Source organism: Lissotriton helveticus, chromosome 7, assembly GCF_964261635.1.
Source record: "Lissotriton helveticus chromosome 7, aLisHel1.1, whole genome shotgun sequence".
NCBI lineage: Eukaryota > Metazoa > Chordata > Amphibia > Caudata > Salamandridae > Lissotriton > Lissotriton helveticus.
In genome coordinates, this window is record NC_136068.1 from 1,490,320,615 (window position 1) to 1,490,392,703 (window position 72,089).

At 45.3% G+C, this 72,089-nt stretch overlaps 1 protein-coding gene across 1 annotated transcript; it reads left to right on the forward strand.

Annotated features, from left to right (window-relative positions):
- Nucleotides 1-4,243: 4,243 nt before the first annotated feature.
- Nucleotides 4,244-45,384, forward strand: TMEM238 (transmembrane protein 238). Its single transcript, XM_078654926.1, has 2 exons — nucleotides 4,244-4,847; nucleotides 43,951-45,384. Exon 1 carries the CDS (start codon nucleotides 4,383-4,385, stop codon nucleotides 4,836-4,838), a length of 456 nt encoding a protein of 151 aa, XP_078511052.1. The 5' UTR covers nucleotides 4,244-4,382; the 3' UTR covers nucleotides 4,839-4,847; nucleotides 43,951-45,384.
- The last annotated feature ends 26,705 nt before the right edge of the window (nucleotides 45,385-72,089 follow it).

The window sequence follows — 72,089 nt, forward strand, 5'->3', positions numbered from 1 at the left end:
GCGTCCCCTCTGGCGCCCAGGGAGACGTCCTCCACACAGTGCGTCACCCCCCAGAGCCTGTCCACCAGGAAAAAGCCCACTACAAAGAACGTACCTCTCACCCGCGCACGACCCCCCAAACGCCCTTGAAATGCCTGCGGCCTAACCAAACCGCTTACCCTGTTCCCACCTATACGCCAGCACCGTCCGCTCGAGCCTCCCAAAACCTGCACCTAGGCCGACACCCCAAAATGTGTCAGCACCTAAACCCGCCCCACGTGCACCCTGACGGCAAGACAAGGATCCCGTACGCTCCGGCAAACCCCCCCGACCCTGCGGGACGGGTAGACTCCACCCCTTTCAGAAAGCCCCAGGTTACCAACCACGGTGCACCGGAGCCCGAAAGAGGCCCGAACGACCCCCCATCAATGCCCCCGTGTCCCTGCCTACAACTCCAGCCCCCCCCCCAGACCTTCACCCAGGCCGCCCCAAGCCCTGTGTAGTCCTCCAAAACGCCATAGCCCTCCCAGACGCTCTGTACAATCTACCCCTGCCCTTATTCCCCCACGTAAATCCCCATATGTGCTAAGCTTAACTGGTCTTTCGCCGCTTCTGTCATTGCCTCCGCTCATATCATACAAGTAACCTTACCTACAACCAGCCACGACTATTGGCTTTGTCAAAAGTTTTTGGTTGGATAAGATAAATATACTACATGCATCCATAACACCATGTCCTTGTGGTATGTACTAAGGAAAATGTCGTGGCACCTGTGCGAGTGGTTGTGGCGCAATGGCTAGAGAGCTACTAACTTCGGAGCTCAGGAAGCAGGGTCGAGTCTCAGCATCAGCCCACGGCCCAGTGCCTCTGAGCAAATCAATCAATCGCCTTACCCACACTCCACCCTGCCCAGGGATTACCCGGGACCAACCATAGGGGTGCCCCCAAAGTGTATGAAAGAAGGAGGGGCAGGCCTGACAAGTGGTTGCACTTGTCCGGAACACACGCCGAGTTAGCAAACTTTGCGCAGCTCCTACACTGCAGCCTTGAGTTCCCTTCCCTACGCACCCTCGACTTACTAGCCCTGGCACCCACCGTGCACCTCACAAGGGACTTTACTATTAAGGCAAACATGGCCCTCCAATTACCATTACGAATCCTGAATCACCTCAAAGTTATTTCTGTCTAAAGTTGCCTACGCATGATCATTTCCCAGGTTTTTTCCCCCAAAAGGACTAGCTACCCATGAACTCACAGAAATCTTCCCCATAGATTTGATGATTCCTTGGAGAAAACTACCAATTCTTGTGTGGCATCCCCCCAGATTGTCGCCGTCCTTTTCTGAACCTGTTTTGTTTGCCCGTGGCAAAATGCCTGTGCTTTCCATTGAAACAATGTAAACTTGTTATTCACTTAATTGGCACCTTTCATTCCCGTTGAAGGTCCCTAGTACATAGACCCACCTGAAACTAGGGCCTGCCAAGTAATGCTGCTAGTGAGCTGCAGCCCTCATTGTGCCCCCCACAAAATAGTATGTCTAAAACATGTCTCCAAGGTTACACTGCAGCCTGAGTGAGCCGGTATAATGGTTTTCAGACCCGGCAAAAAAAAACCTTGTACCAATCATTAACCTTCCTGTAAAAGACTGTCAAGTCACCCTATAGGTAATCTTTAAAAGCCGTAAAAGACCATAGCGCAAAGTGCATGGTATGTACAAGCAAGTATATTTAATAGCTCCAGGGTCTGGCAACGGAGACCAGCCAAATTCATTTTTTTACTGTACCCTGACTGGCTCTCCCCTAGATGAACCCTAGTGTACACTACTGCCTTAACTAAGTGCCAAATGCCATCTGTGTACAGCCATAAAATATTCAAAGGGCACATTTACTAACAATTAAAATTCAGTAACATCTCCACCATTTAAAATGTGCCGACACTGGGCGAGAAGGTGCATTCCTGTACCCGCATCTTACCATTGAAGTTCTTCCAGTACAGAGCTGATTTATCAGGCCAACTACAGTGTAATATGGCTTGCACTAGCAAATGAGGAAGACTAAACGCATACCCCATGAAGTTGCCTTATACCCGCTGAAGCCCAGGGCCGTGCATTGTGCTTGACAACCAATTTCATATTGGAACGCTGGTAGGGGTGTTAATTGAATTTTTTTTTTTTTTTGTATTGTGAACAGGGAAGGGCCTGTGACGTCACTGGCCCTGCGTAGTAGTGAGGAAAGCACAAAAAGTGAGGAATGAAATACCCGAATTCACCTCAGCCCCTGTCGATGACGCATGACACCCACGCATCGCAACTGCAAAACTCACAGGTACAGTAACGCCCATTCCGTCACGCACCCTTTCACTCGGGCCCTGGCAGTGAAAGAAACAGGCTAGCTAGGAAGGACTCACACAGCGTAGATTTGAAAGAGAAGAGATACTGCCCTGAACGTGACCAGAACGACACAAGCTGCGAAATAGCAGCCGTCTTGTAAAGACGAAACCCACCTCCTTGCGCTTGATGTATCAGTGTCCGCTAGCCACCTCCTTGCGCTTGATGTATCAGTGTCCGCTAGCAAGCGCTGTTTACCAAATGAATACTGGACGACTATACTTCTGTACATTACATGTGAACAGTGACAGCAATTAACGGAAGCAAGCAAGTTACACAACCCATATTGCCAATATCCTCCATTTCATGTGGGGCCCATTGCCAATGAGTCCAGCAGTCTTTTTCACCCCCCGCCCCGAAACAACACACCCCGGCGGCCGTAGGGACCCTTCGGGTAGGAGCAGCGGAGACTCACCAAGTCCCACGTGGGAACCCGACCGCCCACACCAAGCAGAGCCGGCCCATCATGTGAAACAGTTATAGCAATTAACGGAAGCAAGCAAGTTACGCCACCACATATTGACAATGTCCTCTAATTAATGTGGGGCCCAGCGGCCAGGAGTCCAGCAGTCTTTGTCTCCCCTGCCCCGAAACAACACACCCCGGCGGCCGTAGGACCCTTCGGGTAGGAGCAGCGGAGACTCACCAAGTCCCACGTGGGAGCCGACCGCCCGCACCAAGCAGAGCCGGCCCATCCGCTCGGCTGCGTGGAGCCGCATGCTGCTCACCCAAGCTCCACCAACCTCCAGCGACGTGCCAGCGAAATGTCCATCCTCTCATTTTTGGTATCGATCAGCCCATTCCTCCGAAAAAATTGTCCCTCCGCCATCCCCCGCCCGCCGGCCGAGACACCACACTCAAAATGGTGTCTCTGCCGCGTGGCCAGCGGATACAAACCCCCAGCCCAAAAGGAGCCCAACCAAGACCCGCCCCCAGCCCAAAAACTACCGGAAAAACGCCCAACCCGTCCCCGGGCGGCGCCAGCTCCACCCCCCCCCCTCTCCCCGGCCCCCAAATTACCCCGGGCGGGGCAGGCCTCCCTTTGGTCGGCCGCCCCCCCCCCAGGGCCCCCATTCTCTCTCCCTTGCCTGTTTCTCCATTCGCCTCTCCGCGCCTTGCTCCCAGCCTGGCTCTCCACCTGTTGGCTTCCAAGGCAAGGGCGTGGCCCGGGGGGGGGGGGGAGGGGGGGGGGGGAGGAGGGGGCCTCTGTCTGACACAGGTGGCCCTAGGTAGGCACACAACGCCCATTGGGATGAAAGGCCTTTGGCACCCGCGCCTAACGCCACCAACCCCTCCTCCCTGGAGTGCCTCAGCCCCAGCAGTTGTAGCTTCCAGGACACACACTTTCTTAGCTGGAGTGAAAAAGCGCTTCGTCGCCTTGGTTCCTCGCTTGCCAGCATTAAGTTGGCGAGCAAGGACAATTTTACTCCAGACCACCTCCCTCTGTGTAGCGCGGAGGAGTTTTTGGGTCACGCGGGACTCCGCGGCTTGCAGTGGGAACTCTACGGGAATGTGCAGTAAGACTGTGAGCATTGAGGGGTCTGAAATAGGAAGTGTCAGGTCTGCATAGAGTCTGGGAATACACACTGAAAGGAGTTTTTGTAAGGGCGACTGGGAAGAGAGAATGAGAGAATGAGAGAATGAGAGAATGAGAGAATGAGAGAGAGAGAGAGAGTTCGAGAGTTCTAATGTTTCAAGACGTCTGCAGGTAAGCTGTCAGCGAACCATGACAGTCACAAAAGAACCTCCGGCTTCCGTCCATAATTGATGCTGTTCCCGGACGCTGGTTGAGGCGGGGTGGGGCCCACGGCTCTCGCTACTTCCTTCTTTTTTCTGTCATTGCAGCTTGTGTGGGGTGAGATGAGGCGAAACGGTTAAGCCTGCTGGCCCCCTCCGGCAGTGTGTAACGTGATCCCTGCCTCCCACAACAGGTTGGTTCGGTTTCCCGAGTCTGCTGTGCACACAGCACACCTTCGCAGCGCCTCGCCCTCGCTCGCACACCTGGGGATGCGCAGACATGGCTCCGGCCGCCCTCGGACGCTGCCGCATGGCTCTCCTGTTCGCGGTGGTGATGGACCTGGTGGGGGTGGCCTCCCTCCTGGTGGGCATCTTCGCCCAGCTGCAGATCAACGGGAGGGACTTTGGCGACTTGCTGATCTACACCGGCGCCATCCTGGTGTTCCTGAGCCTCATCGGCTGGATCTTCTGGTACACGGGCAATATCGAGATTTCCCTGGAGGAGCTGGAGCGAGACTATGTCGTGAAAGGGGGCACGCTCGCCCACCTGGCCCGCAAAATCTCCCGCCGCCTCTCTCGCCGCAGTGGCAAGCCAGGGGGCGCTGGGAGGAAGAAGGGAGGGCCTCACAGGGGCATCGGAGGCGCGGCAGCGGCGGGGGAGGACAGCCTGCAGCTGCCCCGCATCAAGGAGCCGCCCTCAGAAGAAGAGGCGTCCCCGAGGGGGTTCCCGGCCTGACCTGTTGGGGTAAGTCGAAGGTTTCGCCCCGGCGTTCATGGCTTCGGTCTACAGATGGCGACAACAGAGTTAATGTTGATGTGTGGAAGTCAGTCCGATCGATAGCCATAAGCCATGGTAGGCGGCTTAAGGACAGACTATTACCCCCCTGCAATAACTCCGACCCGGTAGGGAGATAATGTTAAAACGAAGTGAGTTTGTACGATTTGGGCCCACACTTTCCCATCTTATTAATGCACACAAGGCCTGTGTGGCGTCAGACTTTATTTACCCTTCCACACCCAATTATGTAGTCCGACTGTTTCAAGTCAAATTAATCAAGACTAGAACTCCCAGAATGCATTGGTTGTAAATAAATACATGAATGGGTGGGAAAGATGGGAGGTGCTTCCTCTGACCTGGAGTCCTGGCTACCCACTCACGAGACTAGGGTGCGCCCCATCGCCTGTGGAGTTAGAATCAAAAGTCACGGGTGTTTACTCATTCGGCTCCTGCATGCGTGCAATTGGGGGGCGGGGGGGGATTGCAACAGGCAAGGAGCACAAGCGGGAGATCACACCTCGGCTCAACTGCCCATGCCTGGGTGATCCTAGGAGCGTCAGATGCTTGTATGCCCGATACGCATCTGACCCGATAAGCATCTTCAATAGGAAGAAATGGGAGCAACATGGAATCCACACACTGACAGAGTTGCTCAAAAATATCCTTTAACTGCTGGCATACCCGACGCTGTGAACCCATTTATCTAGTGGGCTTTATTGTTGGTATTTTTATTTTGCTCTGTTAGGATTTTTTGTTTAATTTTCAGTAGAACGTCTAATTTTACATTTGAATAGACTTAAAAATAATTAAATTTCTAACTCGCGGACATTTTCAACTAAAACTTAACAGGCAAACGAGCGCCGTCTGCGCCCTTTCAAGGAGTACTAGAAATAAAACAACGTTGTATTTTCCCAAAAAATAACACGAATAACGGTTATTCTGAAACTATGCTACAATTCTCTGTGAAGCAACACCAGGAGTATCTCTGGTTCGCGTGCGCCCTGGGGCGTGGAGGGGGTGCTGTGGCGAGTAGGCCGTAGTACTCGGTGCTCAGCTCTGGAAGATTCATCTTCCGTGAAGTTTGGTTTCTTGGAGTCTCAGTCTTCACTCCCCATATTTAGTGTATTGAGCAGTTCTGGGGGCCTCAGATTCAGCACCGAGCTCGTTTCTGAATATACATTTAAAACAGCAGTGGTTAATATTGTCCCTCGCAGTGTCAGGGCCTGCACACTCGCAATCGAGGCCTATGTGCTTAATGGGTCAATGTGAATACTAGCCTGGTCTTGTCGTTAAATGTAGCGGCGAGATGAGATTCAGTGCCCAGTGGACGCTTCATCTTCTGGCGTTTGATCAGCCACAGGGAGACCTCACAGCCCTCAAAAGCTTTCAAATAAATGAATTGAATATCCTACCTATAGCGTTCAAATCCTGCTTTTCTTCAAAGAAACTGTCGCAATTGCTGTACCTTCTCGTGTTCCCCTGCGAGTGACGTGGCCATTCACCTTCCCAAAGTCTGGATGTTTGGTTTTGATGACTCCCTCTGGCAACACCTGAAACTGTCTGCAGCCAGACCTGAAATGAAGTAGTCATAAAAAGTAAAGACATATGAGATTATGTGCCAAAAATTCGTAGAAAAAGCAATCTAATTCTCCATTAAAATATAACTAGGAAACGGGGATGAGTACAAGGTCTGCCCTAGCAGCTCTGTAGTCTGATATACACTCTAGTCAACCCATGCCAGGCATGATAATCTTATTTCGTCTTTTTTTCTCTGCACTCTGCTACTTATTCTATCATAAATGAATGCAGAACAACAAGTACCAGAATGCAACGTAAGGACTACGTGAGCTGCTCCCACCTGGCAGGGACAGGCTCTGAAGCCCTTCCAGTCCCCATTCATAGTTAAAAGAGCTGAAATCCGACTCCCCTGCCACACCAGTATCCGGCCCCCACATTTAGAGAGGGCTCGGTTTACCTGCTGTGGGAAAGCCTGCAGGTTCCCGTCACACCTGGCAGCACATACCGGCTTTGTGCAGAGCTCCCAGTCTCCATAGCCACTGACCCATGTCAATGACACAAGAAATGGGCCATGTAAAAGCAGAGGCCTCCTGGTAGCCATTCACTTTACAAATGTCCTTTTCATTTCATCAGAACAGCCACATGGAAGATCAGAGTGCCCCGTGAGTCCCCTTTTATCTAGTAAAAAGCGAGAAATCTTTATTTAAACCTATCACATTTCTTTTCCTTAAAAAGCTGCACCTGCGTACAGATAAATAACGTTTCCCAGCAGTGAAGTGGCCTTCAGAGGCCTGTAAATCTAGTAATACATGTATATACCTAAGATAACTGACTCCGTCCCATTCCTAACAGCCTGAGTAGGTACCAGTCCTTTGAGTAAATGTCACCAAACCTTTATAGACGTGTTTCTGACTGCTCCGGTGCTACAATACTTTTGGAAATTGCAAAAAACACAGTTGATGGACAGAATGTAGAGCAATGTCATACATTCACCCCAGTACAAGGATCTGGGCCTAAATCCATCGTTTTTTTGCACTCCACACCACCCTGGGTTAGACACTGGCTATATGCAAATCAGCTCTGACCCTGTGCCTCATGGGAACAGTCCAGTCCGAACTACCAAGCCATGTCTTTCCCAGACCGGAATCAAGCATCCAAGGACCGGTTTCTGGCTATCAGCCTTCATCAGCCTGGATAGCTTGACTCCAGTGGTGTGGAGAGCCTGGGACTCACGTCTGAGCATACCCAGCCCACTCGGGGTGAAAATTGCAAAAAACACAGTTGATGGACAGAATGTAGAGCAATGTCATACATTCACCCCAGTACAAGGATCTGGGCCTAAATCCATCGTTTTTTTGCACTCCACACCACCCTGGGTTAGACACTGGCTATATGCAAATCAGCTCTGACCCTGTGCCTCATGGGAACAGTCCAGTCCGAACTACCAAGCCATGTCTTTCCCAGACCGGAATCAAGCATCCAAGGACCGGTTTCTGGCTATCAGCCTTCATCAGCCTGGATAGCTTGACTCCAGTGGTGTGGAGAGCCTGGGACTCACGTCTGAGCATACCCAGCCCACTCGGGGTGAAAATTGCAAAAAACACAGTTGATGGACAGAATGTAGAGCAATGTCATACATTCACCCCAGTACAAGGATCTGGGCCTATATCCATCGTTTTTTTGCACTCCACACCACCCTGGGTTAGACACTGGCTATATGCAAATCAGCTCTGACCCTGTGCCTCATGGGAACAGTCCAGTCCGAACTACCAAGCCATGTCTTTCCCAGACCGGAATCAAGCATCCAAGGACCGGTTTCTGGCTATCAGCCTTCATCAGCCTGGATAGCTTGACTCCAGTGGTGTGGAGAGCCTGGGACTCACGTCTGAGCATACCCAGCCCACTCGGGGTGAAAATTGCAAAAAACACAGTTGATGGACAGAATGTAGAGCAATGTCATACATTCACCCCAGTACAAGGATCTGGGCCTAAATCCATCGTTTTTTTGCACTCCACACCACCCTGGGTTAGACACTGGCTATATGCAAATCAGCTCTGACCCTGTGCCTCATGGGAACAGTCCAGTCCGAACTACCAAGCCATGTCTTTCCCAGACCGGAATCAAGCATCCAAGGACCGGTTTCTGGCTATCAGCCTTCATCAGCCTGGATAGCTTGACTCCAGTGGTGTGGAGAGCCTGGGACTCACGTCTGAGCATCCCCAGCCCACTCGTGGTGAAAATTGCAAAAATAGCCAGAAACCGGTCCTTGGATGCTTGATTCCGGTCTGGGAAAGACATGGCTTGGTAGTTCGGACTGGACTGTTCCCATGAGGCACAGGGTCAGAGCTGATTTGCATATAGCCAGTGTCTAACCCAGGGTGGTGTGGAGTGCAAAAAAACTATGGATTTAGGCCCAGATCCTTGTACTGGGGTGAATGTATGACATTGTTCTACATTCTGTCCATCAACTGTGTATTTTGCAATTTTCACCCCGAGTGGGCTGGGGATGCTCAGACGTGAGTCCCAGGCTCTCCACACCACTGGAGTCAAGCTATCCAGGCTGATGAAGGCTGATAGCCAGAAACCGGTCCTTGGATGCTTGATTCCGGTCTGGGAAAGACATGGCTTGGTAGTTCGGACTGGACTGTTCCCATGAGGCACAGGGTCAGAGCTGATTTGCATATAGCCAGTGTCTAACCCAGGGTGGTGTGGAGTGCAAAAAAACAATGGATTTAGGCCCAGATCCTTGTACTGGGATGAATGTATGACATTGTTCTACATTCTGTCCATCAACTGTGTTTTTTACAATACTTTTGAAGGCACCTGTTATACCCCAGCCCTGCCAGCCTTACAGCGGGTTGGGGCTGACTTCTATTTGGCATTGCTCCGGGCCTACCAGGCTTCCAGAGGAGCAGAGCTTGACAGGCGACCTGCTCGGAATTATCTAATCTTTCGGTCAAGACTCCAGCCCGCCCTATGCCTGACAGAGCGCATCCCTCCATGTCTGACGGAGGTTCCACTTGCCACTTCATAGATTTACGAACCTGACTTTTGATTGCCCGCCATTCAGACTCCAGCTTGACGCCTGGCAGATTCTGCTCCATTTCTGGCAGCCTTTCACATGTTCTGACTTCAGAGGCAGTAACTTTTCCCCCAGAGACTGTGCTGACAAAACAACTGCTTGTCTCCAGTCTTACAAGTGCCTGGCATCTGACCGATTCTGACCCAGCCCGTATCCGCCTTAGAGAGGTCCTCCTGCCTGTTTGAAGGCCTTTGCTTTTAAACTGACATTTGTGCAGGGCTTCCTCCCAGCCCCCAAGTGTTGGCAGGTAGGATTTTACTCTCCTACAAGCATTCACAACTCATACTAGCTCCTGTTTCCTGTCATTAAATTTGCAAGATCTATTTGTTCTGGTTCAAGCTTGTTTGGTTAGTTTCACCTCCACCCCGAACCTCCCCGGGCAGAGAGCTGCAGGCGATCGACTCTCACTATGGAGAGGAAAGGATCACAGCCCAAGAGTCCCTTCACGTGGAGATACCGAAAATATGCTGTCCCCTTCACCCTCTTTGAGTTTCTCAGGTGTTCACGTCTATTCTGCTTCATAGGAACTCGAAATACTTGCTGGGCAAAATAAACCCCCCAGAAAACTCTCTCTCTCCCTAGTCTCTTGCTCATTGTATAGCTACTTTTATTGCACACAATGAATAATACATAAACACCTCCTTTCGAAGTACTTCTTTAAATCCCTTAAGTCATTAATGATTTGGCCAGTGCAGGTGGGTTAGCAACCCAGACTCAAATCGGATGTTTGGATGCCACCTTAAAAACAAGGTGGTTTTGCAACCCTCGACCACCTGCTTTATTATTCCTGCACCCAGGCCGAGTTTGCGTAATACTGACCCCTCCCTACCTTAAATGGCCCAGGGGACACCATCCCCCAGGGCTGGCTCACTTGCTGTGTCCCGTGAAGCCCACCCCTCAGGAGACAGTAGTTTCCCTGCCTCCATTACCACGGGCAAGAAAACATATGCTTCCTCCCCTCTGGCAGGAACATTTTTAAATGTCCCCCTAAATGGGAGCAAACACTAAGTTTGTTCCCAGCCGGCAGGAGATTTAAACTTGCCCCAGCCGGCTGGGAGCAGACTTGTGTTCTGTTTTCCTGTTCACATAAACAGAACACATATTGCTCCCACCCAGGGGAAGCATGCAGAAAGCAGCTGCTCCCTCCAGGCTCCCTGGCCAATTAAGGCTTGGGGAGGGGAGCTGCACGCCCCGCCCCTTAATATATATGTTTGGCCTTAGGGTGTGAGGTCCCAGGGGCCCGAAGACACACCCTACGCCACGCACGCCAAAGGCTGTGCGCAGTGGTGCTGGTGACGTTTGAAGGTGGTGAGGCACAACTGCTGCCCCTTATTTCACCAAGTGAGCATGCAAAGTGAGCAACCTTGAGTTCCCACTCAGGGGTTTTAGGACTCTCTCCCAAGAAGATACAGAACCATCTAGTACATTTTCAGGTACACGTTTCAAAGTTTTAGAGGTGCTCCAGGCCATTTGGAAAAGAAACAAATCAAATCTACCAACACTTCTTCAAGTTGTGCTAAACAATAATGACCCCCCCCTCATCCATTCGGATTCATTGCCCTACAGCAGCGCTAATGGCTGACCTAATATAGTACTGACTCCCTTACAGTCCTACTTGCCCTCCTCTACATTGGAAGGCTGCACACCAGGAGGATGGACCTCCAGAGGTATGAGGTAGTGGTCCACATGTGTTAAAGTCTTGCCTCAGTCTGTCAGTCCTTCAGAGGAGCTGCTGGGATATGGGCAGGCATGGGAACGGTTCAACTGACTATTCAGAGACATTGGACATTCAGTTAACCTCTGAACATAATCTCTTTTGCATTAGCTATGCTGGAATCATTTCCAACCTCTCAACATATGAAATGCTTCCCACTGACTTTATTGGGGTCACAGGTTCAAATTCCAGCCATACCAATCAAGGTTGATAAAATAAGTACTATTGACTTGGGTAACAACAAACATATGTGCTCTCTGAGCTAGCTATTGCAGTCTTTTCAGAGCTGAAACTGATGCAGCTCATCATGCACCCAACCCTACTGGCCCTTTATATGTAGCTTGTACATGAGACTCCAAGGCCTCACATAAGTGCTCTAAACATATGAGACCACCCAGCCCTACTAACCTTTAAGGGAGGTCACTAGCCAGTCAGACACTTGTTAGAAAGTGGATGGTGAATGCTATGCACCTTGTACACTAGAGAGGTATCTGCCAAGCCAAATCAAACAAAGATCAGGATGCAGTAAGGTAACACTAAATATGGAAAGGATTAACAAACTCCCGCATAACCTCAAATATAATTTAGAAACTTTGACAATGTGTTTTTTCAAATATATTGTTCTTTTGCCAAAAATGTAGCACCTATGGTAACATCAGTCACCAAACTAGATTGCTTGGATTTTTGAATCCGTTTAAAGTCATACACCAGCTAATGTTTGTTGCATCTTCAGTAATCAGACACTTCCTGTAGTCCAACTAGTGCCCCATAACATACACACTCACATACCAGTCCATAAACATTTATTGGCCTCAATACTATCTTTACACCACATGGCTGCTATAGGCTTGATTCTCGTGATCGATCAAGACAAATCAATTGCAACATTTTAAAGCATTAAAACATACAAACACAAGCACTCACTCTTAAAAGTGCGCGCATTGACAGTGTACAGATAATGCATCAAGGCCCTGTCCCCTACAGTGGTCCTCCGACTCACTTGCATGTTCGTTGTTACATATGGGTCCCTCACAGGGCTTCCACTGATAACAGTTGCGAGCAGATGAAACCCACTGTGATCCTGGGCTGCAGGTATCATCATGCAAAGAGGCAGCAGTAAGGCCTAGACCTCACCTAAGCTGGGCCGTGTGAAGTCTGTACCATGTGTGACAACCGGTAACAAACACATTTGAGCCATGATTCTTGTAGCACAAACCTTGCGTCCATGTCAGTTTTATGAAGCGACAGAGGAAAATGACCACACAGGCTAAAAGCAAAGCTGAACAAGCGACTGAATGGAAGAATGCGAACATTTCAGCAATGATAATGCCTGAACTCTAGAATGGCAAAACACAGCAGCAGTTCAAGAACAAAAGGGAATATATACAATTTGAGTAGCAGATGCATGCAAGCAAATCTCTGCATTTATAAAGAATGTGAACCAGTCGCGGCCGGCATGACTGGCGGGTGGGGGGGTGGAAATGGGGTAGTCGCGGGGGAGAGGTGGGAGGGGTTTAACTAAAAATATATATAAAATAAAACTTGCCGTGCAACACCTCCGCTTCCTGCCGTCCTGTGTTTTCCAATTCCTGCAGCGTGATGATCATCATCAGGAAAGGCAGCCTCCCTCCCTACCCTCCGCCAATCACAACGCTGCAATGGCAGCGTTGTGATTGGTGAGGCGCAGCTCAGAGCGCCCCAGCCGGGCCATTTTCTCTATGTAGGCTGCATGCAGCAGATCTGTGACTGGGGGTGAATGTTTTGCCAATGTGCAACATTCCGTCCATCACCTTGTGTGTTTGGCTGCATGCAGCAGCCTACATAGAGAACAAGGGAGAGTGAGCAGCCCTGCTTGAGGGCAGGGGGGAGTGGTTTGCCTTAGGGCCGACCAAACAGTCAGTACCCACAACAGTGGGCAAGCCACTCTCCTCCCTCCCGCCCCCCTCCCCACCCTCGAGCAGCACCACCCACCCCCAAGCAGACAATTCTGCTTTCTCGCAGTCCGGGAAGCAGAAACATAAAATGGTAGTTATTACCATTTATGTTTCTGCCTTCTCGCCCCTGTGAGTCCCCCTGTCATTACCTTGGCTTACTTGTGAGGCTGCGTGCCGCGCCCCATTAAATCTCAGGTACATAGTGCATGACCGGGTCCCCTGGACCCCGGCCGTGAACTAAGTTCGTTCCACATGCTTTTTGGGGGCCTTTATTCCTTTGAAGTGAATCTGTAATTATGTGCATTGTGGCTCCTTGAGCGCTTTTAAGCCTCGTGTTCAGTCTATATAAGGATAACTATTTTTCTACAACTACTGGTGGTGTCTGTTTGTATCGTTCTTCCTGCGTTGTGTATGGTCATAAATGCTTCACACACTGCCTCTGAGATAGGCCTGTCTGCTCGTGCTTCGTTACCACAGGGTTGAGCAGGGGTTATCAGGTGTAGCCCCTTTACTCTGACTTAGGAAGAAGATTCCCTATTTGGACCTCGGCACCAGCCGCGGCCAACTAGAGATCCCCATTACTAACAGTGTATATATATATATATATATATATATATATATATTTGTGTGTGTGTGTATATGTGTGTATGTATGTGCCTATCTATATATCTATATCATATCTATATATCTATATCATATATATATATATATCTATGGAAGAAAGAGTTGCCCCTGGGTGGGGTGCACTGACAGGTAGGAATTAATGCCAACGCAAGGGCGCGAGCCGCGAACAAAGTCCTTTTCCTGCCAGACGCGTTTTGGGCCAACGTCCTCTTCAGTGGCAGACCATGTGACATGACGGCAAGCTGAAAGCACCGGTAAATACCCACAGTAATTATACGCAGGTGTGACACCTGAAGCATTGCTTTCTGAGACTGGTGGTTTAGTAAAACCCAAGTGGGTCGCCGCCCCCATTCACATGCAAAAAAGTATGAAAAGGATTGCCAATCTCCCCGCAAGCACCCCACAAGTGAAAGGCACCTCCCGTACCACAGTAAGCTGCCCAAATAAGGTAGCTGTGGACACGCAGTTTTTCCGCGGTAGTGCAAACCCGCGACCGGGCTGGCCGCTAACAAATGGAAGAAAGAGTTGCCCCTGGGTGGGATGCACTTGCAGGTAGGAATTAATGCCAACGCAAGGGTGCGAGCCGCGAACAAAGTCCTTTTCCTGCCAGATGCGTTTCGGGCCAACGCCCTCTTCAGTGGCAGACCATGTGACATGACGGCAAGGTGCAAGCACCAGTAAATACCCACAGTAATTATACACAGGTGTAACACCTGAAGCAATGCTTTCTGGGACTGGTGGTTTAGTAGAACCCAAGTGGGTCGCCGCCGCCATTCACATGCAAAAAAGTATTAATAGGATTGCCAATGTCCCCGCAAGTAAGACACCTCCCGTACCACAGTAAGCTGCCCAAATAAGGTAGCTGTGGACCCGCAGTTTTTCCGCGGTAGTGCAAACCCGCGACCGGGCTGGCCGCTAACAAATGGAAGAAAGAGTTGCCCCTGGGTGGGATGCACTTACAGGTAGGAATTAATGCCAACGCAAGGGCGTGAGCCGCGAACAAAGTCCTTTTCGTGCCAGATGCGTTACGGGCCAACGCCCTCTTCAGTGGCAGACCATGTGACATGACGGCAAGCTGCAAGCACCAGTAAATACCCACAGTAATTATACACAGGTGTAACACCTGAAGCAATGCTTTCTGGGACTGGTGGTTTAGTAGAACCCAAGTGGGTCGCCGCCGCCGCCATTCACATGCAAAAAAGTAGATTGCCAATGTCCCCGCAAGCACCCCGCAATAAAAGGCACCTCCCGTACCACAGTAAGCTGCCCAAATAAGGTAGCTGTGGACCCGCAGTTTTTACGCGGTAGTGCAAACCCGCGACCCGGCTGGCCGCTAACAAATGGAAGAAAGAGTTGCCCCTGGGTGGGATGCACTTACAGGTAGGAATTAATGCCAACGCAAGGGCGTGAGCCGCGAACAAAGTCCTTTTCCTGCCAGATGCGTTACGGGCCAACGCCCTCTTCAGTGGCAGACCATGTGACATGACGGCAAGCTGCAAGCACCAGTAAATACCCACAGTAATTATACACAGGTGTGACACCTGAAGCAATGCTTTCTGGGACTGGTGGTTTAGTAGAACCCAAGTGGGTTGCCGCCTCCATTCACATGCAAAAAAGTATTAAAAGGATTGCTAATGTCCCCGCAAGCACCCCGCAAGTAAAAGGCACCACCCATACCACAGTAAGCTTCCCAAATAAGGTAGCTGTGGACCCGCAGTTTTTCCGCGGTAGTGCAAACCCGCGACCGGGCTGGCCGCTAACAAATGGAAGAAAGAGTTGCCCCTGGGTGGGATGCACTTACAGGTAGGAATTAATGCCAATGCAAGGACGCGAGCCGTGAACAAAGTCCTTTTCCTGACAGACGCGTTTCGGGCCAACGCCCTCTTCAGTGGCAGACCATGTGACATGACGGCAAGCTGCAAGCACCAGTAAATACCCACAGTAATTATACACAGGTGTAACACCTGAAGCAATGCTTTCTGGGACTAGCCCACCAGGAGCCTCCAGTATGGGCCAGGGGGCTCCCTTGCAGAGACGTGTAGAGGCCACGTCCCTTTTTACACCTCTCTGCCATGCAGCCCCCTGGCGCACACTGGAGGTTCCTGGTGGGCTAGATGGCCCCCAGGCACCCCCAGTATGCAAGGGGAATTAGTTCCCCCTCTGCAAACGCGCCAGGGGGCTGCGTTGCAGAGAGGTGTAAAAAGGGGCATGGCCTCATTACACTTCTCTGCAACGCAGCCCCCTGGCGCATACTGGATGTTCCTGGTGTGCTAGGTGGCCCCCAGGGACCCCCCGTATGCAAGGGGACTTAATCCCCCAACTTAGAACGCGTTACGGGGCATGTTTGCACAGTGGTGAAGGTAGGGGCGGGGCTTGAGGTGACGTGTGCAAACACGCCCTGTGGCGCGTTTTAGGTTGGGGAAAATATCCCTCTTCAATCCAGAGGTCCCCTAGGGGCCAACTAGTCCAACAGGTACCTCTAGTAATTGCCATGAAGCTGCTTTGCAAAGTGTTGTAAAAAGGGGGCGTACCCTCTGAACACCTCTCTACAACGCAGCTCCCTGGCGCAAACTGGAGGTACCTGATGGGCTAGTTGGCTCACAGGTGACCTCAGGATTGAAGAGGAATATATTCCCCAACCTAAAACGCGCCACAGGGTGTGTTTGCACACTTGTGTGCTCAGGCCCCGCCCCCTTCCTTCACTATTGAGCAGAATAATCCTCTAAAATTAGCCGAAGTACGAATTCCGATTTACTCACCTGTCATCAAGAGAGACCTCAGTGCTGCATCTTTCAGCCCACTACTGATCCTGAAAAAAGATTCTAATCGTAGTTACAGTAACTTGAATTTCCTTCCATAGGCTAACATTGACATGTTTTACTTGGAAATTCTTCTAAGTGTGGAGTTTTGGAACTTTAAAAAATTCCTCAAAAATCAGCCAAACTACGAATTCCGATTTACTCACCTGTTTTCAGGAGAGACCTCAGTGCTGCATCTTTCAGCTCACTACTGTTCCTGAAAAGTAAATTTAACTGTACTTACCAGTAACTTGAATTAGCATTTAAAAAAACCTTAGAAATTCACTGAAAAACCATAGGTTTTACTCATGATATAGTTAGCTGGACATTTCCCTCATACAAAACCATTGAAATTCCCCCGTTATAGTTACTATAACTCGCGCGCCCGCAATGCACTGCTGATGACGTCACATATTACTTCACTCATGACATGGTCAGTGACACCACTCATGACATCACTGATGACATCTCAAATGACATCACTGATGACATCATCCTTGTGAAAGAGTGACCGACCTCCTCTCAGCGTAATAGCGTAATCTAACCCTTGATACACACAATAATACATAGAAACTAAAATCTTAAAAAAAAAATGGAAAAAACAATTCCAGTTAGAACAACCTATTCAGTAATTCTAAAATATACATACACATCCAGTCATTCGCTAACCGTTCTATATGGGCACTCATACATGTACTCACTCATCATGTGTACTCCTACACCTATGCATCTTATTGCACACCGACACTCATCTATAGAGTTACTCACACACATACTCACACATTGAAACACATCCAGTCATTCACTAACCGTTCTATATGGGCACTCATACATGTACTCACTCATCATGTGTACTCCTACACCTATGCATCTTATTGCACACCGACACTCCTCTATAGAGTTACTCACACACATACTCACACATTGAAATAAACTATCAAACATCCATTTACTTGCATAAACAGCTATACACCCACCACTACACTTACTTCTACAGAATCGTACACTCTTACTCTCTTAAACAATCACTTATAGAAACACATACTTATTTATACAGGTACTCTTACAATCTCTCGCTATCACGTATACTCACTTATATACATCAATACTCACATATACTAGTTTAAAACATATGTAGTTACTCATAAAGATACTATTGAGACAGTGATTCACTCACTAACACCCATAGACACACTCATCCACCCATACAGTCCTGCACACATGTTGTCTTCAAAACACATACAAACAGTGAGTCGCACATTCATGCATCTATGCGGTAAGTAATACCTCCCACCAAACATACAGACACTCATACTGATAATCTAAAAACCACCTAATAACCCATATCGACACTCATGTAGCTAGTCACCAACCCATGCAGCCACTTATACACAAAGTGAGACACTGATACAGATATTAACATAATTAAACATTACTCGCTAACCCATGTATTCACTAAGATACACCTAATAAGTCAGTTATACAATCATTTTTACAAAAAAAGTCCATTTAGACACTTATTTACACATTTATTCTTCCATCGACCTTTAGATATACATATATAAAACATATTTATTTTTCAGAAAGACACGCATTCAATGGATGATGTTGCTACAGCGCGGCTCCAGAAATCATTTCTAATCAACACTCACCATTACCCTGAAACCTTAAAAACACACAAATCATTCATCAGTGGGGCCCATAACACTGCTCATTTACCCTGTTCACTTACACTTGGCTTCAAGGCTCTGGTGAATCGTAAAGGAGAAACGCTGTAACATTTTGGTGGAGCGTCTAAACCTATTTAACTATTTGTTATTTACACCTGCAGATTTAAACATTTTTCCATGGTTTTATTCAGACTTAAATTATTCAGACACACCACCATAGTGGCAATGGATCTTCTAGAATGAAAATTAGGCGTAGGAAGAATTCAAAGACCAGCTCTTACTACTTCATTTATCTAATTTTTATTCAAAGCAAAACTTTATCATGTCTGACATTTAGGCATTAGAAAATCTCTATTCAGTAAAATCTTAAACTTTATTTCAAAATGATCATTTTATTTAGAGCTCAAGGAAATCGCTTTATTTTAGAAGTCAGTTAAAGATTAGCAAAGAGCAGATAGTTCCAAATTCATTCTCTCCTAACATCCCTAACTAGCACCCTCATCTTATCCTTCAATCCTGTAAAGCAAACAAGTAAAAAGTCATTATATTCTTACATCCAGGAATCGGGCAGCATCTCCGATAGAAATTGAAAAGGCGACCCCTTCTAGCTAAAACCAGGGTTTTTTATACCCTATTTCCCTAACTTAATCTATCTAAATTGTAACTACTATCACTTATTTGGTCTCCTATTGGACAAAATCGGGGTGGGTGAACATCTCTTCACCATTACAGCATCATTTTCACAACGTGTCATCGAAAAAAGAAAGGGTCTTTGTTTAAATCAGTCCGTGGCCTAGGCTCTTCCTTGCATTTGAAACATGCATAAACTCTCCCAGGCTCTAAGCATTACATCGTCCACGCTCGGCACCCATCCTAGGTTCCGGGTTATGATAGCCTTGAACCTCCTCGAGCACAGGCAGTTCACTCTGACTTGCAGGTTTGTGGCGCGCCTGCGCAGTTCAGCTCTTGCTCACAGTTTACCGAAGCAGCCATCTTTTGCATTGGCCTCAGAGGCCACTTTTGGAACTATCGTAAAAACAAACACATGTTAATTATTGAATTTAAACCCATTCTGTTTACCTCCCACCTAACTAATGTTTCCCAGTTAGTTGTTACCTAGCAAATAAGCCAAATAAATGCATTTTATACTTACATTTTCGACCTCTCCACCACACAGAAACATGTAGAATAAGCATATTAAATTGCTTTTGTTTACAATTAAGCTGCACATTAGTTCACAACACAATAACAATACATATTAGCTGGGTTTATTGCAACATGCAAGCAAAGTTAGTTTTTCCCCGTGTGTAATAATAAAAATGTGTGCATTTTACTCTATGGTTGGTTAATTTCTCAAAACATGCAATTAGTAAATATTAACGTTATGGGACATTACCTTTACGAGGGGTACACAAAATTTTGCGTTTGCCACCTCGCTCCATCAATTCCCTCATCCTGGTGATTTTATCACCAAATAACCCTCAAAATTTTGGAAAATTTAGCAGAACATGTGTAAATTTCCTTTTGTTAATGTCATCTATACTTTGTCTCCTTTGAATATTTGAAAACCTTTTCTTTTACTTCCACCATTTCTATCTCATTCTTTTCTCTCATTCTTGCTAATCGTTCTTCATTCCTTTTTCTTTATCAAGTTTCTGAAATCTCTTCTACCTTTTATATATACAGCATAACCTTATCATAAGGATTATTACCACTAAGACTGTTATCGGTATTAGTATTTTACCTATAATTTAACTACCTATTTCTTGAAACCAGTGCTTAATTGCTGAGAAACTTTTACCCGGTCTTTCAAGGACACCTTCAACCTCCAGTGGTTCAATTTCTTTATGCAAATCTGTAATATTTATAATATACTTTTCAATGTTTTGACTTTTATCTGGAATATAAGTACAACAATGTTGAACTTTCAATATTCCACAGACTCCTCCCTCGTTTGCTAAAATTACATCAAGGGCAAGTCGGTTTTGCATAACCATAGCTCTCATAGCAACCATTTCAGTATCTACCATTAGGAATACCCCTGCTGTATCTGTTGATAATTTATCAACTATTGTGGACAATTTTCTGATTCTATTTGCATTAAACGAAATTCCCACTGCTGGTATCCGTGCTCCAAATACATCACCTATTATTTCTAACACAGTTTCTCTTCTTTTTCTACTTAAAACTTTACCTAACTCATGCTTTCCATTAGTACCTCTATCTACATGGAAAATTTTAGGAAAGACCAAACCCACATAACATGTCCAATACCAGTGGTCTGGCAGTCTATAATAAGCTCTATTCCCGCATATAAATTAAATTCCAGGAAAAACCGGATCATTTCCTCCTTTAAATCCCCAACCCTCTAAAATTCTCTAGGTATCTTCACATTGACTTGCACCCACAAAATAATTGTCATACCTCGAATTGTCTCTCCTAATACAACATTTTCCCAACATTGGTGCATCTATATTGATTGCTACATTCACATTCTTGTCCTCGATGTTCTCATCATCAAATGTGTAATATTTAGACTTTGCATGCTTCATTTTCTCCTTCCGTTTGTAAGCAATTCTTCTTTCCTCAGCCATATTTAAGAATGCCTTTTCTTCAACTCTCATTTTACATGTCAAATTATTATTAAATTCATACTTGTGCATTAGATCATCTACTTCTAGGAAATAATCTCCCATTACCTCCGCATGTTTTCTCTTATTTAAGGTATTGTCAATCTTTAATTTTGCAAATATCTCATCCACATTAGAGTAATGATACTCCAGTTTCCCAGTCTTGTAAAACAAACTTGGAATTACACTACAAGTTACTCCATATGTAAGAGGAAGGTGGTGATAGGTCACCCCTTCTGACACTGATGCTGGCAATTTTACACAAACATAACAGTCATCAACATTCATAGTTTTAATATACTCAAGCAATAATTTTGAAAAAGTATTTTTGGTGTAATCACTGATGGATCTATCTTGATGCAATTCTGGTTTATACACATGAGTCTCGGGCACCTTTTCTTTCTCACTTTGTTTACTTGAACTCACATTTGGCTTTAGTTTTATCAAATTACCTTGGAAAGGTATCACAATAGCTAAAATTACCCACAATACCATCAACAATCCCAGACAAATTGTAAAACATCTACACCATTTTCTAAAAATAGAACATTTCGTTCTGTGATTATTCATTGTCATTTTCCCTAACACCGTTTCTTCGACCTTGTCACCTATACATTTCACACCACTTAGCACTCTAACAAGTTTTCTTTGACCTTCTGTCAGTTTCTATTCTAAATTATACTATAATTAGATTTTCTAACAAATTTTTCTTTGACCTTTTGTCAACTCCGACGTCTTCTATATTTACAAATCTGTCTAACAGGACTTCCGACTTTTTATTTGAATTTCATATACTTTTAGCATCTAACTTTTCCATTTCTTTAATTGACTTCTTTAATCACTTTTCCCAATTGGCTTTGGGTCATACACATTTTCTTGACTACTATTAACTTCAACAATGGGCGGCAGGACGATATATGTCCACTCAGGTGATTTGTACCTCTGATTTGGACTTCTTACTCTTTTAGGGCTTTGAATAGTCTCTATTTTCTTTCCCAATGTTTCTTTCTGGCTAGAAATCTCATTCACTTGGTCTTCTTGCTCTTTTGTTTTGTTCACTATTTTGAATCGTAATCCTCCAGTTCCTTTAGGCCAATTATCTCCTTTGCAGACTTTCTTAGTCTTCGGCTCTATTGTATTATGCTCTACTCTCCAAGCTCTTTTTCTTGTGCTTTTTTTCATGGAGTTTCATCTGCACTGTCATCAGTTTCACTTTAAGTGTCTTCCACTGTATCATTGATTATGATCTTCACAATGTCTTTGTCTTCATCAGTTTCAGTTCTCTTTACTGAACACCTTCATAACTGGTACTTGGAATCTCATCCTTATCGTGAGTTACTTCCTTTTCTCCAGTTTCAGGATTTCCATTCCTGCTTTCAGAGTCTTCAGTTTGCTTTACAGTTTTCTATTTTCCAATAACTTTTTCTTCACTTTCTATTGCGTCTTTACTGGTGCTTGTTTGTACCGATTCTCGACCTTCAAGTTGATCTTCTGAATCTGGTATTTCAACAATCTCCCTTTCACCTTCACCTTCAGACGCAGAACTGGCTTCTGATGCTTCCAGATGTCGACGTTCCTGTCGATATTCAATATCTGGATCCTTCTCTGGTTCACCTTCAGAATCAGTCAGTTGTACTTTTACCGTCGTATGGGTATTCAGGTTCAGGCACACGGATGGTGTGACTAGCATGAACCCACCTTTTCAGTCCAGCACACTTCACTGCAGTAGTACTGACCAAGATCACTTGACGTGGTCTTTGCCACCTGGGTACCAAACAATTCCTTCTGCGATGAACTTTCACTCGTACCCAGTCCCCAGGGACTAGATCATGAGCTGGAATTTTCTCTTTGGTATTTGATTCAGTTCCCACCTGGTGGAGCACAGAAGTTACTACATCAGATAGATTCTTGCAGTAATCCAGAATGATGTCATTATTTATGGTTAGCAATTTGTTAACTGGTACATAAGCCTGCCTCATCGCCCTTCCCATCAAGATCTCATGAGGACTTAATCCAGTTTTTCTGTCAGGTATGCTTCTTAATGTCATTAACACAAGTGGTAAAGCATCTGGCCACTTCATTCCTGTTGCCAAACACATCTTTGCAATTCTATTTTTAATCGTTCCATTCACCTGTTCAACTACTCCTGAAGCCTCAGGTCTATATGCACAATGTAGCTTCTGGCGAATGTCCAGAGCTTCACAAATCATCTGCATTAACTCATTTTGAAAATGCGGGCCTCTGTCCGACTCAATCATGACCGGGAACCCGAAACGTGGTATTATCTCACGCAAGAACAGTTTAGCAACAGTTATTCCATCATTCTTTCTCGTGCGGAAAGCTTCTACCCATCGAGAGAACAAACAGATTATCACAAGAACATATCTGAGTCTCTTGCATGGAGGTAATTCAACAAAATCCATCTGAACACTTGTAAATGGGCCACCCTCCCGTCCTATGGTTCCCAAACTTACAACAGTTTTTCTGTTTGGATTAAATTGCTGGCAGACTAAGCATCTCTGACACAAACTTTCAGCAATCATTCTGAATTTAGGATTATACCAAGTCTGCCTAAAGAGACGAATCATATCGTCTCTGCCAATATGTGCTTGACCATGGTACATTCGGGTCATATCTGAAATCGTGCTATCAGGCATTACTGGTCTTTCATCTTTGTAAACCCAAATTTCATCTTCCTCCCTTTGTCTACAATCTGATTTTAACCAAATATCTTTTTCCTCTGTTCCTGCCTCTTCCTGCATCTGCTTCACTTCCTGCCAAGTTTCCACTACAGTGGTTATCATTAAAGGACTTGGAACATGTTCTTCAGTTTTCTGTCGATTGATTGAAATTTGATTTTTGGAGCAATGCTTTGCAATTGCATCAGCATAACTGTTTCCTGTGGTGATATAATCCTCACCTTTCTTGTGGGCAGAACATTTTACCACAGCCAATTTTTCAGGCAGCTGTATCACATCAATCAATGTCTTTACAAACTCTGCATTCCGAATGGGTGTTCCTGCAGAGGTCAGATAACCTCTTTGGGACCAAAGCTGTCCACAATCATGAACAACTCCATAACCATATTGACTATCAGTCACTATGGTTACTTTCACCTCTTTTCCCAATTCACATGCTCGTATCAAAGCATTTAACTCTGCTATTTGAGCAGAATGAATTCCTTTCAGACAAGATGCTTCCAGCACTTCTGCCACTGTACAAACAGCATATGCAGCACTTAGAACACCACTCTCTGTTCTCAAGCATGATCCATCCACAAACATGACAAAGGTTCATCTTTAATGTCTGGACGTGGCTTTGTGCAATATTCCAGAACATCCAAACACTCGTGATCAAGCTCACCTTTCACTTCTGCCTCTACTGCATCAGGTAACAGTGTCGATGGGTTGACATTCACACATCTTGCAATTGTCACATTCTCAGCTCCCAAAATTATTTTCTCGTAACGTGTCATTCTGCTGTTAGTCATGTACTGAGTTTTTGCTCTTGTGAGGAGAATCTCCACTGAATGAGGTACATAGACTCTCACAGGAAATCCCATCACAATTCCTTCACTTTGTTCCAGACTTACACTGGTTGCTGCTACTGCTTTCAGACAACCTGGCAAAGCCTTTGCAACAGGGTCCAAAACAGCTGAGGAATACGCAATCGGTTTACTCATTCTTCCATGCCTCTGAATGAATACTAACGGAGCACATCCTTCTCGCTCACTGCAGTACAGTTCAAATTCTTTTTCATAATCAGGCATTCCCAAAGCTGGTGCTTTACACAATTTAGTTTTTAGCTGTTCAAATGCCTCCATCTCTGTTTTGGTCAAAACAATAGGGTCTCTGATATCTGCCTTTGTCAGTCTCTGTAATGGTTTTGCAATCAATGAGAATCCACTTATCCACTGTCTGCAATAACCCACCATTCCTAGGAACATTCTTACCTGTCTTTGAGTCTTGGGGGGCTGCATTCCTTGTATCATTTTAATCCTTTCAATTGTGATCTGTCTGATTCCCTTTGCAATCTTGTGGCCTAAATACTGTACTTCTTTCCGGCAAAACTGCAATTTTGATGGAGACACTTTATGTCCCTCCTCCGCCAAATGATTCAATAATGCCACTGTATCAGTTACACAGGCATCCTTTGTTTTTGATGCAACCAAAAGATCATCAATATGCTGTACTAACACAGATTCTCCAGGCATGCTCACATTTTCCAAAGATTTCTTTAGTAGCTGATTAAAAATCGATGGACTCTCAGTGTACCCTTGTGGAATTCTACACCATGCTAGGATACGATTTTTGGAACCGAAACGCAAAAAATGGTTGGCTTTCTGGATGCAATGGAACAGTAAAGAACGCATTGCACAAATCAGTCACTGTGTACCATTCTGCATCATGAGGTATTTGGTACAAAATCACTGCTGGATTCGGGACAATTGGACAACATGGGACAACAATTTTATTGACTTTTCTCAGGTCCTGTACAATTCTAAATGTTCCGTTTGGCTTCTTCAATCCCATAATTGGCGAATTACAAGGACTACTCTCAATTCCTCTTGGAATTCCATGCTCAATCATTTTGTCAATCACTGGAGTAATTCCTTCAATTACTTCGGCAGTCATTTTATACTGCGGTATATTCGGATAACTTGCACCTTCTTTTATGGAAACTTTCACAGGATCAGCTCCTTTCATCAAACCTATATCCTTTCCAGTGAAATCCCACACACTTTCTTTCACTGCCTCTTTCAGTTCAACAGAAATTTTCGCTGTATCAAAAACAGGAAACAGTTTGTCTTGTTCTGCCTCAATCATGAGCATTGTCAGTTTATACAAACTATCTTCGTCTGGAGTCTGTAATTCTATGCCATCTGGTGAACAGTATATGGCACAGTTCATTTTACACAATATATCCCTGCCTAACAAATTAACCGGACTGCTATCGCACACCACAAACCGATGCATATCTTTATACGTCCCAATTTCTATTTCAACTGGTTTTGTCAAAGGAGTATTTATTTGTCTGTTAGCTACACCTACAACCTGGATTGTCTCACCAGAGAGAGGAAGATTTTGAATTTCCACTGATCTAACAGTAGAACGGGTAGCACCAGTGTCCACTAGAAAAGTTATTTCCACATCATTCACCTTTCCGCTCACAAATGGACCTGACTGATCTACCTCAAGAGTGGCTCCAAGCACACACACTTCTTCCTCCCTCAGGCACCGTCAGAAACTTTCATCCGGCTCACTGCCATTCTCTTCTTGCAACCAATATTGAGGACACGCATTTACTCTTTGCGGTCTTTTTACCTGCTCACCACCGCTGAATCCTGTCTCTGCACTGTATCTCTGCTGATTCCCACTGTATGGCAGTGGCGGTTGTGGCACCTGACTTTGCTGATTTGCTATCTGCTGTTGCTGCGGTTGCTGCTGATTTACCTCAAACTGCACCTGCGGATTCAATGATGTATGTTCCCCATTAACTCTAGGCGGACATTTGCACTCTTGTTTCCAATGCCCTATCTGGCTGCAGTTGAAACGTGGCATTTTCTTTTTCAATTCATCAATATTCCCCACTAATTTACGTTTACATTTAATCCCACCTTGATTCCCTGCATTCTTATTCTCCATCTGTGCTACTTGTTGTTTGGCTACTTATACTTGTGCCCACACGGCTTTCTCTTTCAGCTTCTTTTGTTTTGCATCAATCTCCTCAATATTTTGCTTGTCTCAGAACCTTATCTACTGAACTCGACTGCCAATCCATCATGCTATGTCTAATCATGTCTGAAATTTCTGGTCTTAATCCATATACAAATCTATAAACAAAGTGACTCATGTCTTTCTCATTTAATTCCTCATAACCACTGTACTGTTTAAAGACTAATAACAACCTTTCGTAAAATGAATGCACAGTTTCTTTCGGCTCCTGCGTTGTTCTGTCTATCTTTGCCCAATCAGTTTCTTTTGGAGGTATTTTGTTCTTCAACCATACTATCACTTGCTCATATTTCCTCATCACGTCTGGTGAGGGAGCTCCAGTTTTCTCATCTCTGGGATATTCCTCCCTTGGCCAATCCACAGATATTTTACATTCTGTCCATAAATCTGTTGGTACCACTATGTCAAATAATCCATCTAAATCAATCCATAGTACCTTTGACACCTTTACAAATCTATCAACTTGTCGATACCATTCTACTGGTTTCTCTCTCAATCTGGGGAAATCATTCGTAAATGACAATATATCTTGTCTGCTCCAGGGCACATGTACATATCTTCCTCCAGGAATTTCTGTCATAGGGAATGTAGTTGCCACTTTTTCCTTCTCTCTAATGGGAAAAGCTAAAGTAGACTTATCACTATTTTCTTCCTTCTTCTTTGCACACTTGACTTTCCATTTGCCTACATCACCCCATTTGCGCAATAACACAATCAAATCTTTTATCTGCGCTTGTCTTCCTGCAGTGTTCATATTTTCAATGTCTCTTTCTGCAAAATCTACTCTAAGATTTCTGCAATTACTTTATTTTGGAAAAGTCTATTCCACATTCACTTGCCACTTCTTCCAATTGATTGTACATTGTCTTTGCTCTCCATGTTATACTTTTACATAAAAACATGAGCTCATCATCCTGATAAGTTTTCAATCTGTCTGTCCCAATTGTTCCAATTATTAATTCTTCCATTTCTACTTTTAATTTAGATTCATCCAACACTTTTAATTCCTGCTCTTTTAATTTTAATGATTTTATCCATTCACTCAATTCTTTTTCTGATGGTCCCATGGGTGTCTGCGTTAAATCTCTTTTATCTGCACTTTTCTCTGGAGTAGCAGAGTCAGATTCTGCTCCTGTTGGGTATCCACATAACAAATTTTGATTAAAAGTTAACTCTGGTGGATTTATGCTTATATTCTGCCTTATTTCTGATAAATCAGGACAAGTACTCTCTTTTGCTCTCTGTAAACTTTGTTGTAATGGAATGGTTAGTCTCGGCTCTTTTAATTTCTGATCTTCAAATACTGGTATTACCGGTCCTATGGTTACTGGCACAGTTACAGCTTCCATATTCTTAGTAAGGTTTTGAATCAATTCATGTGCAGGACGCTCATAATCAGACCTATTTGGCTGTTCATTACTTCGTCTTTCCGCGCTTAACACAATTCTGTGTGAATCATTACTTTGTACAGGAGTTCCTGTAATTCTAGCTTCTCCTATCGGCGTACTCGGGACATATCTTGTTTCTACTCTTTCAGGAAAATCTCTAAAATTTGTCTTGGCGATTTCATTAACTCTTTCTTCTGCCATTGGGGCATTTGGGGGTAGTCCATAAAGAACTTGGTTGATATGGGGGTGGTCTCCTATTTAATATTTCTTCTAAAACAGCATCCTCTGATTCGCTTTCACCATAGCTTTGATTTCCCAATTCTGTATTTTTTTTTCTTTTTTTCTTTTCTGTACTTTTTCGTCCCTCATATTCTTCAACCAATCTGATGGGATGCATGCCATCGCACATACTTCCATCCCTCCATCTTCGTATTCTAGTCTCATGTGTTTCTCCCCACAAATCTCTGCCTCTACCTCTCGGTCTAAGATGCCTACTCAACCTTTCACTTTCCATTTAATGCATCTCATCTTCCCACTCAACTAACGCCTCAAATTGAGTTGGTCTGGGTCTCGGTTCAAGTTTCATCATTTTGTCTCTCAAATTTCTCAGAATAGCCAAATCAAATGATCCTCCTTCCGGAAAAGCTAACACACCATCATCCTTGGTATAATGTACCCAATTTTCCAACCACACACAGGAAGCAGGCGTTTTCGGTGAAGGAAGTATTTTTCCCTCTCTCGTAACTACCTCTTTGTCTTTTACGAACATGTTTTTCAGCTTTTTAAACCATGAAGATTTCTTCGGTCATCATCATAATAGTAGTATGACATTTTCGGTAAAGTTTCCTGCTTTCAAAAGATCGCGAGCTATTTCTGTTGTTGATTCCGTAACACCAACCTATCACAGCGCGGTTCGCACTAATGCACCAGTTAGAACACGATACGTCACTATAGTGCTTAACCAATAGCCTTTGCTGCTTTCTGTGATGAACCAATCAACTCCTACTCTGTCTTGGTCACACGGACCAATCCCAGCGCGACACTTTTGACGTCATCAGCGCTCCGGCTTCTGCAGCGCCGACTGACCCCTCCCTTACAGGGTTTTTTCAAGAAGCCTTATTTACAAGATATTTTACAAAATCAGTTAGTAACTTACACAAAACAAATCCACTAATCTGTTTCGCTAATAAAGTGATAGAATTTTCAATCGCTCAAGTATTCTGTAACCGGAGTAGACAACGCTTATTTCCTCAGAATTTTTAGACTCGCCGATAAAGCAACACTACTGGCTTTACCCTTCTATCAGGCAATAACGATCTCGCTTCTCCAGGAAAGCACATATAGAGATCTTTTTCACCTCCTTAGAGACAGTCCCAGAGTTACAATTGAACGCATATTGCAATATCATTTACACACATTCATACGGAAAACCCTATTCATATGTACATGAACTCTGTGTTACCAGTAGGCAGCGCGTCCACTAACCCACCACAGAGTTCCTCTTTTGTTAGCAAAAGGGAGACGTCACTCCCTTTACCCTTCAATCAAGCTCGGGTTAGGACCTATTACTCTCCCAGCAGTAAGTTTTAGTCGGGAAGCACGGAATGATCCCTATACTTGAAGGCTGAAATTTCATAGACTGTCCTCACTATACATTTATCCTTTCACACCTAAGGTCCCTAAACAGTGATATGTGACGATACCACCGCAGTATTCGGCAATGCTCCTTTTTTGAAACTGACTAATTCACTGTGCGACTTTACCTAGCAACACTTCCTCTGCCTGCAGACAGAGGCACTGGCTTCACCCTACTCTATGAAGCCTTTCCAGAACTACATGTAACATAATACAAACTCAACAGATGTTAGTCATAATTCTGTACATCAAACTCTATATAGTACTTTACCATAACCCTAGCTAATTTCCTTAGTAACCACTACTCTGCTACCAAGTTAATACTGCTACAGCGCGGCTCCAGAAATCATTTCTAATCAACACTCACCATTACCCTGAAACCTTAAAAACACACAAATCATGGATCAGTGGGGCCCATAACACTGCGCATTTACCCTGTCACCAACCCATGCAGCCACTTATACACAAAGTGAGACACTGATACAGATATTTACATAATTAGACATTACTCGCTAACCCATGTATTCACTAAGATACACTTAATAAGTCAGTTATACAATCATTTTTACAAAAAAAGTCCATTTAGACACTTATTTACACATTTATTCTTCCATCGACCTTTAGATATAAATATATAAAACATATTTATTTTTCAGAAAGACACACATTCAATGGATGATGTTGCTACAGCGCGGCTCCAGAAATCATTTCTAATCAACACTCACCATTACCCTGAAACCTTAAAAACACACACATCATGCATCAGTGGGGCCCATAATACTGCTCATTTACCCTGTTCACTTACACTTGGCTTCAAGGCTCAGGTGAATCGTAAAGGAGAAACGCGGTAACATTTTGGTGGAGCGTCTAAACCTATTTAACTATTTGTTATTTACACCTGCAGATTTAAACATTTTCCATGGTTTTATTCAGACTTAAATTATTCAGACACACCACCATAGTGGCAATGGATCTACTAGAATGAAAATTAGGCGTAGGAAGAATCCAAAGACCAGCTCTTACTTCTTCATTTATCTAATTTTTATTCAAAGCAAATCTTTATCATGTCTGACATTTAGGCAGTAGTAAATCTTTATTCAGTAAAATCTTAAACTTTATTTCAAAATGATCATTTTATTTAGAGCTCAAGGAAATCGCTTTATTTTAGAAGTCAGTTAAAGATTAGCAAAGAGCAGATAGTTCCAAATTCATTCTCTCCTAACATCCCTAACTAGCACCCTCATCCTATCCTTCAATCCTGTAAAGCAAACAAGTAAAAAGTCATTAGATTCTTACACCCAGGAATCTGTCAGCAATCGGGCAGCATCTCCGATAGAAATTGAAAAGGGGACCCCTTCTAGCTAAAACCAGGGGTTTTTATACCCTATTTCCCTAACTTAATCTATCTAAATTGTAACTACTATCACTTATTTGGTCTCCTATTGGACAAAATCGGGTGGGTGAACATCTCTTCACTATTACAGCATCATTTTCACAACGTGTCAGCGAAAAGAGAAAGGGTCTTTGTTTAAATCAGTCCGTGGCCTAGGCGCTTCCTTGCATTTGAAACATGCATAAACTCTCCCAGGCTCTAAGCATTACATCGTCCACGCTTGGCACCCATCCTAGGTTCCGAGCCATGATAGCCTTGAACCTCCTCGAGCACAGTCAGTTCACTCTGACTTGCAGATTTTGGCGCGCCTGCGCAGTTCAGCTCTTGCTCGCAGTTTACCCAAGCAGCCATCTTTTGCATAGGCCTCAGAGGCCACTTTTGGAACTATCGTAAAAACAAACACAGATTTATGTTAATTATTGAATTTAAACCCATTCTGTTTATCTCCCACCTAACTAATGTTTCCCAGTTAGTTGTTACCTAGCAAATAAGCCACATAAATTTATTTTATACTTACATTTTTGACCTCTCCACCATACAGAAACGTGTAGAATAAGCACATTAAATTGCTTTTGTTTACAATTAAGCTGCACATTAGTACAAGACAATAACAATACATATTAGCTGGGTTTATTGCAACATGCAAGCAAAGTTAACTTTTCCCCATGTGCAATAGTAAAAATAATGTGTGCATTTTACTCGATGGTTGGTTAATTTCGCAAAACATGCAATTAGTAAATATTAACGTTATGGGACATTAACTTTACGAGGGGTACACAACATTTTTCATTTGCCACCACCTCGCTCCATCAATGTCATCAGTGATGTTATCAGTGATGTCACTGACCATATCATGAGTGATGTAATATGTGACGTCGTCAGCAGTGCATTGCGGGCGCTCGAGTTATAGTCAACTATAACGGGGGTATTTCATTGGTTTTGTATGAGTGAAATGTCCAGCTAACTATAACATGTGTGAAACCTATGGTTTTTCAGTGAAAAAAAAAAAAAAATATATATATATATATCATGTTTGAAGACACCACGGGTCCGCAACAGCAGTGGGGCTTCTTCCGCGGCTGGGTCAGCCGCTATTAATCCACAAAACACAAGTCACCCCCATAGAAGAGCCACCAGGTACAGGTTAGTTGCACTCTTTTTAATGAAATGCTGCAGCGACATTCAGTCAGGAAAACAGGCTTTAAGAGTGCTGCTAATTATATCCTCGACCCTCCTCCAGTGGGCGTTGCCGCTTCCACAGGCTTCTGGTTCTTGTAGTAGCACGTAGTGTTGCTTAAGTAAGCTTTGCCAAGAGGCCGTTTATTCAAAAATAATGTACAACCCCAGTGGGTAAAAGCAACAGTCCTGTGAACATGCACTGCCTTATTTCTGCATCTCATTAGGCAAATACCTCAAATATATATATATATTGCAGTATCTGTGAGGCCTGCACAAATAACAGGACTACATTTGTCCTTCCCTGGGAACCAAACACCCCATTATAGCGCTTGACTCTCAGAGGGTAGCATTGCAGAGCAGTCTAAGGCTTACTCAAGGGAGGTGGTGTGGGCTAGTAATCACCATTTACCAGAACGCAGAAATTACACTCTGTACAGTCTGTACTTTGCCTAATAAAAGGAAGAGTACATTTATTAAACACACACTACTCAATACAATGCAACAATATACAAATATAGATAAGTTGTTGGAAGTACTTCATGACATTGAATAACATTTCCACCCCTTCCGCGGGGGGGGGGGTCTAGTACCACCACTCCCATGTATGCACATCATCTTGTCCCCCTAATGCAGTGGGTTGAACATAACCTGGAGTGAGGGCCATGCCCACTGGCTCCATCCCAGTGGCGACCCACTCCATTATCTCAACAAGCATTAAAAATGGGCACACCTGCCCTCGTGACGCATAACCCTGACTGAGCATCTCATACTGACCATCACAGGATTAAGCTTATACAGCCAGACACCCTAGCAGGAATGACCAGCCACATAACCCCACTTTGCTTATGACTTCACATTACACATGTGAAGTCATAAGTGAAGTTCAATTGCACCCCTTCACCTCCAGGGGATGATCTTCTCCAGACATCCCCAGTTCAGCCCTTCACACCTAGCTGCAGTCCCTAACACACCCCTAGCTGAAGAACAAAAGTTACAGCCATAGGATGCTGTTGAAGCATGGCTAAGCCCTTGAGGGGTTGTTTCTTTCACGTCCCCCAGAGACTTAAGGAGGGACTTCACATCTTCGTGCTGGGGGAGACTGCGTTGCTCCTGCAGCTCCCCCTGCATCTTTGTACACACCTGGCAGTGACCCCGTCCTCCTGGGACCACCACATGTGAAAAATTGGCATGTTTTCTTGCAGGCCTGTCCAGGCTCTGCAAAGCATTAAGGGGCGCTCTTCCCCCATCTCGTGCATTTTAGATGAGCAGCTCTATTGCTACTCCGGGGAGAGTCGCACTGCCCGTGATGGCGGCCCTGCACTGCATTAGCCCCTCGTTGGGGGCTCAGCCTCACCCGGACCACTTATCTTCAGGTGAGTTACGAGCAGCGCAGGGAGCCCAACCCCGGCCACGCCGGCTGCTTCTCTGTGGGCCAGATCCCACCCAGGCACCCGCATGCCAGGCTCGTTGGAGAGCCACTCAGGGAGCCCACCCCAGGCTTCCCTACTCGCCAGCACCCTCGTGTGCTGCGGCGGGAGCCGGCACATTTGTTCTGCCCTCTCCTGTGAGGAGACGGCATTGGAGTTTCATACACAGCACAGGAGATCACTACGTGAATTGACCATACACGGAAGAGGAAGCGTCGTCAAATTGGATCTACCTATTTATATATTTTCCCCACGCCTGTGAATCGTGTGGGTTGGTATTATCACCATATGACAATAAGCTCTATTGAAGACAGTGAAGCTTTGAAAAAGTCGCATGTACATATACACTGAGGTGACGAAACATGTGTTGGCTGTTGATCTGGCATACAAAACTGCATATGAAGAGTCTACAATACAAGAATAAAGAATGAAGACACTACTATGAAATGTGTATACATTTGCGCTTACACACTATTGCTATTTCTGTCATTTACTGTATGAATTTAATTTGACACGTGCTAAGGAACTGAACATTTAATTGGCAAAGCCCCGGGGGGGGGGGGGGGGGGGGGTTGGTCCCTGGGGTGTGGGGGGGGGGCTCGAGCCCCCCCCCACAGACATATATCTTTTTAAAAAATGAGAGCCCCGGGGAGGTGGCGGTCCCCGGGGCTGTAGGGGCCCCTGCTATATAATTTGGGATTGCCTCCGGGACTCGGCCACCCGGGGGCTTAACAATAACGAAGTGTTGGGAGCCCACTTAGGGTCCCGGGCAAGAAGGTATGGGTAAGTAACAGGGCTAATTAGGCGGCAGACGAATGGAGGTTTGGACACTAATCGGGAAGTTCACCCAGGGTATGTGTAGCAGAAGCAGGCTGATGGTAATAGTCGTTCTGGTCCCCTCATCCAGTGTAAGGAGGGTGTCCCTCCCAACAGGGGGCATCTACTGCCATAAACTACCTCCCCCCAGCCCTCTTCGGGGCGCTGTGTACCTATAAAGCCACCTCATAGGCTGCCATTCATTTGTCGATGTGATCTTCTCCTGGAAATGAGGCACAATGTCGTGTGCACGTCGAGGTGAGTTGCACCAGACAATTCCGGTCAAACACAGACGCAAGTTCAGCTGTGTCACAGGAGGTAGAATGAGGCACTGCTACGGGTACAACCCCACCTCTGAGAGTTTCAGCCTGTGAATCGGAGCCCACACGCAATGTTCATGCAGTTAGCAAGTCGCCTTAGAGAGATGTAGCACGATAAACAAAGCGAGTTGCATGGGGTCTTGCAACAATTGTATCTGCTCGCCACCAACAAGATGATTATGCGTATCGAGACCTTGCATTGCAGGGGTCACACTCCTGAGGTGCTGGCAGGGTTTTTGGGGCTCCGCACCAGGCAATACGGTCTCTAGGTACAAAAGTTAGTTCACACATTCACACCGCGCTACCAGTGGGAATCCAGAAGACGATGCAGGCACTTAAGAGGGCACCGCTCTCCAGGTGTCACAGGTAGATGGTGTGGGTCCTTCTGGAAAAGTCGTTGATGTCCCTGAGAGAAAACGGGGGGCAAGCCAAGAAGCCCTTGGAGTGCACACGCCAGGGTGCCACACAGCAGCAGGTAGTCCGCCCAGGCCAGCCACTATACAGGAAGGGTGCATGGTTCCTTCCAATGACAGCAATTCTCCTTGCGCACATTCCTCTTGCAGTGTGCACCATGCAGTTCCAGTATCTCCGGTCCCACATCCCCACTAGTGTATCCCGCCCTGCTGAAGTATAGGATCTACTAGTTATTCTGCAGGGTGCCTTTGAAGTTGGGGGTGGGTCAGAGGGTTTCCCCTTGAACTATATATGTCTCTCTTAAATTTCAGTCCTGAGTGCCATGCGGCCATGGAATGCAGATCTTAATTTTTAGTGGAGCAATATTCTGGCTTCCCAGAGGCCAAGTATCAAAACCTCTCCCTCCAATCTATCCAGCCAGGCCCTCAAATGGCAGGAACCATGTGTAGAGAAGCCATAACCACTTATAATGTGCATGACAAACGTATAGGTGTGAATGAAGTTATCGTGCAAAGTAATACCAGAGCTGGTGAACCACGAGCATCACTACTTGCAACAGTGTATCAATTACAAATGCATGGACTGTGTATTAACCCAATGGTGAATGCAATCATTCTCGCATTTGGGAGAGTTTGTGCTATTGGTGTAAATGAAAATGTCGACTCCCGCCACACTCGCGCAACTATGGGATACAGGCAAGCTGCACAGAGGAGCAACCTAGCCTCCTGGCTTCTTACTCCCATCCAGTCAGAGAGAGTTGTCATTTAAACCACACCCACTGCGCATTCCGGCTGACTAATAAAAAAAAAATCTGGAATGTTTGCTATATTTATTTCCCTAGACATTAAACTGGCTAAAAGCATCCAAAAGTTGTAGGTGAAAAATGTGCGTAAAATGAGAAATATCTTGCTGGCATGATAGGTGAAACACAGATGGCCAATGCTATTACTCATTTCTGAGAGATTATCTTGGAATGCACCTCTATTACTGACCCCCTGCGGTATTGATTTTTTCAAAAGAGTGAAAATTATGCTAAAGGCCCGGCTCTTGTCGTTAGTTGTCCTTAGTCTGGCTTAGGAGGTACCAACTACACTCCCTCCCTTGTGTGGAGTGAGCGGACACCTACTGGAAGTTAACTAGAGTATACTTCCGTCGGGCGCCAGATTGGGGAGGTTAGAAGTTCAGCTGCCTCCATAAAAATGGATGCAGGGCTCGACGCGCAGAAGGCCACCCAGGAGAGTGAATTCTCATCAGTAAACCTTATTTTGTAGCGCAAGGAGCGCCTGGTAAAGGACTCACTAATTGATATTGAATTTGTAATTGAATTGTATATAACTTTAGAAGCTAAAGCGCCTTTTATCTTATAAAATTCATTTACACGGTAGAGCACTTCACATTCTACCTGCACACACTGCTCCTTTGCTCTCTGTAGGGTGCCTCCCTGGTCCACCACGGATCGTTCCGTTTGTGTGGAGGTAGCGGACACCTACCGGAAGTTACGTAGAGTATACTTCCGGCTGACACTAGATTGGGGAGGTTAGCATTTCAGCTGCCTCCATAAAAACGGATGCAGGGCACGTTGCCCAGCGGGCGAGCTGCTGGTGCGCCTAAGTCAAGCCCGTCTGTGCCTGGACGTCACCAGGAGCCAGAACCCCTGCCAGTTTAAGTTTAGATCGGGCTAATAAGACAACCATCCCTCAGAAATACTCAAGCCAAGAGTTAGTACGAATCAGAGATGGGTATCTCTCTAATATAATAGCCAGCAGAGCCTGCACCCCTTCAATAATTTCAGAAGGGCCTTTCTCTTGTAGGACCTGCAGATTTCAAAGTGCAGTGCCTGCAGAGCCCCTAGCCAATGTAATCATTGCAACCTCGTCCGACAGATATCAGGCCATCCCAGGTTACCAGCGAAAAGAAAGATCCCCTGCAACACGCCCATCAAAATAACAGAGGCTGGAATTGCTTTCTGGCTAACGTCCGATCCCTAACCAAACATTCAATAAACATCTGGGATCTGTTATTCTCCACTCTCCCTCATATCAGGTTTCTGACTGAAACCTGGACCTAGCCTCACTCCAATCCCGACATCGCTGTCGCGCTTCCTGAGGGCTACCTCATTCAAAGACTGGATAGACCCCATAAAGTAGGAGGAGGATTAGCTATCATATACAAAGACCCTATTAAAATCTCCATTATTGACCAACAATGCAGCAACACCATGGAGCTCCTAATCTTTAGAGCTAACCTACACCCTCAACTCAGCTGGAAAGGAGCTCTGGTATACCGACCTTCAGGACCCCTTTCCAATTTTTCCTCTCAACTAATGGAGCTTATCTCCCCCATGTTATCTCTACTAAGAATTTCCTAATATTGGGAGATTTCAATGTGCACGGTGAAATTCCTGCAAACAAAGAAGCTTCAGCATTATTGACAGACCTAGCCACGCTTGAACTAACTAAAATAAACAATGATCCCCCCCACCTGGCTGGACACACGTTAGACCTAATTCTAACTAACTCCCCCAACATAACCTATGGAGCTACCAGTCCCCTGACCTGGTCAGATCATTCTTTGATCGACTTTCTAATCAGCGGCCAAAAAGGAAATACAGTCCCTAAAACAAATCCCGCTAGGAAACACAGACAATGGCATAAAATTACACCCACAAACTTCCATCAAGCTTTCACACCCCCCAGTACTCTGAATTTGACAGCACAGAGGAACGTCTATCTTCCTTAACAAATAGTTGCTATCCACTATTCACCGCCTAGCCCCACTGAAATTACAACCGACTAGCAACATACCACAAAAACTTGAAATATGCACGGAAATTACACATCGCACTCCAAATCGAAAAGGCAGAAAATTCCCTGCGCACACTGTTCCAGGTATTAAAATCGTTTACCAATCCAAGGGCATGTAACACTGAAAACGCCCCTTCTCAAACTCTCTGTGACAACATTGCAAAGCATCTCTCTCAGAAAATAGAAAACATATACCAAAAGATTACCTCAGCCACCCATCCCCAGTCAGGTTCTAGCATAGATCCTCCCTTAATCACACCTGACGCCTTAACTCTAGAAATCTTTCAAACTCTTACGACTATTAAAGTAGATGTTCTCTTAAGAACTGTCAAATCATGGTCTCCACTTGACCCCATACCTGCTAAGACCACTGCTATGCTATCTAAAACACTTGCTGCTCAATCCTTAATAGTTCCATGGAGGAAGGCAGCCTCCCCCTTGAGTGGAAAGCTGCTCAGATCATCCCCATTGGGAAAAACCCTAATGCCGCTCTGGAAGACGTATCAAATTATCGTCCCATCTCTCTGCTCCCATTACACAGCAAACTATTAGAAAAGCACATAAACCAACACATATCCGAGTTTGTCGAATCCTCTAATCGTCTTGACCACTCACAATCCAGATGTTGACCTAAGCACAGCACTGAATCGACACTAGTGGAAGTCATTGATAACATCCAAATGCTAGCGGACAATGGTCGGGCAGTACTTTTGGTGCTGCTTGACCTGTCTGCCGCTTTCGATACCATCTCCCACCAGATCCTGCTCAAACGTCTTGAGGACATAGGTATTCAGGGTATAGCCTTGAAATGGTTGACCAACTTCTTAACCAATAGAACCCAAACCATCAATCTCGGTTCTTTTTGCTCACAGATCACCATAGTGACCAAGGGGGTTCTGCAGGGCTCTTGCTTGAGCCCTACATTACTTAACATCTATGTTACCCCCTTGACCGGGCTACTGAGGGAATTGGGCTTCATTCCCATCTCTTACGCCGATGACACGCGACTTCTCCTCTCCTTTGATAACACCGACCAGAACATTCAATCCACCTTCTCAGAAGGGATGAAACCCATTGCGCATTGGATGAGAGAAAACTTCCTTCAACTGAATACTGAAAAATCTGAAAATATGTTGTTCAGATAAGCAACAGTGAGATGGTCCCCAGCTGGCGGCCTGGGGAATTAGGATTAGCCTCTTTCCCTAAGCAGGTGGTGAGAAATCTAGGAGTGCGATTAGACAAGAAATTAACATTTGAATATCACGTGAATATTACAGCCGGGACATGCTTTCACACACTCTGCCTCCACCGAAGGGTTTTCCCTCTCCTGCCACTAGCCACTTGTAAAACCCTAATCCAGGCTTTGATCATCAGCCTCCTGGATTATTGCAATGCCCTGCTGATTACTGCAAAAGAAATGCCCCTTAAAAAACTACAAATAGTGCAAAACATTGCATTGTTTGGTGAGCAATGCCCCCCTAGAACCGCATCTATCCTGCTACTTTGAAAACTTCAATGGCTTCCAGTAAAAAAAAGAATTATGTTTTAAGTTTGTTGTATGGTGTACAAATCCCTAAACCGCATGGGCCCAAGCTATCTGACAGAAAATCTGGTCAGATACACACTGTCCAGGCCCCTGCAATCGAGTCACCTAGCTCTCCTCCACATCCTGCACTTTTTTAATTAGCCCGCATGGGCGGCAAAGCCTTCTCCCATCTGGCCCGGGCTACTGGAACCAACTCCCCATCCAGTTGCGCCTATGTACCAACTTCTTGGCCTTCAGAAAACTTCACTGTTCTGAATCTCTCCCCTGGTCGGGCGATTAGCAGTCACAGCGCGGAGATACCCCAATGGGGGTGATTTGGGCGCTCTACAAATCACACAAATAAATAAATAAAAATGATTCCAGTTACCGTGAGCTACGTGTTAGAAACTCCTTTCAGTGTTTGATTGTTTTCTAAGGCCACCTGAGAACACCTCTAAAATACAATGAGCGATGTTGTGAATTCTATATCATCCTGTCAAGTCCATCATTACCAATAGTGCAGAGTAGTATTTTCACATACTTTTCAGTGATAACAAGCCTCTTCATGACTGCAAGTGTTACCAGAGCCCTCATTACAAGTAGTGCTTAGAGGTATTACTTTCAGTGATGATACCTTTTTGGCACCATTACAAATGTTACCAAGTGTGGTAGTACTGGGTGGTACTACTGGTAATACCATACTCTCCATTACCAACTGCTTTACCAGCCACAAGTCCTACCTGCTGACATCAGGTAAAGGGTGTAAGAGGAAAAAGGCCAGGACATTTGGGATATATATATATGGTGTAAAGGACTTGGTAATACCAGGCAAGATGTTACACCCGGTTTTGCGCCTCATACCTGGAATGGGTACTAAATGAGTTCAAAAGAAGTGCTTATAATGATCATTAGTTGCATCCCCTAGGAGCACACCTGTATCTCCTAGATGTTTAATCAAGGATTTCTTTCACAAAAAAATGTTATGCTGTTTCTTAATTTGATTGAATTCTCTTTATTCCATTGTCATCATTGTTTTTATGAAATTATTTTCATTTCATGTTTTTATGTTCGTATCATTGTTTGCAACTGACATCATGGCTTTATCCAATGCATTTCGGGCATTGTATGCCTTTCATCAGGGAGCATGTGCTATATAAATAAATAACAAAAATGTATTCACTAATACAGTAAGCGTCTATCATGGTCAACTTATAGACTGTAAAGCTCACTCCATGCGTATTGAACATGCTACCAGTGCTCAAATTGTGGTGCTCAGTGTTCTAATAGTGAGTGCTAGTGTACTATTGTGAACAAAGTAAAAAACGGGCAGTGTGAAAAAAACAGGCGAGGGACTTACATGTCTGTATAGTAGCGTATTGGCACTCAAGTATCAAGTATTCCACGAAAAGCTAAAGGAAAAATCGGGTCGTAAATAACATGAAGGTAATGGTAATGTCACGAATATTAAATGGATGACAGTTTCGAGGATGAGAAATTTTAATTGGGACTTGTTGTCGCCATCTTTGACAATCTTCCTATTTTTGCATTCACAAGAGGCGAATCTAGGTGAACTCCTTAAATCCCAAACACCCATACCAATAACCTACAGAGGGACCAGACCATGCTCACATTGTGGGAACTGCAATAACATTTTAAGAGGATCCACCATAACTCATCCCATGAAGGGACACAACATTAAACTGCAAGTCAATGCGACGTGCGATACCCCCAACGTAACCTATATGTTAAAATGCCTGTGTGGCAAAGTGTATATCGGTAAGACTGAGAGAAAAATTAAGACCAGGATTAATGAACATAAATCTAACATAAGAACCCATAATCAGAAATCTTCAGTTGCACTCCACTTCTCGGAAGCACACTACAACGTGTCCCAATTAAAATTTCTCATCCTCGAAACGTCACCAGAAAAGAAGGACTGGACAACAATAAACATCTCCTCCAAAGAGAAAATAGTTGGATTTATACTATGAACTCTAGCAAACTTTTTGGGTTAAATGATCGCATAGAATTTGCGTGCTATCTTTAATGTGACATGGCAATTCATTTGATGCCGCTAATTCATTCCTGTATTCTGTTTTATTGATGCCATGTCTATGGCCTAATGTTCCCTAACCATGCAATTTATTTTGTATCTTGTATTTTTGAATTATGTTCATGATTATGTTCATTTTCATATGTCACACATTCTTTCAAATACATAACACGTGTCACCCTATTCATTCATATAATATATAGCATTTAAACTTCTTCATATTTTAACAGACTCGAGACTCGCAAGTCTCTCATTCATTTCCATGGTTCCATTTTCGTGGTCACATGACCGGCACATTCACCAATTGAATTGCTTCTTGGTTAAGTATCCGGAAGCAACCAAAACAAACACAAGGAACCAAGCGCACCACGGTAGCCGAGTCGAATGAAGGAGAAGACGCTGCACGTCTCCATAAACTGTAAGTTCTCACGCGATCCTTGGGGATCCATTTAATATTCGTGACATTACCATTAGCTTCATGTTATTTACGACCCGATTTTTCCTTTAGCTTTTTGTGGAATACTTGATACTTGAGCGCCAATACGCTACTATACAGACATGCAAGTCCCTCGCCCGTTTTTTTCACACTGCCCGTTTTTTACTTTGTTCCCAATAGTACACTAGCACTCACTATTAGAACACTGAGCACCACAATTTGAGCACTGCTAGCATGTCAACACGCATGGAGTGAGCTTTACAGTCTATAAGTTGACCATGATAGACGCTTACTGTATTAGTGAATACATTTTTGTTATTTATTTATATAGCACATGCTCCCTGGTGAAGGGCATACAATGCCCGAAATGCATTGGATAAAGCCATGATGATGTCAGTTGCAAACAATGATACGAGCATAAAAACATGAAATGAAAATAATTTCGTAAAAACAATGATGACAATGGAATAAAGAGAATTCAATCAAATTAAGAAACAGCATAACACTTTTTTGTGAAAGAAATCCTTGATTAAACATCTAGGAGATACAGGTGTGCACCTAGGGGATGCAACTAATGATAATTAGAAGCACTTCTTTTGGAGTATGACATAGGCGTCCAGGACAGGAGACGTCACCCAGGTGGCACCCGGGACTTTCAAACTAAAAAAGCGAACTATTGAAAAACGACCGAATCTCAGGCTGTGCACTAATCTTCACTACCTAATTCATTTACTAAATGAGTTTGCCATAACATCAGGTAGTGATAATACCAGGCCCATTATCAGCACCCCACTTTATTGACCAACTCTTCATAAGGACCAGACCCTCAAAATAATGCTCTTGGCAGTCTTCAGAGCCTTACCAAAAATGCGTGAGGATTTCTGACAAAACCATTTGTTCATCGAAACAGCAAAAATATTATTTTAGAAGTTTGTTTGAACTCCTACCTAACCAAACAAATTTGCAGAATCTGTAACATAACACTATGCAGTACAGTATATTAAAACGTCGGAAGGTACACACAGTATCTTTATTAACCCCACATCTATCGTCATGTCTCAAACCCAGTTTGAATATGTTTACTTATCAGTTTTTACGTAAAGACTATTGCTGAATGAGTAATATACACAAGTCTTCTGAAGTAGGAAAGTTCATGCTCAGGCCATCAAACCAGAAATTAGCTCTTTTGAGTTTACGCCAAAATCACGGAGAACAGTCGTATTTCAGAAAAAGCTGAAACTGATGTTTTTTCGGTGTCTTCAGCAGGACCCGAAGAGGAGGTTTGGGCCCTCCATTAATATGGTAGTGGTGCCAGAAAGCAGTTTCTGCTCCTGGGAAGGATTGACTTGGAAATGCACTTTTGTTTGGAAAAAAACAGATTTTCATGCCAACATTTCAGAGCTCTACGGATGCGATCTGTAAGTCCTGGCCGCAGTTCTGCATTATTTTACTGTAAGTTCTCGGAACCCTAATGAAATACTAGCATTCGAGAAGAAACGTGATAACTTGTGTTAGTCTGGAAATATTTAGTGGAATTCATCTATGGGTGATGTTTTACAAAAATATATGCATTTTCAGAAATCTGTGTGTGTGTGTATAGTTGTGTGATTTTGCTGCAACTCACTTCAGGAACTTTTATACAACTTATGGTACTTTGTGATCTATACAAAACCTCAACATTTTGAATAAAACAGTAGTGTAAACTCTGACAAAATGCTGCATTTATGGCACAAAACTCCCCCACAAAAGCTACTTTTATGGGAGAATTATCTTCCAAAAATTGGTTTTGTTGGCTATTTGACAATCTGGCAGAGTTGCACAACTCCTGCAGACTTCACAAAGTTCTCAAACGAAGGACTTTGCAGAACTTTGCTGGGGAAATGTAAACTGTTCACAGCCAGTGGAAGTTGTAGTTGCGTGGTCAACAGTTTGCTAACTTCAGTTTTCTTTTTCTTCCCCTTTTTGTCATTTCAGGACTTTTACGTTTTTCACACGGTGAAGAATAGAGTGACGGCAGGTGCTGAGGGCTCAAACCCACACTTCCTCTGCTCCCAGTGTTTCTTCTATTCGGAACTAACTGCTTTTGCCAACTTTCTTGAGATGGAAAACATTGGACCTTCTTGGCTACTAAGACTTCAGATGGTTCGGCTAGTTCTCTGTTCTACAGACCACAAGCGTGTCCTGGTAGAATGAGATGTAATGAGGCAGAGTGTGTGGTAGTAACCCCCCACCACCCCCCGGGAATATGTTGCCCATATTTGCACCATGATGTGCTTCCTCTATGGATGGCGCCAACTTCAACAATTTATTCTTAACTTGATCCCTGGAGAGCATTTGTTGGGACGCTTCATCAGTGCTGGAGGTTCATGGTGAAAGTCACACTGTGGACACTAGAAGCCCTGCCACGCATCAGCTGAGACGCTGCCGCAAGCTCGCTGTAGAGCCCCACATTGGCAAGGCCAACCACTTACATCAGGACCTTCCGCAAACCTTTAACTACATGGACCTCTGCAGCCAAAGCTGCCTTGCACCGCAGACACCATTCCTCACTCTCTGCACTCTGGGATACTTCCTCTCCTTGTGTTTGTTATCGTAGAAACATGAGATGCAGGAAGCAGACTTTTAAATAGGTGGATTCAATGTTGCTTTTTTTAGGAGACTGTATTTTAATTTGCTTTGCTTTCCTATTTTTCTCCATTTCATTTCTGTGCTCAGACACTGCCCAATAATCGGTGGAGGCTGCATTTTTCGCTAGCACAAGCAAGGTCATTCCCTTTCAGGTCTGAACGGGGCATACGTTTGAGCAAATGATTGAGTGTCTTTGTGGGAGAGATGGGCACGATGTAATTTGCATCCTATGTTCATCCATAATCTCATCTGTCCCAATGCCGAATCAAAAAAGCATATATAATAGTTTTCTCGGTCTATAACAATTGTGTGCGTTTCCTGAGATGATCAGGCATTGGTGACCATTGTGGGTTAGGTAGGCAGGCGTGGAGTAGGTAGTTGTGTTTATTTTTGGGATTAGAGTCAGGAAGATACTAGGCAATCTGGCAGGCCTCCCATGTTTAGTGCTCACCTCGTATGTTTACAGATACTTTTAAACGGGTTCATCTCATCCACCCCCTTCCTTTCCATCTTCATAACTGTAAACTGGCCCAGCAAACGAGGGGGACTTTCAGGCAACCACGGGCTTCAACCGCCAGCACGCGGGTGCTTTTTGGAGGGAAAGGTGAGGCGTGCGTGTCTCAGCTGCCTAATACAACTGGCAGAACAAGCTGGGATACATGAAGGCCACCCTTCTCGTATGGGGCAGCAGCAACCCGTGCATTTTATGTCCGTGTGCCTTCTTACTGCCAACGTTTTGTCACTTCTTTTTTAAACAAATAAATCTAATTACATACTTTACGAGTCATCGAATTGAGTGTATTTAAAAAAAAAACTTTCATTGAGACGATAAGACGAGTTTTGTGAGTGGAGAAACCCAACGCACGGAGTAGACATCACCTCTCTGATCGGGGTGTAGTAATCGAAGTGTAGCGGTATAACAGGATGGTGTCTAGTGTGCTCAGAGGGCCAGAAACAGAAAATTCAATCTATGCAAATATGTTACTTTGCTTACATGGAATTAGATCGAGATGTACAGATTGTTTTAGATATTGTACAGGAAACCATCACCAAGGCGAGAAATACCTTATCAAAGGCTCTAAGCATCCTCCTTACAAGGCACGAGCTCGTCCTGGATACCCATTTACCAACCCATATGCAAGCAGCAGCCCACGCCAGCTCCGAGTGTGAAATTAATGATATTTGGACAGACTGCTTATAATCAAACAGCTGACCGCTTCCTTTTCCTTGCATAAATGTAGTTACGGTCTTACGCCTGCAGGTGGTGCCACCTCATTTAAAATAAGCGAATGGACATGTATTTGACGCGTGTTTCCTTCATATTACCCCTAGTGAAACCATTACTAAGACCTGGTTAGGCGACGGAGGGCGGGAGCGGGTTTGAGGCATGGATGTAGCTGCAACAAATTGCCCGGGGCAACAAAAGTGACATCTGCACGCTTTCACCCTGAACGAAAACACAGGATTGACAATCCCTCGTTCCACCTCGCCCCCCACCCCCCAATACTTCCTATTTGAAGGATGAAAGCAAGGGAGTAGCTAGAAAACGAAAATCCTCCCCACTTTTAACCAGATCTCTAAAGACAGCAAATGAGAGAAACAGTGAGCCGAACCGTTCTCATATTAGTTCTCTTTACCTCTACATCCTCCAATCAATCCATTTATCCTCCCACCCATCTATCCATCTACTCCTGGATCCTTTGCCCCATCCTTTAATTTATTGACATTTCTTCCACCCATCAATCCATTCATTTATTCATCCATTATTTCGCTCATTCCTCCTTTCACTCATCTATCCATCAATCTTTTCACCATTCCATCCATTCACTGAGCATTCCCAGCACATATCCATTATCCATCCTTTCACTCGTCCATTCATTTATGCTATCAGCCGATTGTTCAACTTTCCATCCACCTACTCATCTGTTTAACTTTTACCCTTCCTTCCAACCTTTTGTTAATTGATAATTTCACCCCTTGATTCAAGCTTTCTTCCTTCCACCGTTAATCCGTGCACCCTTTCTTAGTAGTTTTCACCCTTTCTTTCTTTCACTTCTCCTTTCACTTTTCCCTCCTTACTTTTATATTTCATTCCTTGTTTCCTTCCCTTTACTTTTCTTTTCAACCTTCACGCCTTTCTATTTCTTAGCTACCAAAATATTTCCTTTTTTTTTCAAACTTTAAAAAAATCTTATTACAACCTCTTTCCTCACGTGCCCCCACTCACTCTGCTTTCTGGTAATTGTTTTGTTTTTAGAATTATGTTTTCATAATTTCTTGTTCCCTCTCCTTTCCAGAACTTGCCTCCCCTAGCAGTTCTTGACCTGCAACTCAGCCCTGCCCTGCACTTCCCATAGATCGTTTTATGAGTCTTTGTCTGCAGGCATAGAAGGCCAACTATAAAAACAATCAATATTTATGTGGGACGCAAATTAGAAGGCCATGGGGTGCATTGTCTACCCCCACTTAAGCGGGGGTTCCCTACGCCACTGGATGAAAGTAACATGATATACCTTTTGACCCTGAATGACCTCGTAGTGCTGCCACTTCTGAGCCTCTTCTCAGCAGCCTCCTCTTTGCTGCTGAGGGGTTCGGAGAAGCTCCAAGGGTGGAAACCATTGCAGGTAAACTTCCAGAGACAAGGCGACACATGGGCCGTACCAATGGTAATCTAGCAAACCGTGAGTAGCATCTGATGCCCCAGGCCTATTGACGTCCAGGAGCAGAACATCAAGTTACAGTCGCAACACGGTGCCAGACCTGTACAAATGGACCAAGCTATTGTAAGCACACAGAGGAGAGAGGACGTCTTAATGTCAATCAATCATGGGTTTCTGAAGCGCAGCTACTCACCTGAAAGGGTCTCAAGGGCCTGAGGGAGGGGGTGGGCACGCCACTCCTGGGTGATCATGGTTATTCTCTGAAGAGCCAGGTCTTGAGGTCCTTCAAGAACTTGGAGAGTGTAGGTGTCTGTCGGAGGTGGAGAGGGAGGGTATTCCATGCCGTGGCCACGAGGAGGGAGAAGGAGCTTCCTCCTGTTCTGAACTTCTTGATGCGTGATACCATCGTAAGGGAGAGCTGGGCTGAGCAGAGTGATCTTTGGGGTGCGTGGAACGTGAGGTGGTGGTTCATATATGCGGGTCTCGTCTTCCGGAGGGCCTTGTGGGCATGGGCGAGAAGCTTGAAGGTGATTCTCTTCTCGACAGGGAGCCAGTGTAGTAGTGACTGTAGGTGTTGGCTGATGCGGCTGTGGCGCAGGAGGTTGAGGACTAGTCTGGCAGCAGCATTCTAGACGTGCTGGAGTTTCCGGGGGAGGTTCTTGTTGATCCCAGCGTAGAGTGCGTTGCCGTAGTCTAGTCTGCTGCTGATGAGGGTATGGGCGACGGTTTTTCTGTGTTTAAAGGGAATCCAGTTGAAGGTCTTCCAGAGTAGGCGGAGGGTGTGGTAGCAGTAGGAGGTGACGGCGTTGATCTGGTGGTCCATTTTGAGTTCGGAGTCCAAGATGATTCCGAGGTTGCATGTGTGGTCTGTGGGGGACAGAGAGTTCCGAGGGTGGGGGGTCACCAGGTGTCAGTCCAGGCATCTGGGTGTGGGCCCATGATGAGCACTTCTTTTTTGTCTGTGTTGAGTTGTAGGTAGCTGTTCGTCATCCACCTGGCATCTGCTTCCATTCCTTCTTGGAAGTTGTGTTTGGAGATGTTGGTTTGTTGGATAGGGAGAGAATGAGTTGGGTATCGTATGCGTATGATACTATGTTGAGCCCTTGTGATCTGACAATGGATGTGAGTGGGGCCAAGTAGATGTTGGACAGTGTGCGGCTGATGGAGGATCCTTGGGGGCCTCCGCAGGTGGTCGTTGTGGGTTCCGAGAGGAAAGGAGGGAGTCTGACCCTCTGTGTTCTGCCGGAGAGGAATGAGGGGATCCCATCAAGGGCCTTGTTCCGGATTCCTGCGTCGTGGATCCTGCTGGCTAGGGTGTAGTGTGAGACTGTGTCGAAGGTGGCAGACAGGTCCAGGAGACGGAGGGCCACAATCTCTCCTCTGTCAAGGAGTGAGCGGATGTCGTCTGTCGTGGCGAGAAGGGCAATCTCGCTGCTGTGATTCTTCCTAAAGCCTGATCGAGGATGTTATTTTACTCTATGAAGGAGGCGAGTTGACTGCTTTGTCTAAGACTTTCGCCGGATATGAGAGTACGGAGATCGGTCTGAAGTTCTTGAGGTCGGTAGGGTCTGCAGAGGGTTTTTTTTCAAGAGAGATTTTATCTTGGTGTGTTTCCAGCCGTCGGGTAAGGAGGCGGTCTCAAAGGAGCGGTTGATGACTCGTTGAAGCCCGGGGATGATGATGTCTGTGGCTCTGTGGTAGATGTGGGGGTGGCAGGGGGTCCATGGGTTGTCTTCATATTCTTTAGGGTGTCTTCGATGCTGAGGGGGGCAGCTGTCCAGTGTCGACTGCTTGGTGTGGGGAGCGGTGGGTGTGGGTTCCTCGTGAGTGTTGTTGTCATCAAAGTTGTCATAAATGGTCTTAATTTTGTGATGGAAGAAAGCACCGAGTCTGTCGCAGAGGTCCTGGGAGGGTGGGATGTCAGTAGTCTCACTGTTGAGCGAGCTCTTTGATGATGCCGAAGAGTTCCTTATTGTGTGCGTGGGTGGAGATTCTGTCCTCAGGAGCTTTCTTCCTCCAGTGTCTGAGTTTGTGGTGGGCGGTGGTGGCTGCTCTGACGTTTTTGAGGTCGGCTGGGGTTTTGGAGTTCCTCCATAGCTTTTGGAGGCATATGCAGGTACATCTGGATTCTCGGAGTACAGTGGAGAACCAGCTGGCCTTCTTGGTGTGTGGGTTGGATGTTTTTTTGAGGAGGCAATGGTGTTGGCGCAGCTGGTGATCCAGTTGTGTAGGGTACTGGCGGCGGTGGTTGGGTCATTGTCTGTGCTAGTTGGAGCAGAGCTGCTGAGGGAGGCAGTGAGCTGGTCGTCAGAGATCTTGCTCCAATTACTGCGCTGGATGTGGTGTGTGTGTCTGCAGGAGATGTTTGTTTTGAAGGCCGAGTGGACGTAGCAGTGGTCCGTCCATGGGAGTTCGGAGGTGTGGCTGAAGGTGATGGAGTTTCCTGCTGTGAAGGTGAGTTTGAGGGTGTGTCCTGCTGAGTGTGTTGGTTCTGGTATGATCTGTTTCAGTCCAATGTTTTGGAGGTTGTCTAGGAGGGAGGTGGAGTTGGGGTTTGGCGGTTGTCGAGGTGGAAGTTGAGGTTCAGGTTAAAAGAAAAGTTTATTTAGACAATTGTCCATAAAACATTCTAAAAAGTACATATTAATTAAAACCTTTAAATGAACCCCCCTCGTCACTACCCCATCCCCATTACATTTCATTTTTTAAAATTCTGTTTAACAGATCGTAGGAACCGTGCAATCCCAACTGCCACATCTAAATATCGCATCTCAGACAGTAACTCCACCGGAAGTTGATGGCTCCCAGCAAGGTGCAGTCGGTGGAGGTGATGGCTTGTGGGGAGATGATGTCTGTTATGGAGTCGGAGAATGTTGCCTGGGGTCCTGTAGATGAAGGTGCCTCGGAGGGTGGTGGATTGGTTGATCTGTATCTTGAAGTGGAGGTGTTCCATCAGGTCTGTGGGCCCATCTGTGTATGTGCTCAGATGAAGGTTGGCCTATGAGTGATGGCAATGCCTCCCCCCCAGGGTGATTGGGGCGGTCCTTCGGTTGATCTTGTCTCCTTCGGGGATGACGATTGCGATGTCAGGTTCTGAGGCGGAGTTCATCCAGGTTTCTGGAAGGAGACATCAGGGTGGTGCTGTCGAGGAGGTCCCAGATTTCCATGGCATGTCGGTGGAGGGAGCAGACATTGAGGAGGATGCATTGCAGGGTTTGGGGTGTAGTGGAGTTGTTGCTGGACGGTGGAGGTGGGTCCTGGGTCTCGGTGAAGGAGTGGTGGCAGTGTCAGCAGGTGAAGGGTCTGTGGGTGTCGAGAGGTGAAGAGAGCCTGCAGTTGTTGTTCTTGCCGATGTTGGGAGCATAGAGGTCCGAGGAGCTTTAGCGCTGGTGGGTTGGAGGACCAGGGTTCTTGATGCTGGTTGGGGGTGGATGGGTTGCTGACACCCATTTGAGATTTCAGCAAATCCCTGGTACGGCAACAAGTCACCCAGGCAGCAATGAAGCAGGTCGGTGAGTCAGGGCAGTGAGGGAACACAGGGGACGCGAGATATGTTTCATGAAAGTGATTCCCCTAGCCCCTCCCTTGTCTTATAGCATGCATGTACCCTCCATCCACCAAGTGATTAATTTGGGTTGGGATGACCGGCAATAATTTGTGGGGACTGGCACTTCTTTTTTCCCATCAGACTCATTCCGAGCAAGACGCATACAAGGGATGAGAAAGAGGACGAGAAAAAAGAAAAAAACTGTGTTAAAGGGATGAAGAACAGCCTGCAAGAGGGAGATAAAAGGACAGGGAGTGTCTGGCAATGGATGAAAGAGGTATGAGATTGGATTAAGACTATTGGATCAGTACCCCTGACATTTGTAGGGACTGCTGCGGACTTCTGACCAAAACTTTGGGCCAGACACATATGTGTATGTAGGTGTGTGTGTATATATGTATGTGTGTGTATATATGTATGTGTGTGTATATATATATATATATATATGTGTGTGTGTGTATATATATATATGTGTGTGTGTGTATATATATATATGTATGTGTGTGTATATATGTGTGTGTATATATGTGTGTATATATGTATGTGTGTGTATATATGTGTGTGTGTGTATGTGTGTGTGTGTGTATGTGTATGTGTGTGTATATATATATATATATATATATATATATGTATGTATGTTGTTTTACACATATTAAACACTGCCATTGACCCCACGGTGTCAAGGCTGTTGCGTTCCACTAAACATGTGCTCGGTGCACGCTATTAGCTTTGTAGGTTTAGAAACTTAGCTACCGTTTTCTACCAGCAGCACAGTATATTACTTGCGTGCTTCCTGACAGTTTACACAGGCACCCTCTTACGACACCGCCCTCTACCCGCCACATAATCGTGTAAAGAGTTTGTCTCTCGACAGGCAGGCAAGTAAACAAGCATTGGCAAAGCCAAAAGGCTTCACCTACGCGATATCCATCCCTTTGTTAATTTTTTTTACATGTCGCACAGTTGAGCTGCTGTGCAACATGGCTTAAACAAAAAAAAAATAAGACGCTGGATCTCCAACCACCCACCGCTATGATTCAGCTGCCTTCCTCACATTCAACCCTGGAAGGAACAACAACTGTCAGCTGTCCACACCAAAAAACATCCATGGCCTGTTCTCCTGCTGACACTGCCGCCAAACCTACTCCGCCCTACACACCCCCACGGCCGCCGCCCATACACCGGATGCCAACACCACCGAAGCCTTGAGGTGCATCCTCCTCAAAGTGCGCTCCCTGCACTGACAGGCTGTAGAGATCTGGGACCTCCTCCACACTTTCCCGCCAGATGTTGCCTTCTTCACAGAAACTTGGACCAACTCCTCGCTCTGCCCCCAACATCGCCACCGCCATCCCTGACTGATACAAGATCCAGAGGAAGGACTGCCCCAACTGCCAAGGAGAAATTACCTTCGAACACTAGATCCCCTCTGACTCACCACCTCCAGCTCGAGCGACAGTCCGCCCACCACCAACACCTCCGCTTCCAGATGCAGACCACCCCCAGAACGACCCTATGAGGCACCCTCGCCTACAGACCTCCCAGTCCTCTGACCTCAAACCACATTCAGCACTACCATCGCTGACCTCATCGCGCCCCACACCATCACCTCCATGACCTACATTCTCCTTGGTGACCTCAACTTCCAACTCGGCAACCTCAGCGATCCCAACTCCGCCGCCCTCCTGGACAACTTTGCCAACCTCTGACTCAAACAACTCTTCACCACCCCATCCACAAGTCAGGACACACCCTTGACTCCGTCCACTTCAGCCACACCATGCAACCCCCCTGGACGGACCACCACTGCATTCACTTTCACGTCGACACTCCCACTGCCCCCAAACCTACATTCCGCCCTCCACGTAGGAACTGGAGCAAGGTCACCAAGGAGCAGCTCAACTCCACCCTCAACAGCGATGCCCCCTCCACCCTGACCAATGCCAACCTCGCAGCCAGAGAACTCTACAGATGGATCACCAATTTCGTAGACGAGCTCGCACCCCTACGTAACCCCAACAGACAGCGCCCCAGAAAGGCTACCTTGTTCATTGCCGACCTCCAAGAATCCAGACGCATATGCAGACATCTCAAGAAGAACTGGAGAAACAGCAAATCCTCAGAGGACCGCACCACCTACAAGGATGCCATGACAAAATACCACCAACGCCTCAAAGCCATCAAAAGGACCTTCATCCAGAACAAGATCCTCGCCAACTCCAGAAACTCTAAGGAACTCTTCAGCATCATCCAGGAATTCACCAAACCTCCTCCAGCAAAACCACAGACCTCTGCAACAAGCTCGGCTCCTACTTCCATCTGACAATCAAGGGCCTCTACAACAACTTTAACGATCTGACACATGACTCCAAAACCACGGCCTCCTCCAGCAACGCCAATCAGACCACCATTACCTCCTGGACCCAGTCACTACCGAAGACACCGTATCGACCATGAAAGGCATTCACTCAGGATCCCCCATGGACGTCTTCCCCCCGCACATCTACCACAGAGCCACCACGCCATTGCACCAGTACTACGATGCACCATCAATGCCAACTTCGAAACTGGCATCTTTCCCGATGACTGGAAATGCCCATAAGTCAGACCCCTACTTAAGAAACCCTCAGTAGATCCTACGGACCTTAAGAACTCCCTCCTCCCCTTCTCTGCCAAAGTCACCGAAAAGACAGTCAACGCCCAACTAACAAAATTCATTGAAGAAAACTCAATCCTCGACCCCTCCTAATCCTGATTCCGCAGTAACCACAGCACTGAGACCGTTCTGTGGTCGACATTCGCACCTTCCTTGACCAAGGACACACCGCAGCCCTGATCCTCCTTGACCTCTCTACAGCTTTCAACACCGTCTCCCACCACACACTCACTGCCAGACTCCACGACGCCGGCATACAGGGAACTGCCCTCGAATGGCTCCACTTCTTCCTCACCGGCAGAACCCAAAGAACCAGAATTCAACCCTTCCTCTCCGATCCTACGGAAATCAACTACAGAGTACCCCAAGAATCATTGCTCAGCCCCACACTGTTCAACATCTACATGGCCCCCCTCGCCGCCATCGTCGGACAGCACGGACTCAGCATAGTATCCTACGCCAACGACACCCAGCTCATCCTCTCCCTCACCAAGGACCCCATCACCACCAGACTCAACTTCCAGAAAAGAATGAAGGACGTTGCATCCTGGATGAGCAACAGCTGCCTGATGTTCAACTCAGAGAAGACAGAGGTCCTCGTCCTAGGAACCCCCCCCCCTCTGCATGGGACAACACCTGGTGGCCCACTGCTCTCTGAAGCCCCCACAACCCCACAGACCACGCCCAAAACCTCGGCATCGTACTCGACTCCTCCCTCTCCATGACCCGACAGGTCAACGCCGTCTCCTCCACCTGCTTCGACACCCTCTGCATCCTCAGGAAGACCTTCAAATGGATCCCCACTGAATTAAGGAAGACCATCACCCAAGCACTCATACCAGCAGACTGGACTACGGAAACGCCCTCTACGCCGGGATCAACAAATGTCTGCCCCACAAACTGCAGACCCTACAGAACACTGCAGCCATACTCGTCCTTGGCATCCCTCAACACCAGCGCCTTGAGACCCTCACAGGGGAGTAGCATGCTTAAAACTCCCTGATTGATTGATTTATCTGCTTTCTTGTTTCATCCTTCTTTTTCCTGGACTATTCCTGTGTTTTCTTTATATTAAAAATAGGGCTTCCAGTTTTATCGTATTTATTTTTGGGACATTTCCATATGTATTTATCCATATTTATTTTTTGCTCACTGTTTCTGTTTTAATCCATTTTTGTTTTGCTTTTTTGTATAATTGAAGCTGCAATGGCTATTTTTCCACATTTATTTAACTGAAAAATGTTTACCCATTTGTTTGTCCAAAAGATTGCAGGAGTATACATTCCAATACGGTTATCTGAAAACACGTGCACTGTAGAATATCATAAATAACTGTAGGTCTACACTTCATTAAGATATGGATTGTCTTTTTTTTCATCTCTCCTACCTCTCAATTTGTACACTTACTGTCCTGGCACTCATGACTGACAGTAGGAAAAATCATCCACAGAAGGCCTATTTTCTGTATTTGAAAATAAACAGTCAGAAAAATAAATCGTTTTCTGTCTGTATTGAACTGTAAAAATCAGTTAAAATGGAGAACTGGGAGCCCTAATTAAAAATGATCCTGAAATAGTTTTTGCATTACATTTCAGAGTAACTAATAAGAACAGACTCAGTACATCAGGTCAAGGTGAACAATTCTTTATAATAACAATGTCTTTCAGTCCAGTTTTAATTAATTGCACTCAGCAATATGGTTTGGCAATGTAAACGATAGATATACATTCACAAATAGAAACAATTATTCCTTAAAACATCAATTAAACACTTAAAAAAATAAAAGCATTAACAACTCACTCCTCGATTATGTAAATTACTCAAGCCTTCAACAGATATTACAAATTCCATTACTTTCCCATGTAGTTTTTAGCACCATCTCCAGATGCTCCCCAAATTCATAAATTAAAAAAGTACTTCCCTGATTCCACACTTGATTCTCAGGGTTGCAAGAGCGAGTAGTAATAGGCTTCTGAGGGAGGTACTATAGGGGAGGGCAAGAACTCGGAACTCCACAAACATCGCACAATAAAATATTGTTCTCCCAGGACTTATCTATTAGTTACAAAAAGTACTTTAATGATGTATAGCAAAATAAAATCATGTACACATCAAAGATGACCAGTTACAGGGTCGTAATTTCCCTATGAGGCCTAGTGAAATGCTATTACTTTCCCAGGTGCTTACTTCCCCTCTGTTCTGTTCCTCTTTGTCTAGGGTACAATAGGCAAAGATACAGGTATGGCGTAGGTTAGGCACAGATCACTATTATTTACCCAATGCCAACTCGTAGATCAATTCAAGAGTCTCTCGGGGCCAACAAGTTCAGTCTGGCAAAGTTTTGCATTCTTTATGCCTATTAGGCCAGTCTCTCAGGGCCGCTTTTACCCTTTTTTTGCATTGGGCAGTGCTGCAAGCCTTCTTGTTGCGCTGCTGTACCTTAAAAATATTAAAAGAGCAGGAATGCGCTGTATCTACAAGATACGGCACATTCCTGTCCTTTCTCCCTGTACTGACACTCAAAGGGCTGCCTTGCACCAATGCAAGCACCCTTGCACCATGGTGCACGGGTGGCTGCGTTTTAGGGATGGTTGTTTTTGTTCAGTAAGGGGACCCTTCCTGCACAAAAACAATAAGTGGAGGTGATTTCCTCTTTCTATGTGTGCTGCTGAATGCAGCACACATAGAGGGAAAAATGTTAAGAAATAATGTTATTTCTTCTCGTTTCGCCTCCCCTATGCCTTACCTGGGAAGGCGTAGGCTTTTGACGCATTCCGAGCTGTACAGACCATTGTAAATCTTGGAATGTGTCAAATGCCATGGGTGTTAAGTGGGAACACCCATAGTAACGCTCATTGCACTTCTCCCCATCGTAGTGTGAGGCAATGCAGAGACTTGCGCTGCCTTGCCTCACTCCAAATCATCAAGGCCACGAAAAAGCCACGCAGGGTGGCTTTACTTGGCCTTGTTGATATGGCTAATATGTGTGTGCCACTGGCACGGCACAAATAGTGACGTTATGGCGACGCACAGAGCTTTTAAATGAGCACCTCAATTTGCAGGGATAAAAGCTAGCAAGGCGACTTATTCCTAGTTCCAGCGTTAGTGGTACTATGTGGCATTTCAGGTCATTGATCCAGCTGTAGCAAGACATTAGAAACACTTGTACATCACTGCAATGCGGCTCTATAAACTGTTGCAGTTACCGCTTTTATGTTATGTACCTGCAGAGTAGCATAAATGACTGGCCGTCTTCTTTCTCTTTAAATCTCGAGACTGTTGCTGAAGTCTGCTTCAACATATCAACCGCTTTCTCCCAATAGTAAGCCAAGGTGAGCCTCCTATAAAAGCAGACTCCCAGGCAATCCAAATAGGTGAAACTCGAGTTTACTGCTATTGATGATCAGAACCTAGGGCAATCAATTTAGTTGTGCTTCCATGGGTTGCTACATGCTTTGGTAAGCACTAATACTGAAAACCGTCAATATCAGTGCTGCTTTTTCTGCATTTGTTTTGCCAGTAAACTTTAGGATAGACTGATATTAGCTATGTAGAGAACTATTGGCATTGAGAAACATACTGAGTAATCATAGCACAAGCATGCACCGTAGTCTAACCCCTGCCCATGTAGGCCCGTGGCTATTGTATATGTGGGGAGATCAAACTTTTATCACAGGTTCCTCGAGATCTTCTTGTTTTAGTACCCCCAAATTATACAGTGTTAAGAGTCAAAAGCGGACTTTAAGGAGATTCACTGGGCAAGTGGGGACATGTTCGAGAACAAAGCAGTGGACTCTGGTAAAATATCATTGTGTTGCTTTGTGAATTGACTCAAAAAAAGACTGACCTCCTCCTGGACCTCTGTAAGTATACCACAAGAGTCAATCCACCCTTGGATGCAGTTAAGCACCATTCCATTGTAAATCTTACCAGCAAGACTGTCCTATAGTCCTCAGGATTTGTTTTACCCCAGGTTTTAGGCAACAGTATGATGCTTCCGTCCTCCATCACACAGATATTGCGACTGATTATAGCAATCCATGTTAGTTTTGATATTACAAGTACACACATCATTGGTTCTGAATGATAAAGTTCTACTAGGCACTGATAGGCCCAGGTACCTTATTTGCTTTCTAGTCAGTAATAGGTCTTACCATTTCAGCACTAGTAATCCACAGCTCCCTTAGCTCGACTCCATAGGAGAATCCAGTATACTTCACATGCAGAGATGGGAAAAATATGCTACCCAATAAGTTGCATTGACTATAATATCATACAGGTTTACTGCCAGGTGACAGATTTAAAAATGTTAATTACATTACTAGGCTGGGCACCGTCTCTGCAACCAGTTTTTTCATTCTACTGCCCTGTGAGCTCTTTCTCCTCATTGTGGGAAAGGTGCTGTCATACAAGTGATCTCTTCTAAGAAGCATGTCATTTGGTGCTGACACTCAGACGCGAGTACACAAACCTACTATGGGGTCATCATCACATTTTCATCTAAGTTCATTTTCCTGACATACCTTAGTGATATGGCTACAATGTTAATAACCGAATAATCAATACAACTTAGTCTTTTACTAAAGCTAAACGTACATTGTACAGAAAAGTCTGTTGTAGGATGTCCATTTAAAAAAACCACTGGCAAAGCCAATACATTTAATCTTTATAATGTGAATGCTGAGCTGTTGGCTTTGCCACTCTGCAAAAAAATGTTATTTAAGTCCAAGAAAAACATTTCAAAATACTGGAGGAAAAGCAAAAACATATCTGATGGTTTCACAAAAGGTTACTTGTAATTCAGCATTTCTAATTTTTATAAATGGCATGGTTTATTCTTCAAATACTTTTTACTCGGGAAAGTCTGAGCAGAATTTTAAAAGAGCAAGAAAGTGCCAGAATGTAAAGGGAAATGCATGCGAAGGCCTAATTTACATTCCACAGTATTCAGCCATTTGGTCCTCTGCAGTAGCCCAAGAGCAGATTTGTAGGTCTCCAGTGCAGTTGTCTTACTAAGAACATCTGCCTCAGACGATAGCTGAGTGAGTGCAGCAGGTGTAAAAGCCTTTGTCTACTAAAGTGTGTGCCTTAATGCAATATGTGTAGTGTAGGAGATAATACACAAACAACACTTAACCACATCCATGCTTGTGACGGAACCACTCAGTCACCAGCAACGGACGCGCTGTGCTGGTGACGGAATGGTTCCGTCACGGCCCGGCCGCCGCGCCTGCGCAGCATAGCATCAATTTCGCGCCTGTGCGGCGTGTTCTATTAAGCGGGCGGGGCTGTGACAGTGCTTGTGACAGAACCACTCTGTCACAAGCACAGCACGCCCGTGACTGAGTGGTTCCGTCACAAGCATGGCAAGGCGCGCTGCCCCCGTCCCCCCCAGCGCCGTGGCGGAATTACCGCCACGGCAAAGGGGTTTAAGTCTATTCTTCAGCCATACCCCAGCAAAAGTATGCCTTTTGCTGTGCTTTTACAAGCAAAGTTGGAGGGGTGAGTAGCAACAAAACACTGGGGCAGGCATTTGAGGGGAAGACGGCACACAAGGGAAAGAGTTGAAAACGCATATACTCTCATGTAAGGCTGAATGAAAAATACAAAAAGACCACTAAATGTGAAAAGTAGAAGTTCGTAAGGAGGCTCTACTTCAGGGGAGACACAACCACAAAGAGAGATAGGCAAGCAATCGAATACAAAGCATGTAAATGGAGGACAAAAAATTCAACCAATGGTAAACAATGGATGGGCTGAAAGCCCACTGTAAGTTCATAATAGATTTGCGCTGTCTGGTATACAAGAACTAAAAATAGCATGGAATGAAAGATCAATCATTTAATTCCTTGTTTTTTTCAAGTTAAACCAGTAAAATAGTTACCTATTGGTGGGTGGTGTTGTTTGAAAGTGGTGGGACGTAACAACTGCCTTTAATTTCAAGAAGTGAGTGTGTGAAGCTTGCAAGATCCCCTCCCAGGTGTGCTTCATGGAAGTTCTTCGCTGTGAGAAAATTTTCTAAAAATAGGGTAAGAAAGTATATTTTGCAACACATTTTTCACCAAAATTTCCTGAAAAGCGAAAACTTTAAAAGGGCACTCGAAATATTATCATACTCTCGGGTTGCGCCTACTATGCCTGACCCTCCTCAGAAGTGCTGCAGTTTAAAATGGAGGTAAAATATTGCATTTTCAACTTCAGCATAGCATAAGTGAAAAAGGAAATTCAGAAAATACATTTTATGGGGCCTATTATTTACCATATCGTCAATCCACAATTTTACATTTTATGGGGCCTATTATTTACCATAGCGTAAATCCACAATTTTACTTTACAAATCTCTAGCCTGTCCCTTCCGGGTAGATAACCCCATCATATGTTATAACTTAAAATATCCCTGGTAAATACACGATCAGTGTCCAAACATCAGTTTTTCCTTTTCAATCAAGTACTCACATTTAATATTTACACACATGAATGCACTCTGCGTTACGTGCTCATGTTGCACCGTCTCATATAATTGCTGCTGTCATTTAAACCAAGTATTACCACTATTAGCAGAATACAATGGGATGGAAATATTAGGTCACAATATGCCAAAAAGAATGAATATGCCAAGGCCACCATGTAAACCAAAATGACAAGGATTACCACCCGTATGATATAAGTAGAACCAAAATGCTAATAATTACAACCATTATGCCAGGGACAATATTTGTCCTGGAAGGGCACCACCCCATGGCAGGGCACAAAATGCCAGCAATTACCACCAATAAGCCATGGATGAGCCCAAAACGGCATGACCTACCCTCATTATGCCATTAGTGTGTCCACAATGCTAAGAATTACCACAACTATCTCAGGGCCAGGAGTTTTTCCAGGAGGGCACTATCCTACCAAGGATTGTACCAAAAAGCCAGGAATTAGCTCCAGAGGGTGGCTTAAAATGCTTACTTCCAGTGTGCTAAGATCAGGAGCCAGTCGCCATACTTGCTCATACATGCAAACACACATGCACACAAACTCTTACTCTCCTACCTGCACGCCCTCCCTCATATGCACTCTGACCCACATGCATGAACACAACATTTGAGGTTTTTTTTTTTTGCCTTCTAGCTCTTTCTGAAATATGCTGTAAGGATTGCATGCAATTAAACAAGTATTGACAAAGCCAATAGGTCTCACCTTTAGGACTGATTGGCTGTACCAAGGGTTTTAGCCATGCTGTACAGCATGCCGGACACACTACAACATGGCTATGAAAAGAGAAAAAATTGTAGAAGAGTAATTTTAAGGGCGCGCATCAAGCACGCTCCCACCTACAAAAGACGTGTTTTTTTACTATTTGTTTACCAATCCAAGTTAGATCATTAATCAAAAAGAAAAAAAAGTGGCACGATTGGGAGGAGGGGGAGGGTGAAGCAACACGGTTGGGGGAAGCATTATGGGGATTTGAAAACACAAAGGCTGGGGTGGGAAGCAACAAAAAGCTCTGAGTAAGCAGCATGGGGTGGGCAGGAGCAACATGAGGGAGCAGGTGGGGACAAGCAAAACAGAGTGAGTGGGGTGTGAAACAAGAGAAGAGAGAAGAATTTTGAGTAAGAGAAAACATGGACGAGAGAGCACAACTGGACTTGGGGGGGGGGGAGCAGAGGGCGAGAACGAAATGAGAAAATAACATGGGGGCGTACACATCATGGAGGACGAAGCGGAGAAGCCTAAGGGCAGAGAATGAGCAACACGAGCTCATAAGAGGGATGTAGATGAGGCAAACAGCAAGGAAACAGGAGCAAATTCATGGAGTGCTGCAATAAAAGTAATAAAAAGTAGCGCCTAAAAAGTGAGCAGTTGAAAGGCACAAGTAATGAGTACATGCTCAAAGGGAGGGGAAAAACGCAAGAAGAAAAAGTAAAGACCTACAAATTAGAAGCAAGCAAATGAGAGCGACAATGCAACAAACCAATGGTAAGAAATGGGCAGACAGCAATATTTAGTGTAAGTGGATTTGACTGCAACAGGTCTTGCTGACACAGAGATTATGGGAGGGGAAGTGATGGTTGAAGGGGTATGGGCCGCAATTAAAAGCAAGGCGAGAGTGAAAGTGGCAGGGTCAGATGGCCTGTCACTTGAGTTTTACACCTCCTAGGTCCAATCCTAACCACTCTGTATAATGCTGCACAGGAACAAACCACACTGCCACACTCTATGTCAACGCATTGATGGTGGCCCTCCCTAAACTAGGGGAAGACACAGCACGCCCCTTGGCCTACAGGCCACTGTCAATACAGATTATAAAGTACTCTGCAAACTACTAGCAACTAGACTCTTCCAGCACACAACACATATTATACATGAGAATCAGAACGGGTACATCCCGCGAAGGAGTAGAGCGTTACATAATCGTAGGTCGATACAGGTATTAGAGTGCATCAGGAAGGAGTAGCAGCAGTGCTTTCTATTGACATAAAAAAAGCTTTTGACTCCTTGCATTGGTATTTTCTATATGCCATAATGGACAACATGATGCTGGGGTAAGGTTTCCTGTGATGAACTAAGCTACTCTATGTGAGAAGTTGGCCTGGTATATGATGTTCACTATTCTAGTGAGCACCTTGCACCAGTCCAAACAACCCTTATGGTGATGGTTGTAAGTCAACCTTATAGACCAGCTATCCTAGTGGTAGCGTGGACAGAACAGTCTTAGGCTAAAAGACTCTTGAGGGCGTGTAAAGCCAGCTGTTTTACCATATGTAAACCCTTGAATACCAAATGAAAGGACACCACACAGGTTATATATATAAAATATATATGTATTTATTCACTAACACACTCCTATGAACTCTTTATGAGGTCAGAGGGAAAAGCACATAACAAGTTACACTTAGAAATACTTTAAATAGCACAATTTACAGTTAGGCCCTAGGGGCGCGTAAAACCATATACTAAGTAAGTGGTATAAGAACCACGACTTGGGAAAGGAGAAGGCCTAGGGCCTAGAGAATCGCTGGGGCTACACTATCTGACCCTTAGGTTAGGAGTGGGAGGCCCACAGGCGGCGCGTGCAGTGTCAGTACACTCACGCGAGAGTCAATGGGAACTTTAGAGGTAAGTAATCGAAGATTTAGGACACTTCCGGTCTAACTAGGAATGTACAACTAACAAAACTAGACACTAGGATAGTCAATCCCGACAGGAGCACCGAAGTACTCGTGTTACCTCACCCACGGGCTGCGGGTGCATAGGTGTCAAAGTGTGTCGGGTTTTCTCGTTGATTCCTATGGAGCCTTGGAAGAAACTGCTGCAGGCGACCAGGAGGAAGATGTCCGGGTGGATCTAGGATGAAGAGGACCTGAAAGCAGAGGGGACAGAGTCTAGGTCACTAGTCAGTGACCGGGTGGAACCAGGGAGGAACCAGACGTCGTCGAGGAGCAATCAGGTGCGGATGTGAAGCTTGGCATTGCAGCCACGCGGACCAGGAGGCGTCGAGGACGACCAGGTGCTGGAGAGGAGCTGTCCCACGAAGGTTCTCGCAGATGGAGGGGTCGACTTCAAGATTGGAGCCAACAAGCCTAAGCAAAGGCAACCCACGCAGGATACACAAGGAGCTTCTGGTGCAGACCAGGAGGGTCTGAGGTACTTCACCTTTTCAGGGAAGCAAGTGCCAGTCTGGAGCAACCAGACCAGCAATGGATTTTCAAAGGAATCAACGTCACAGGGCTACTAGCCAACTGGCCAGCAACCGGGACAACGCGTCGAGCAGAACACCAGCAGAAGGGCCCCACTCAGATCTCGTGGAGTGTGGAGGGCTGGTCTTCGGTGCAGGTGGAACTCGGTGTCAGGGTGTCTCAGTCCCCATTGCATAGCTTCGAGGATGCCTCAGGAGTTGCGCTGTTAGCAAGTTGAAGACTTTCCAAGTTGCCTGGTTCCACGGATTCCGACGTCTTGCACGGAGCTCAGCTGTGCTGGAGTCGTGCAGTGGGGTTAGAGGAGTCCTGGAGTCGAGGTCTTGTCAGGCTCTGCGCTCGAGTTCCGGCGGGAACGGGGACAAAGCAAGCCGTTGAGTTGCTGGATGGTGCCTGGCTTTCCAGGGTGGTCACTCCTTGGCCACAAGGGAGATTCTTCAGTCTTCAAGTCAGTTGAATATCGAAGGGTCCAGAGTTTCATTTCAAGTTTCAGTTCAGGATCAAATCTAATGTCTCCTGGGTCAGCTCCTATCTTTATACTACTAAAGGGGGCTGGGTTACTCACTAGGTCCCTCCAATGGGTGGGACCAGGAAGGGGGGTGGTTACACCCCCTTTCCTTTTGTGCAGTTTTGCGCCAGAGCTGGGGCTGGAGTGCCCCAGCAAACCGGTTTGAACTGGGGTATGCATGGAGCACCTAGTGTGCCCCAGGCATGTCTCATTCTATTCAGCCCTCCCTGTCCCATTACACAAAATCCTGTCTGGGGCGGTGCTCGCAACCTTGCCAGGCAGGAAACCTATTGTCCATGCCTCCCTCGCTGGAAGGACTCCCAGCAGCAGGAGGTCAGACTTGTGTCTGTAGCAGCAGCATCCATTTTGTGACGCTGGGGCTCTGGTTAACTTTAACCGGGATAGTCAGCAACAACATGTCTTCTCCCTCTAGAAGGGTGGAATGCTACCCCCGTCGCCAGAATTGGCGAGGGGGTAGTATTCCAAAGCGTATGACACCTTACACGACATGTTTAGATAAAGCCAAACCAAAGTTAGCATTCAACCGCGAGGATTATAATGCACTTAAGAGTATATGGTATGGCAATATCATAGAACAGCTATAAGGACATGGTTCCGAAAGCTGCAGACAACTCAGCTCATGCTAGAGCACCATCTCACACATAACCAAGCACTCTGCCTCCAGGATTGTTAAGGCCTGCCATAGGAGTGACTTATAGGTTACTGTGTGTCTATATTTAAGGGTAGATATAGGAATACTATACCTAAGCAAGGGGTGATTACAAGACCTTGCCCCAGCTGAGTGATCAGCCAGTTTTGTCAGTTTGAGTGGCCAGCCAGGGGTGGCATAATACATGCTGCAGCCCCTGGTAGGCCTTGGTTACACCTATGCCCTGAGTACCTAGGGTACACTCCTACAGGGGCTGATGAGGTGAGCCAATTCCCAATTGTGGATGTACCTAGAGTACATGGTGTGAATTTAGAGAGAGTGCATCTGGGCTGTGGGTCTGATTAGCAGGCCCACAGCCACATCTAAGTCGAAAACCAGTAAAGCAAAAGCAAAAAGTGGGGGTGACCATAGGAAGCAGACCCTACTCTCCTACACTCTACACCAACCCAACAGCTAGAGTGCCCATAAGCCGGACTTACTCCGAGGAATACACAGTTGGCAATGCCAATCAGCAGGGATGATTTCTGCCCTCCTTCTGTTTTCTATAGCAGTGGAGCTGCTGGCTGAGACGTGTAGGAACAGCAAAAAATATCAGGGAATAGACGCAAAAGGGAAACAAACAATATTTTCCTCTATGCCAACTATATTTTGCTTTATGTACAAGAAGGACAGATGGAGGGAGTGATTGAACTGCTGCAGGACGTCGGGAGAGTATCAGGCCTGAAGGTGATTTGGAGTAAAGCAAAGGTCTTCCTTGTACACACATGGGGACCTTCAGTGGATATCACCTGCGAGATGTGGCCTGACTTTGGAGATGGACACCATTACACTATTCTAATAGATATTATTTGGGGTACCAGTCGCCAACAGTTTGCGCTGGCAAAATTGTGGCTGCACACTTGGGGCATGGTGGGTGCAACTTCCAGCTTTCAACTGTGCTATTTGGATGCACAGCTTCAGTGGGTTACCAGACGGGCAATGTTTCCCTCTTATGTGGGGGAAGCTTGGCTGGACTTACCTCCTCTCAACGCCATTTTGACAATTTTGAAGAAACCTCGCAGAAAGTCCTGAACTGAGATAATGCATGTATGAGTGCTCCACTATAGGCGGCATAGAGCACTTATTAGGACAAGCACCAAAACCATAGGCGGGCGGATTCCTACTCACATGCTGTGATCAGCAGAAAGAGCTGGAGCACTGCATTGACTTGGTGGTGGAGGTCATAAGTGACGTGTATCAGAGAGTATCCTGAAGGGATTTGACAACCTGAGAGGAGAGTATGACATACCAGGGGGGGACGCTTTCTTCTCTATGGAACACTACCAAGAGTGGTGCATACCCAGTGGGGGTTTCGAGCTGAGGAACCAATGGATCGTAAGGGGCTTAGACTGATATGCACCACCAGCTGAATAACCAAAGCTGTTACAGTTATGAACAGGGAGCGGCTTTCTCAGGAACAGTGTAGGCTGGATGACCTGAGGACAGAGTGGGCAAATGACAAACGAGGAATATGGAGAAAGCCCCAGTATCTCTAGAAACGCAATGTTTCTCATGATTCAGCTGTATTCTATGTACAGGACTTACCTAAAACCAAGAGAAAAAACATAACAAAATGTACTTGGAGGCACAAGCCACTTGGCTTATGTGTTTACATCCAGATGCAGCATTCTATCACATGAGATGGGATTGCACTGGTTTACGGGAGTATTGGGTGAAACTGGCAGACACAATACACTTTGTGACCGAAAGGGACATCCCATGCTCTTCAGCAGAGTAAGCACTAGGCCTATTTGCTCCACTGCAAGCAAAATAAGTCACCTTAGGCTTTATTGACTTACCACTAGTGTTAGCAAAAAAGCAGATTACCCACAACTGGGAAGGTGATGCAAGCTCAGTACACTAACGTTAGTTCCAAAGTTGACAAAAAGGGCAACAGCGGAGGGTCCCTTAATGCACATTGAAGCCAAAGTGGGTATAAATCCCCCAGATGTTGCAGAAGCACATGAAGACTTACTGGGACTGTTGAGGACACAACAGAAGGCAATCCGGAACCCCGCAGGGGGAGTCAAAGTGTTAAAAGTGAGGAAGGGTGAAAGGTGAAGGCGCCACCAACATCTGAAAAGGGGCTTGATCATAGAGATACTGGGCCCGATTCACAGAATGAATTTAAGACTCAATCCTAAACTTACTACTATTTTGGTATTCACAGAATGAACTTACTACTTTTGGTATAAAGTGCATTCTGTGAATACCAAAATAGTAGTAAGTTTAGGATTGAGTCTTAAATTCATTCTGTGAATCGGGCCCAATGTGTTTAAAATGCAAACTAGCCCGTTCGAGACAACATGCCTACAGGGGAGCGAGTTAGTCTCAGGAAAACACTGGGCTGATGGCTCGCTAGAAATTCCCCGAGGGAACACGAACAACTGCATAAATACTTTATTATGGGGAGAAGTGCATGGTCCTGGCATGTACCACCCACCCTTCGCTTGGAACTCTCAGAATCAGAACGAATTTAGAAACGCCTACTCCCTTCCCCCAGTCCCTACTTGGACAAATAGATATCATAATGTGAATTTGATGTAAAACGAGACAGGGTCCTTATATACATGTATTATCAATGTAAAGCGAACTGGGGTAATGGCCAATGTGTCATGGTTATGTGATACAAAAAACTTAATGAAATTGTTTGAAAAAACGATGACCTATTGGTGCCATGTAAGACAAAGGAAGATTGTAAGCTACATACTATTGCACTTTTGAATCATCTAGCTGTCAATGTTCACAAGGTTTCCCTCACAAAGTTACAGCACTATAAGAAAGAAGTGATTTATCTTGGTCATCACATTGTGAAAGGGGGGAGGAAAATCTCAAAAGAACACGTTTCTGCAATTCTGAAGATTAATCTTCTTACCACCCAGAGAGGAGTGAGGATGTTCCTGGGAATTGTTGGCTACTGTCATCAGCGAATTCCTAACTTTTCTTTGATTGCAAAGCCTTTAGTAAGGCTAACCCAGAATGTTGTCAGAGACCGGTACCATTTGATGGTCATTGCTTAGAGGCCTAGCAGTTTTAAGAGAAAAATGGTGTAATGCACCAAACCTCAGAATGCCTGATTGCAACGTAGCATTTATTTCTTTAGTGTCATGAGAGAGGCGGTGTGCTTTCACTCCTTAATCAAAAACATGATGGAGTCTTTAAGCCAGTGACCTACCTGTCAACTGGATTGGATCCACTGTGTCGGGGCTCTTGTGAGTGCCATTGCTGGGGTTCCTTAGGGTACCTGTAAGCATGCCATGTACCCCGAAGCTTTGGCGGTTTAGCTCCAGGACTCAATGACTATGCATGGCCCAAATTGGAGAGGTTCTTCTAAGGGGCAGAGGTATAGCAGAGATATAACTTGGTGGAAGGATGTGGACCTACATTTTATGTTGATTTGTGTTCTTGTTGTGATAAAGACCTGGAATTTGTGTTTTGCCCCTCCTTCCCTTCAGGGGGACAACCAGTGCCACATTTTGGGAACTACATGTCCCAAAGTCCTCACACGGTGGCTATATTGGGCAGGGCAAAGGTATAAATAAGAGCCCCGATCGAGAGACGGTGCACATTGTTCTGGAGCCTCAGTAAGAGAAGGAGCTTCATTGGTCTGTCGGCTCCTCTCCACTTCCTTAGGAGAAAACCTGGGGTTGTACAGAGGTACTGTGCCTGAGTCCAAGGTAAAGAGCGCTCTCTTTTTTTTTTTTTTTGCTGATTCCTAAATGATTAAGAACTATTGCCAAGAAACCTTTTATTGAGAGATTTGTATGCTTTAATACACTCTGGATCTCAAGAGGAAGGGCATCCCAATGCCATTCCTTTAAGACTTAAAAGCATTTCGAGTGTATGATCTAGTGGGTCAAATCTGTTACTGTTTCTTTTTTCAGTTCTCTACCCCTGCCATCCCCTTCCCAACACCCTTTCCCTTACTCGACCACTACCACCTCCTGTGCCTTAACTACAAGCAAAATTATAGCTGTTGACAGGTGGTCCATTTGAGCATTGCACCAATCCCAAGAAGACTCAGTCCTGACAAAATTAAGCGCCCAAGAAGCTCGCTCCTCCTGGTCAATGCAAATGCAAAATGGGTACCCTGGACGATGTTCTACAGGCTCTAATGTTAGTAGAGCAACAGTTGGTTCCATCTTGTGCAGAAAAAACAGCTTTGGGAGAAAGGTTGGTAGGCAGCAACGAACACCCTTTGATGTCCCTTCAGGGAGGTTTACGGCAGGGGATGCTGCCTGTTTCTCGGATGCTGTAAGCACTACCCCTCCCTGTGCCTCAGATTTCAGTAACCGTCCCACCTCACATACCACTAGGAACTTGAGGGTAGTATTCAGGGGATCCAAACAAGTTTCAAGTGCTTTTAACCCAGATCCTATTGCACTACTCTTGTCATCCGGCTGCCTTTCAAACCAATCTCTTGAGGGTGGCTTTCACCTTTTTTTACCTAGTGGGTGATGATGCTGCATGGCCAGTGCCTTTAGTAAGGACTAATAATCCTCTTCTTTCCGAATGGGATGAATTCCATGAGGAATTTGAAAAGGTGTTTGATAGGAGGTCTACCAAACTTACCAGGTCATTAGTATGGCGGGCGGACTTTGTCCGCCCACCATACCCCCAGGAAACAGAACCGCCCGCAATGCTGTGGCGGTCCCGCACCTACAGTGTGGCGGGCGCATTCGCATTTGTAACATTGCGGCAGGCGGTGCTGAAAGCACCACCAGCCGCAATGCCACAAAAGCAAGTTGTGCCTTTCAATCCACAACGTGACAGGCACCGCGCGGTACCTGCCACATTGTACATTGAAATGTAGGGGGTACCATAGGTAACCCCCATGTGCACCCCCCACCCCCCAGAATCCCTGGGGGCCCGCAACAGGCCCCCAATGTCGAAGCCCGCATGCCTTTCCATGTCAGCAACAAGGCATGTCCCCGCATGCATATTAATATGGATGGCGGTGACTACCAGACACCACCACCATATTAACAGCTTTTCCGTCTGGTAGAGGACGATCTTTCCGTCCGCCGGGTTCCCCACTGCCATAGTAAAATGATATGCGGAATTGGCATGGAAGCGGGCCAAATGTCGGGCGGATCAAATCAGAAAATAGAGTATCTACAACCAGCTAATCACATGCAATGCTCTTCAGCAGGGAAAGACTCGCACTTAGCGAATTTATCAGTCTCTGACGAAGACTCGGAATCCGAAATATATGAAACAGGCATGTCTATTTCCAGTGACTCAAGGGAACTAAGCGACTCAAGTGAACTAAGTCCAGATGTGCAAAGAGAGTCAGCACCTCTAGAAATCACTGGCTCCAGTGACTCAAGACTACATACTGAAAAAAGCCTCAGGGGGAAAAAAAGGAGCGAGAGCGGAAAAAAACGGATAAAACATAAAAGGGGCGAAAAAAATCTGCTGAACGAAGAGACCACAGACCCTGGTAACAATACCGACTACAGCAAAACCAGATTCAATCCTACCCGAAAAAGCCCAATGAATAAATTATCAGGAGAAACCTCAAGTCAAAAAACAATTGAACCCTCATTGAGCGAGGTGCTTAATTCTATAAAGAATTTCCATGAGGATGTTAAAAAAGACAGCCTAAAAAACCGCATGGCCATTGAAAAACTACAAGGTGCTGTAAAAAAAGTTGCCAATATTTGCTCTGAAATGTCGGAGAGAATGGTCATGGTTGAAACTCGCACAGAGAACCTTGAAACGGATGTTATGAAACTTCAAATAAACGAAAAAGAGCAAGATGGAATCATAAAGGATCTAATGGCTAAAGTAGAAGATCATGAAAATAGATCTAGAAGGCACAATCTAAGGTTCCTTGGAATTCCAGAGAAATTTGAGGGAGATGACGCCAGAGGGGCAATGATCAACATTCTAAAAGAATCATTCCCGGAACTGGAAGCATGGGATATGGCAAGGGAGATGCAACGGGCCCATCGCTTCCCCTTAACTCTCTCAAAACACTCCAACAAGCAAAATCAATATCCCAGATCAATGTTAGTCTACTTTGGTAACTTTCTCCTCCGCGAAGCAATTTATGATCTTGCAAGACCAACCACACAAAGAGAATATAAGGGATTCAAGTTCTTCGCGAGACCGGATTTCGCTCACTCTACAGTGGAGCGTAGATGGAAAATGCGCAAACTATTTGATCCGTTTGAAAAACTCGGAGCGAAAGTATTCTTGCAAAATCCATCACACCTGAAAATCATATACAAGGGCTCAACAAGAAGCTTTAACAGTGAAATACAAGCGGAGGATTATCTTCGAGAAATTACAGAGACTAATCCACGAAACTCTGGGAAATAATATAAATCTTATACCAGGACATGTAAGAGGATATGATAAACTGAATTATCTATCCCACCTCATATTCATGTACAAAGTTCGAGGTATTATGGAAAATTTGTTTATCGGTTGAACAGGCTGGAAAACAAGCCTACTTAACTGTTACAAGTGAAATGTTATTAAACTTGCTAGACCCTAGTTTATTTGAGATATGATAAATATGTAATATACATTAACAAACCAGCCCAGCCCGTTGGGCTCGCTTACACTGATGTCACATCCCTGGTCGCAACGAGACCAGGTAACCTTCAAAGGTGGTGGTGGGTGGGGGGTGGGCAAGCGGGGGGGTGGTCGGGCAGAACTGTCGTGTATTTCTATAGGTTCTGAATCGATCCCCCTATTCCTGACCCTATTCTGGTTAAACTTACTAGCTAGTTAACTAACAGTCAGCCCATGAGGCAAGTAATCCCCCATGATGCAGATACCGTTATCTGACGCAGTCACACTACGGCACAGGAACGTGTTATCTGATTAGGTCATAACGCTTGAGATCTAATTAGACAAGCGACATTCCTCCAGCCCCTGATAAGGCATACGACGTTCTCATAACAAATCAAACCTATGACAACCTGGATAATCCGTGCGGCCATTGTTTTGATTTCACAGAGAACTTTAGTAAAGAATGTGCTAACGAGCAAGTCGTATGACATCTTTATTGACGTACCTATGTCCATCCTTACGTCAATCCCGGCACCTTTAAGGTATAAATATTGCCGACCTTGCCCTATGCAAAACACACGCGTGGTGACAAGACGGAGCAGCCATACTTGCCGAAGCAGAGAGCAGAAGCAGACCCCGCAGGCAGCAGCCCCGCCTTCCTGACGCGCTGAGAGACGCGCTGCTATCTCAAGCCGAGAGACCCAGCACCGGCGCTTCCGGGTAGCCCTCGCAGGCAGCCTGGAATATCGAGAGCAGAGAAAGAGATACCATTCCTCATTCATCCTAAATTCCAGGTACAGAACTGAATAACCCCTCCTAGAGAATTCTTTAGTTATTCACTTGGCAAAAACAAACTTAACTTAAACTGTAACTATCTATTCCCGCCCACGCATTAGACTTAGGTCAGGTACACGGGGTAGGCGTATTTAGAAACACCAGTTGAGTACGTTTAGTCAAATGTATATGTGTATGTAAATATATTTTAATCATTTTAAAACATCATATGGCTCAGAAACCATATCAATGTTTTTACAGTATTATTTTATACTATTGCTTCTAATGTATGCACTTTACTTAACTATAAGTATCGCAATAATATCGATCCATTTCTCTTGTACGAGAAAAGAGACTGATCAATAAATAACATCTTTTATTGAACACGCCCGTCTCTTCCTTTTCTCTACATTCTGATGAGAC

Bases quoted from the DNA above. Each gene is read 5' to 3' on its own strand.
- TMEM238 (XM_078654926.1), top strand. From the start codon at position 4,383: ATGGCTCCGGCCGCCCTCGGACGCTGCCGCATGGCTCTCCTGTTCGCG.